This window comes from Cibotium barometz, chromosome 55, assembly GCF_041138505.1.
Source record: "Cibotium barometz isolate CiBa-2024 chromosome 55, ASM4113850v1, whole genome shotgun sequence".
Taxonomy (NCBI): Eukaryota; Viridiplantae; Streptophyta; class Polypodiopsida; order Cyatheales; family Cibotiaceae; genus Cibotium; species Cibotium barometz.
Genome location: NC_141100.1, coordinates 6,445,831 through 6,517,919, shown reverse-complemented (window position 1 = coordinate 6,517,919; position 72,089 = coordinate 6,445,831). Strand labels below are relative to the sequence as shown.

The 72,089-nt window shown below is 45.2% G+C and overlaps 1 protein-coding gene across 1 annotated transcript; it reads left to right on the top strand.

The window, feature by feature from the left end:
* Nucleotides 1-21,977: 21,977 nt before the first annotated feature.
* LOC147607302 (GTP binding protein) lies at nt 21,978-50,177 on the top strand. Its single transcript, XM_086790310.1, has 6 exons — nt 21,978-22,202; nt 31,346-31,409; nt 31,567-31,711; nt 48,705-49,035; nt 49,182-49,313; nt 49,393-50,177. The coding sequence occupies exons 1-6, from the start codon at nt 22,091-22,093 to the stop codon at nt 49,983-49,985; spliced, it is 1,377 nt and encodes a 458-aa protein (XP_086646436.1). The 5' UTR covers nt 21,978-22,090; the 3' UTR covers nt 49,986-50,177.
* Nucleotides 50,178-72,089: the final 21,912 nt, after the last annotated feature.

Below are 72,089 nucleotides of genomic sequence, written 5' to 3'. Positions count from 1 at the left end.
ATATAAACAAGTTCCTTAATTAGAGACCTTACACAGTGTTCATTAAAACAGCCACTTAACAATGATACAACAATACTAGAAAACAAGAGATTTAATTAAAAATAGATACAACGTTCAAATATATCCATAGCTACATCAACTCTTATTTTATTCCCTAGAATTCGGCCTTTGTGTCTCCATAGACTAGGCAATCCCTACAAGACCATATACCTCATCATTGTTGACAGCCACCAGCAAGGACTCAAGTCGGCCTGTCGCTCTCTCAGGATCTGTCGCTTAATCCTCTCTATCCTTGGAGGTATGTCTACACGCTAGGGTAGACTTATTTACCACACTAGCTTGGGCCCACAGAACTAGGCAGCATTCATAACACTCACCCAAACAACCGGTGAGGTCCAACTTCCCAATGGTAGGAGGGTTACCTCGTGCCTCACTAACATTGCCACCCGGCTACACAAGCACAAGAACAAGGTTAGCATCAAGGCAGGGAGAAGATGTACATGTACTTTAACTTAATCAAGATAGCAACACAATTGTTTAACTAAATCATAGGATACAATAAACCACATTATCTTTTCGAGAAAATGATAACTTTATAAGAAATTTGGTAAATTTGAAACAAGGAAAAGTAGCACCCTCTTTCTTTCTTAATTAATGCTAATCGTTAAAGATCAATCAAAATACCTCTTATTAAACGATTATCAAGAAAACTTAGCCATTTTCTCCATGTGGGACTCCCACGAGAAGAGCTATGGCCACATGTCGAGGTATTCCCTCTAAGGTCGTTGTCATCATGCATGCTTCTCGAGGTAGTATTTTGGCATCTTTGAGGAGGAGCCATACTATCCATGTTCTCATAGCTCACGTCACCACCGTGAACTAAATGATTCAGTCAAATTGTAATTCGGAGTTTGTTTGCTCACTTTATGAGCATAAAACTCACTGGTGGAAGCCACCTCTAAGAGCCAAAGTGTGCTTACTTAAGTCTCCGCAAAATGGGGGGGAGTAGAGTGTCCTTAAGCTGGGGGAAAGGCTAGAAATTGAACCAGAGGGGGGAGAAGGAGAGTTCCACTGTATGTCTATTCACACACAGGCGAGGGAGGGTGGTGGGGGGACACCCCCTCCACAAGACAAGGGTTGGATAATGGAAGAAATTCTGAAAAGGGCTAGTTGGGAGATGGGTTGTAGAGGGCTGTCGGGTACGGACCATCGAGTACAGCCTTCCCTCTCAGAGTGTCAGGTGTGGTGTCGGCCATGGAGGGGTACTAGTGGTTTATATAGGGGCTGGTATGGGTACACATGCAGGAAAAGAGAGAGCAAAACGGGGTACAAAGGATGGTGTACGATGAAAGTACACTGGTCTGTAGCTGCATGAGTCTAGGGAATGGGTTGGTGACTGTACGCAGGCCAAAGGTGGGGTACGCATGTACCTTCCGGGACAGTGGTCGCATGGGTATCCACGTTACAGGGGCCAATGGACTATACGCTAGGGCGACCAGCCTTTCGCCCCTAGGCGGCCGTTGTATGGGTGCTCGAGTATGTGTATGGCATCTATTTGGGGTAGGACCCCTTTTTTAGGGCGTTAGCCTCAAAATGCATGCCGACGTGCCTAGGGACTGCAAAATTGTTTTTGGTGAAATTGTTCAGGGTGTTTCCTTGGTCATAGGGATGCAGTCCGTTCATCAATCGAACACCCGAGCATGCATTTATTAAGGTCGAAAGTTTATCGTACTTTAACTAAAAAAATTACATAGAGGCTTATTCCGATGTCCATTTTTTTGAATGCTGAAAATTCTTATATTACAGTAAAATCACGCGTAGATTCCAAATTTGGACTCCAAATTTTAAGATCCCAAGTGGAAATAGCTCAGTTATTAAAATTGATGATTTTTACACTATAAAAAAGACCATAAAATCATCTATTAAATGGACATATATCATTATATGTTACATACAACCAATAGTGGTGTTGAGGAGTTTGCAACAGAGACTGAAAGTGACACCAACTCCTCAGTCTCACCATAAGAAAAACAGAGCTGCCAACATCAAAAGAAAATACAGGGAGTAGCTCCGAATCTAATACAAATTCCCAATCTAAAGAAAGGGATGAAGTTCTTTAAAACACCAAGGAGCATCTCTGAAGATGGCCGAGGCATAAACGTTGTGCAACGAATCATCATAGAAGGCTACAAGAGAGAATAAATACTACCCACCAATGGCTCCAGTACATGGGTGCAGTAGACTTAACATCGAAAGTTTATAGATAATTAGGGAAAGGAGTTACAAAAGGTCAAGTATTATAGGCCACCCCCAATTGATATAGCTAAGGTGAAAGTCTCTGATGAACCAAAATCAAGTTGTTCAACTAGGAGGAAAAAAAATCATGAACTCGCACAGAAGGAACAAGAGGCTAAGGCTATAGTTGAAGCAGTTGAGGAAGGAAAGGAAAATGAGCTTGATTTGGGTCCATCACCTAAGCATTACAAGTCATACATCATAGGGGAACGCAAGTTAGTATTTGATAATGCAAAACATAACCCCACAAGTGAGAGTGGAGAAGTCTATTTCAGGCCTGCAGAGGTTAAGGAAGTAGACTTGGCTGAACTAGGAGAAAATCCTAATCCTGTCTACATAGCCAAGGGCTTAAATAAGGCCGTGGAGGCTGAACTTGTAGCTCTCCTCAAGGAGAATAGGGACTGCTTTACATGGACTTATCATGACATGAAGGGAGTTCCTACTAGTGTTGTACAACACACCATCCCAATGGTACCTAAATGTGAGACCAGTCCACAGCAAAACGACCCTATCCAATGAATCCTAAATATGCCAAAATTGTGAAGGAAGAAATTTACAAGCTTATTGAATGTAGAATCATTTATAAGATCGAACACTCAGAGAGTAGGTTTCACCTATTATGGTTGTGCCTAAGAAAAATGGAAAGCTTAGAGTGTGTGTAGATCTCAAGAAGGTTAATGCTACCACCCGTAGGGATCACTACCAGTGGCCTTATTCTAAACATGTGCTAGAGCGAGTTGCAGGCAAGGAAGCTTATAGCTTTTTAGATGGATACTTAAGCTATAATTACATTTCCATTGCACTTGAGGACCAAGCTAAAAGAACATTTACAGAAGGTGGGGTGGTGTATGCTTATCGTGTTATGCTGTTTGGCCTAACTAGCCCACCAGCCCCACATTCCAAAAGGCTGATGATGAACACTTCCTTTAAGGACTTTTAAGAGAGTTTATTGAAGCTTTCTTAGATGACTTATGCTTTCATTCATCCTAGAAAGATCATCTAGGAGGCTTAAGAAAGATCTTTGAAAGGTGTAGGGTTTATCACATATCATTAAACCCTTTCAAATGCCAATTTTGGGTCAAGCATGGAGTGATCTTGGGACATATAGTGTCCAAAAATGGTATTTCTACAACTGAGGGCAAAATTCAAAGTCATTTTGGACTTACCACCACCCACAAACAAACTACAAAGGGGTTCAAAGATTTATGGGTCATGTTGGCTACTATCGACAATTCATATTATTCTATGCCGAGATAGCTAGACCTTTGTGCAAGCTTCTCATTATATTTGAGTGGAAAGAAGAATGCCAACAAGACTATGACAAGTTGAACCAAGCTTGGCTAGCGCTCCCATACTATGAGTGCCAAATTGGGATGTTATCTTCCATGTGCATGTTGATGCTTCTAACTTTGCAATCGAATGTGTCCTAGAGCCCACAGACAAGGGATTATAAATTGGACTACCCTATTAGTTATCCAATCCATCAATTGAATGAGGCTAAAACTAATTATATCACCATAGAGCATGAGGGTTTAGAAATGGTATATGTTGTTAAGAAATTTAGGCATTACCTTCTTGCTAATAAATTTATTTTTTATGTTGATCTCATCAAGCCCTTTCGTACCTTATTAACAAACCATGCTCCATGGAGAGAATCACAAGGTGGTTATTGATTATTCTTATTAAAAAAATCACTTCAGTTGTGAGGCCTAGCAAAAATATGTCATAGAGGATCATCTATCATGCGTACCTAATGGTGAAGCACCAATCGGAGTTGATAACAAGTTACCAGATGATACACTATTCAAGGTTTAGGCTATTCCAGAGTGGAGTGAGAAAATCATTAACTTTTTAGATAATGGTTTTCTTGAAGGAAAGGAATCGAGAAAAGATTTAGCAAGAAAGTTACTAAAAGAGAGTGTGCCTTACCAGCTTATTGCCATAACTCTTTATAGAAGAGGTAAGATGATAATATCTCATTATCATGGAACAAGCACACCTGGGGGTAGCAAGTGGACATTTTGCGATAAATTATAGCCAGGAAAATACTCCACTCGGGGTACTGGTGGCCAACTCTTTTTAAGGACTATGCACTATTTGTAAAAGGTTGTGAGGAGTGACAACACTGTGCCAAGCCACAAAAGAAGGACATGATGTCATTGCATCCTATCAGAGTCCACTAGCCTTTTAAAAAATGGGGCTTAGATTTTATTGGCCCTATTAGTCCTACTAACGCTTCATCATTGTTGCCATAGATTATGTAAAATGGGCTGAAGCAAAAGTTTCACGAAAAGCAGATGCCATGGCAACTACTAAGTTTCTCTATGAGAACATTATTACCTGCTTTAGATGTCCATTTAAGTTATTGAGTGATCAAGGTAAGCATTTTATCAACGATGTTATCAAAAATCTCACTAACACATTCATGATCACACACCATAAGTCACCGCCATATTACCCTCACAGGAAAATACCCAAGCAGAGAGCACCAACAAGGTTCTTATTTTGATATTAACAAAGACTATTGAGGCTCAACGCACTAGCTGGGAGTCTAAGCTCACATAAGTGTTATTGCACATCATACAAAGTTGCAATTGGTTATATACCATTTAAGATGGTGTATGGACTTAAGGCAGTAATGCCTTGTTCATGATCCCTAGCTTAAGGGTAGCTGTAAATGAAAAGCTTGATGGTAATGAATTGTCTAACCAATTGTTTATTTTAAAACAACTTATAAAGGAAAAACAAATTGTAGTGGAAAACATGCTGATAAAAAAGGACTGAAGAAAGAAGTGGTTTGACCAAAATCTCAAGGAGAAGGAAATCAAGGTAAGAGATCTTGTACTTACGTATGGGGTCTGTAGTGAAAAGAAAAAGCTTGAATATACCGGAAAGGGCCCATTTAGGGTTTGTAAAGTTACTCCACATTGTACTATATGTGTTGAGACTCTTGACAGAGTGGAAACTGTTGGTTTCCTTAATGGTAGTAAGTTTAAAAAATACTACGGAGCCCTTACCGAAGGATCCTTACGTACTTCTCATCATGACAAGAAAGCTGCCATGGAAAGGGCCACTCAAAAGAAGATCCAAGCCCAATAGGAGGCAAGGGAAAGATGGGCAAAACTTCAACAACATTAGGAAGCAAACCTTTGATCTACTGCACAAGCTTATGTTGGAGAGGTAATTAACAACATGGAGGATCATATCCCAGCTCTCTAAACACCCATTGAATTGCCTAGCCCCTATGGTAAAGTGTTATATAATGCTATGCTTGACATGAGTTCTAGTCACAATGTACTCTCCTTTTCTACATGGAATCACTTGGGTAAACCTCAACTTGAAAAGTCAAACATAAGAATAGAGGGTATAAGTGCCAAAAAATATGCTTAGTGACACTGAGTCTAACCCAACGCATGAGTTACGGCTATCTACTGACGATCTGTTGCACTAATTTTTGAAGATTTTTTAAGGTTCACAGGAAGCACAAGGGAAGTTCTCAACATGCCAAGTATAATTTGCAAGATTGACTTCCAACCATTCAACTAACCAGGTGTATTCTAAACCCATGCTCAACTAATGCTATTATTTTAAACTTCAATCTTCTTTATAATTCTCAATTTAATGTTTGTCCTAGTGCTTTCTTGCATTGTTCTATGATTAGTCTATCTCTTTTCTTCAAGCCCACCCTCGATTTCTTCCAGAAGGTAGTGTAGCTCGCTTCCTTCATCCTCCCACGCTGTTTTCTTTTTCATTTGTGGACCTGCTTTTATCCACTTAGTCACCATGCGTCTTTTGCCACGAGATCTTCCACACACTATCATATGTAAATTTTATTCACCTATATGTTGTGTTTGGTTTGGGCTTAGGATTTCCCTCACATATAGCCCACCCCCCTAGGTGAAACACTTTCAAGTGGTGTTTCACTGCATCCTTTGTGTTTCAAGTTCTTTTCTTCTTCTAACCATTCTATATAACTCAACTGACAGCAACAACAATATCATTCAGTACTTCAATATCCTCCTATGTCAAAAGGGTACAACACCCTTTTCCATAGCCATCCAACTAAATTGAACCAACCCCCTGGATCAAACACCTGCACAGACACCCCCTTAGCCTTGCCTCTATCAAATGGTTGCACCATATATGTAAACTTACTATCCAGCCTTCTCCCTTCCTCTTCACTCTTGTTAATTCTGAGCTCACACATCTCAAAAGACTTTGCGACTCTTTGTTCCTCCATCAAACCTTCATTCCATCTCCCCAATACATCTTCATCATCACAAAAAAACGTCCCGGCCACATCTTGAACACTGTCATCCAAGCAACCCAAATCAGCAATCTATTGCATCTCCTGGTCAGCATTCTCAGCTTCCTCATCCCACAACCTACTAACAGCATTCAAAAGCCCATCATCATCAACACACATTCTAGTATCCACATCAGCATCAACCTGCTCACTAGCATCTAGATCCACGGATTCTTGTCTTTCTTCAAAAAGTCAGGAGGTACCCGATTCTCTCCCAAGCTCTTGAGCATCCTCCTCCAAGTAGCTTCAAATCTATCCACAAAACATGACATCTCTTCATCCTCTCCTTGGTTCAACTTACCCAAATCTTTCCACAAGTCCTTCCGACTATCAGCTTTCCATATTTCCTCTTGAGGCCTTCTCTCAACCCATCCCAGCTTCCTTTGTCAACATCCATGGCTTCATATTCAAACCACTCCCTGGCTGCATCCTCTAGCAACAAATATGTCATCTTCAACTTATAAGCATCATTATCCCTATTTATTCCTCAAAGCCACCATCTTAATCCCTCTCAGAACTGAGTGACATCCTCACCTTTCTGACCTCTGAATACATCATATCCAAAGCCAGCCATTGGTCCCAACAATTCCGCTCCACCCGCCGCCACTGACCCAATCCCTTGGGGGGTGCACTACTAGAAAACTCTAGGTATCACGTGCGTTCAAGAGGTATTTAAAAAATCCCTTAGCTAAAATTTCCCCCCAATAAAACAACCCCTCTTTACTTATGAACTAACGGATTTTTTTCTAAAGTTGAATTAAAAAACCCCTCCTGTTAATGTAATCCTATTAATTTTTCTCAATGTATCTAGTTAAAAAACCCCTCCTGTTGAACTCACGTGGTACACTAACATTTTTTGAGGTGAACCCCCCGAGACAAAGCCTTTAACAAGAACCTTCTGATCACCAAAGCATGTGTGGTGGCTAGGTGATGGCCTTTATAAAAACACTGACAGGCACATAAGAAGAAAACATAAAGGGATTAGAACTGGGGAACACCAAAATCCTAGCTCCAAGGGCACCAACCAACTCTGCTGCTGTCCTTAGGCCTCTAGCTGACACCTTCAACTGTCCTCCCAGGTCAGCACTAACCTCCAAAAGCTTGATCTTTGCTTCTTATCCCTCAGCTGACCTCAACTGACATCTAGCTGACCTCAACTGACATCTAGCTGACCTCAATTGACATCTAGCTGACCTCAGCTGACATCTAGCTGACCTCAACTGACATCTAGCTGACCAAAAACCTCCAAAAGCTTGATCTTTGCTTCTTATCCCTCAACTGACATAGCTGACCAAAAACCTCTCCAGCTAACACATAGCTGACCAAAAACCTCTCCAGCTAACACACAACTGATTGAACTTAGCATAAAACTACTTCCAAATGTTGATGCCAACTCCAATTCTAAAAGAGTCATCCAAGTTCCTCTATCATCCTCCAGCATCAATTGACCCCATGCTTACAACTCTAGGGCCTCACTGAACACTTTTCTGACCTCCAACTGACACCCTCCTGACCGGATTGTTGGCTGAAAACCCGACTCAGCAGTCTGTCTCACAGAACCGATTGATTCAATTGACTCAACTAAATGAGATTCTTCCTCCCACGAGTCCTCTGACTCTCTCAGACCCTTAGGCTACTTTGATCTCCATGAGATATTTGTTGTGATTGCACACAACTGACTTCAATCTGACTATGCTCTCAGAGCTTGCACAACTAACTCGACTGACTCACATTTCCTCTCCTCTGTTTACTTGCACAAAAAACAAGTCAAAAACATATACATATTTCTTGCTTCTGCTTAAAGAAACCAAGTAAGGTTCCACCCATGTGACTGCAAGTCTTTGAATCGCCCACAAGTGCATGCATTAAATCCAAAATGGATCGATTTATACGAGCTTCCAAGAGCGTGTATTTGATATATTGCCATAGCCACTCCACCAAATTTGTTGTGTCAACATTTCCATTGTTGAAAAGGCATCCAAACTTTGGCCATTGTTTTCTCCACATACAATTTTGTCCACACCAACCATTTGTAACATAACGGATGACAATGTTTTGGATTGAATACTTCTGTAGAAGTAGTTGATACCTTCCCTCAAAATCATCCTCCGTATTGAAGTATATATATCATCTCTCATCTCCTTTGAAACCTAAATTTACAAACAATGTTTATATATATCACAAAGCTATCAATATATGTAAAATAAGTTTGACTATAAAATAGATTAGTTTTACCTATGGAAGAAGATTCCCAACCCAAAGCCTTCTTAGTATGTAACCAACATAGCAAGGCGTGACATGCAATCTAAATCAGAGTTCCATTCTCTTGAAATTCCCAACAATATGGATCTTCATTCACCACCTTGAGTATAGCCTTTAATTCTTGTCAATAACAAGTACGATAGGACGAACATGACCCATTCTAGAGAGAACAATCTGCAAAGTGCTACCTATTTCCCATGAGTTGTTTTTAGAGAAACATAAAGCCATTTCTAACATCCAATCATCTTTCAAAACCAAGATGAATGGCCTATCTTTGGCATACTTTGCACTTGGATTAAAGGGTTGGCAATACAACACCTACATAACAATAATGTGTGATATACCAAGATGCAACACATATGGTAGAGATCTCCAAAGTACTGTGAAGTTTTTTTATTGTTGTTTCAATGCTAAAGCCTCCATGTACATTGACTCCCAATCATCTTTAGAAACCTTACCTGCATCATGTTGGTACACACAAATAATTACTATTTATGATCTAATAATATTTACTCATAAACAAACGATCATTCTTAATTATCTAATCATATTTAGTCATGAACAAAGAGCAAGAAAGTACCTTCAGTGCGAATTCGATATGATAATGAAGAAACCTCTTTAGGAATCATGAAGAACCTGTAGATAGCGCAGTCAAGAGTAGATGCTCTCTCCATATGATATCGTTCTTTAGATAAGAACATTTTTGCAACATGGTGAGAGCTTCCCACATCAAACAAATCTTCTGTGCAACATTCTATAACAAATGGGTGAACTAGCAAGTGATATAAGTCACTTCTTGTGCTTGGTTCATGTCTTGTATGGATTAGATTAATGAAAATACACACTTCATCCTTGCCGTCAATGTATTCCACTTGCACTTTGAAAGTGCATCCACATTTCTTTGATGTACGTAACCTCTTTATTTTTCCACTTCGTTTAGCTCCACCTCCTCTATGACACATATAGTCAACCATAGCCTTGGATGGGTGGTGCCTCTTTGATGAACGCACCATGACTAGTCTCACCATATGCTCTATCATTATATTCTTCAATTGCATGTCCACATCAACCCTATTTGTATATGTATAGCATATGATGGCTCCTTGTTTAGATCCCATTTGTGATGCCTAATTAAAGGGAGTTGTTGACCTTACTACGATTGCATGTACATGTATTAATAAACTCCTTGATGTGTAAGATGAGGGTATTCCATGCCTTGTGATGTCAGTGCACCATGTTGACTTGATCGCTTCAAGCGTGGCATTTGCACTTTTGTATTTTCTTATGCCTTTGACACAGTGCATAGCTTTCACAATGCTTTCCCACTCCTCAATACATGCAATCTTTAACTTAAATGGCCCCTTCAAACAAATACAAAGAGAACCATCCTCTCTCTCTCCCAAGCAAAGCTCATCTTTCATTTTTCCCCACTTCTTCAAATTAAGCATTCCTCTATCATCATAACTTTTTAGCATTTCCAAGCTTATGGGGACACATCATCTTGTAGTACTCTTATCATTAAGTTATATAGCTCCTCACTAAAAGAGAAATATATACGGGATAAATGCTCATTTGGATTGCATAAACCCTTGCAATTTTTTGAGACTTCCGTTGTAGTGTCATGGTTGTTACCACTTTGACATTGGTCTTCAATGTTTAGATCATCACTACTTGCATCATCAATATCCTTATCTCCAACTAGCCAATCCATCGATGTGGTAATTTAAGACTACATTATCAACACATACACAATCAAATTGATTAATATGCTAAACTATAAAATGTTTAAATATAATGCACATCACATTGGAGATAAAATCACGTCAAAACAAAGAATTTCATTATCAAATTGATCAATATGCTAAACTGTAATTGTTTAAAGATAATGTATAAGAATATGGCATAGCAGAAAGAGATAGCAAGACAAAGCACAATAGACAATGCAATAGATACACAATGGAGAGAATCTAAAATTCTGATTATACCAAAGAGGTACAAGTGATGGTGCTGTCCACCCGTGCGCTCTCAAGTAGACCTTAGATGGAAATCTAGACAGACTCTAGATGGAGTATGTACGAGGTGTATAAGGGGGTGGATACTCACAAGCATTGGATACCTTAGCTCATGGCAACCATGTCCATATATCATGTCCATATATAGTACTGTAAGCGGTGTGGTAGACGCGTATACAACAAGGGTAGTTACACTGCATAGACACGGTCACCGCCCACGTATCAAGAACACGGCCCACCGACCATCGCCCACTAATGATGGACCTAGTATTTGAGGGAATATTCCTCATACCATTGCCTCAGGGGATCCCACCCTCGAACCCCCGCCAAGGGGGCTGCTAGCCCCCTGGGATCTAGTATTCGAGGGAATATTCCTCATACCGTTGCCTCAAGGGATCCCGCCCTCGAACCCCCGCCAGCAGGGGGGCTGCTAGTCCCCTGGGATCTCCCAGCCGAGGCGATGCCCCGAACCTCAGCTACGCTCGTACCCCTGACCATCTCCTAACCATCATCAATGGTCATAATAATGACCCCATCGGCGTCTAAGCCGAGCACTAAAGACATATACACCATGGCTACTCCTCATAAACAGGGGCCTAACAAATGTGCATTATACATCAAAGTGAGATACATGCTGAGAGGTGGGCATTGAGAGTGTATACTAACACCCCCCCTCAATGTCCACCCGAAGAACTAAGGTTTTGGCCCAACGCCAAGTCGATGAAGATGCCGAGTGAGTTGGTCCTTCCTAAGAGCCTTGGTGAAGATGTCGGCGCAGTTTTGCTCTGTAGAGCAATACTCCAGCTCCACTATCTCATCCTCTATCTATCAGGTCCCACACATAATGATACTGAATCTCAATGTGCTTCGTGCAAGCGTGAAACACAGGGTTCTTGGAGATAGCCATGAAACTCCGATTGTCGCACCTCAAGACTGTAGCCTCCCTAATCTGAACTCCCATGTCAACCAAGATTCTCCTCAGCCATACTACCTCACATGCATCGACGCAAGTTGCCTTATACTCAGCCTCTATGGAAGAAAGTGCCACTGTAGGTTACTTTTTGCTGATCCAAGAGGACCAAGCAAAAAACAATATCCATACTACCTCACATGCATCAACGTAAGTTGCCTTATACTCAGCCTCTATGGAAGAAAGTGCCACTGTAGGTTACTTTTTGCTGATCCAAGAGCACCGGGACCAAGTGAAAAACAATATCCAGAAACTGATTTCCTAGAATCACAATCTCCTGCCCAATCTGAGTCATAATAACCTGTCAGAGTGTCACCCATGCTGTAAGTGATGCCATACTGAAGAGTACCTCTAATGTACCTAAGTACCCTCATCCCTTCCTTCCAATGACTCTCTCGTGGCTTGTTGGAAAACCTGCTCACAACACACCAACTGTGAAGCTGATATCAGGTCTAATGTTAGCATGACCTTGGGGCCTGTTTCAGCCCATACAATGCCTTCTTCAGCCTACAAACTTTGTTTTCTGATCTGGGCATCTCAAAACCTGGTGGGTGGCTGAGCTACATATACCTCCTCCTTGAGATGGCCATTCAAAAATGCTGATTTGACATCCATGTGAAAGACTAGCCACTTTTTGTGAGCAGCCAAGGCAAGTACGGCCTTGATAGTTGTCATACGAGCTGTGGGAGCAAAGGTTTCATCAAAGTTGAAACCATCTACCTGTGCAAATCCCTATCAACCAACCTAGCTTTGTATTTTTCAAGTGAGCCATCAGCCTTATACTACTTAGCTTTCCAAACCCATTTGGTACCAATTACCTTTGTGTTTGGTGGTCGATCAATTAGCTCCCACGTGTTGTTCTTTATTATGCTATCATAGTCAGATTGTATCACGGCTTTCCACTTTGGATTTGCTAAGGATTCATCCAAGGTGGCTGGCTCCTTCGCTGTTCCCATTATCTTAGCCATCAAGGCCATATTGACAATGGGATCAGATGCTCTTCTCTGCTCCTCTATTCTCCTTGATCTGCGTGGTCCATCTGCTGCTGCAGAAGATTTTGGCTTCTCGGGTACTGGATTACGCTCATCAAAGAGCTGTTGTGCCCACTTTGGAAGTGGCTTTCCTTGTGGTGCAACAGCAGGCTGTTGTGATTTGTGAGAGTCTTCATCCTCTAAAAACTCCTCCTTGAGAGGAAATCTAACTGGTGGGTTGGGCTCATGGTGGACTATTTCTCTGGCTGATGATAGAGTGGATGGACCTCCTTCCTCCACTGAGTGTGGCTGTTCTACAAATACCACATCTCGACTGGCCACAATCTTCTTTACCTCTGTATCATAGATCCGATATGCCTTTGACTCTTGACTATATCCAAGAAAGATACACTTCTTGCTTTTGGCATCTAGCTTGGTCTTGGATGCATCTGGAATATGCACATAACATTCACAGCCAAATGTTATGAAATGAGAAACTGAAGGTTTCTTACCAGAGTAGGCCTCTTGAGGTGTAACATCCTTGAGTGCCTTTGTGTAGCTCTGATTGAGGACATTAACTGTTGTGTTGACTGCTTCAGCTCAAAATGTATTGGGCAAACCCTTTGCCTTCAACATGCATCGAGACATCTCCATGATAGTTCGATTGCAACATTCTACAACACCATTTTGCTGAGGTGTGTAAGTAGTGGTGAGTTGGCACTTGATGCCATTCCCCTTGCAGTAGCTATCGAATTCTCTTGAAAGGAATTCTCCTCCTTGATCTGTACGAAACTTCTTCACCTTCTTTCCTGTCTCATTTTCCACAAGCTTATGCCACTGTTTGAACTTGCCAAAAGCTTAGCCTTATCTTGAAGGAAATAAACCCACATCTTCCTACTGTAATCGTCGACTAACAGCATAAAGTAAGAAGATCCCCCTAATGCAGTAGTAGACATTTTACTACATATGTACCAACTCTAGAGGAGTCTTTGCCCGATTGCTGCTTTCCTGTGGAAACGTCTTGCGTTGTTGCTTGCCCATGGTACAAGCTTCACATGGTTCCTGCAATTCTGAAAATGCAGGCAAATTAGCTACCATACCCTTTTTCTGCATCTCCTTTAGCATGGCAAATCCAATGTACAAATCGCTCGTGCCAAAGCTTTCTTGTGCTCTTCTCTGTAGACATTGTAAGGGCACTCAATTCGTAGAGATTGTTGCGCCTTACTCCTTTGCCGATTACCTTGCCAACAACATCTAGAATTTCTACTTCAGTTTTCTTGAAGCGTACTTCAAGCCCATGATTTGTCATCGGAGCAATTGATAATAGATTTCTCTTTATCTGGGGTACATAGAGCACATTTGACAGCTTCTTCTCTTCACCTGTAGTTGCCACAAAAGATATGGTTCCATACCCTTCGGTTGGACATTTAGCATTATTCCCAACAACAACACTGCTGGGTTCCTATAAAGGCTTCCAGGAACTATACCAGCCCTTCTTACTTGTCATGTGTCGGGATGTGTCGGGATGCTCCACTATCCAAAATCCATGAATCATCAACTGGAGCTTGAGCAGATGAACAAACCTCTTCAATGTGGCGGCCCAAAGTTCAAGCTCGGTCTTGACATTGTCGATTGCCTGCTTTCCCTTCCATGAAGACCTCAAGGTGCCGTTCTTCTCATCAGCCTACTTCTTTCTACAGTCTTTGATAGCATGACCCTTCTTGTCATAGTAATAACAGCTCCCTTGAAATTCTTCTTCTTTGGCTTCTTCTTCTTCTAATTAGAAGATGTCGTGCCTTTGCCTTTAGCATTGGCTGAAAATGAAGCATCACTACCAGCATGGGTCTTCAGCCACATCTCCTCCTCAAGAAGCATACCACTAAATTCTTTAAAGGATAAAGATGGTACTCTAACCTGAGTGTTTAGTGATGTAGCTAAGCTATCGTACTTCTGTGGAAGAATTCGGATGCACCCACCTCCGGGCCAACTCCTCTCACTAGTGTGTGTAATCCCTACAACAGCCATTTGATCTCACAGATTTTTGATTCACGAGATAAATGCTTCAGTAGCTTCTCCTTCAACAAACTTTTCAACAGTAAGCTGATTCTCCACGTTCAAAATCTTGGTCTGATTACGAGTCTTATACTGATTTCTCAGTATGATCCAAGCCTCTGTAGCCTTGGTAGTATGTTGAATCAGAGTGAGAACAGAATCACTTATGCTGATGATGATGGCACAAAGTGCGTTAGCATTGCACCTTCTCCATGCTTGAAGAAGTGTAGCATCTGGCGAAAGCATGTTTGTAGGGTTGTTGGGGTTAGGACTTCCCACTGGTTCTGCATCCATTCCTAAAACAGTGCTTAGGAGCTCATAAGAGTCTAGAATAGCATTGATCATGAATTTCCAAAGAGTATAGTTCGTCCCATCAAGCTTGCCTTCCGTGAAGGCAAGTGGACGAATACGCAAGACTGGTGCAATAGCAGCAGCAGAGATAGAAGCCATCACTCCTAAAGAGAATGTGGGGGAGAGGGAGAGCTTCAAACCCTAGCAAGCACACACACACACACACACACACAAGAGAGAGCAAGACATAAGAGAGAGATGGATAGCTGAATTTTCTTCTATCTTCTTCTTCTCTACTCAACCAACATAACATAAAGATAAGAGTACACACTATATGGGTTAGTACTCAACTACTACAACATACAAGGTTTGGTCCATAATGTGAACCCGACTAAATGAGTTGGCGCTATAACTATGCCAGTCTCTAGTAATCCAAAATGGCCTATCACACAGCCTGTCATCCCACTGGCCACATATCATTCATAATCTCACCAACCATGCCAGTGGTGTAGATGTGGAAGCTATCACCTAGGCGGGTCATCAATGTCCGCCATAGCACTAGTTGAGCTCGATATCTCAATACTCCCCCTCGAGCTCAACTCCACACACTGCACTCCAAGTAAGCTCCTAAACCTGTGGAGCTTCTCTGTGCCTAATTCCTTCGTGAAGATGTCAGCCACCACCTGATCCTCTATGCTGACATATACCAGATCTACATCTCCTCCTGCTAGAACCTTCTCCCTCATACTCACAAAGTGATAATGCACCTCAATGTGCTTCGTTCTTCTAGCATGATATACTAGGTTATTGGCCAACGGTATGCTGCTTATGTTGTCACAATATATGACAACTACCCTATCCACGGGCTCTCCCATGTCACCAAGTAGCTTCTAAAACCAAGCTACCTCACAAGCTGCCATAGCAGCATCCCTGTATTCTCTTTACTCGACAAGGTAACTGTTGGCTGCTTTTTACTGCTCCAACTCACAGCAGCACTCCCAAATGAGAACATAAAACCACTGGTAGATCTCTTGTCTGTAATACTACCAGCCCAAAAAGCATCTGTGTACCCATGCTACTGTACCAGCCTCATAGAAAAGACCATAATCAACTGTGGACTTTATGTACCTGAGGATCCATCTAGCCGCATCCAAGTGTGGCTTCCTAGGGGCCTGCATAAACTGACTCACAAGTCCAATAACATAGCTCAAGTCTGCTGGCCTTGTAATGGTCATGTAGATCAAACTACCCACTATGCGCCTGTATGTAGTGGGGTCCTCCAAAAGCTCACATGTATCTGCGGAAAGCTTTGTGTTCTGCTCCAATGTCACTGAAATAGGCTTACATTCTGTCATACCATACTTGGACAACATGTCCAAGACATACTGCCTTTGCAATAACAAAATGCCATGAGGTGATCTCACCACCTCTATGCTCAATAAATACCACAGCTCACCCAAATCCATCTCAAACTTCTGCTTCAAAAGCATCCTGACATCACGTATGTCTGCATCACTATAACGAGTGATAATCAAGTCATCCACATAGATGACTAATAGCATGATCCCTCTATCTGTCTTTTTCACATATAGTGAAAAATCTGCATTGGATATCTGAAATCCAATGGTAACAAGATACTCCCTGATCTTGTTTGACCATGCTCTGGGTGCTTGCTTCAAGCCATACAAGGCTTTATGTAACCTGCACACAAAATCTGGATGTGCATCACTCTCATAACCTGGTGGTTGCATCATGTACGCTTCTTCTTGCAAATCACCATTTCATGTAAGAAAGAATTCTTTACATCCATTTGATGTAAAGACCAACCCTTCACTGTAGCCATAGCAATGACAACTCTCACGGTTGCCATTCTTACAACCGGGCTGAATGTCTCCTCATAGTCTATGCCATAAATCTGCGCAAAGCCCTTGGCAACCAATCTTGCCTTGTACCTACTTACTAAACCATCAGCATTGTGCTTTACTTTATACACCCACTTACATCCAATTGCCTTCTTTTCCTTAGGCAAAGGAACTAACTCCCATGTTGCATTTGCATCCAATGTTGCCATCTCCTCATCCATGGCATCTTCCCATTTCTTATTTCCTATTTCCTACTCAAAGCAAGTGGGCTCAACCTCCTATATTGCTTTTACCATGTAAGCATAATGATGGGCTATATATCCATCATATCGCAACTTGTCAACAGGGTATCTAACCCTCGTAGACTTGCGTACACCTGGATCACTGCCAGGTGTCCTCAAAACAGCCCTGGCTCTCCTTACACCAGGAGTAACCATAGACGGAATGCCAAGCTCCTCATCAAGGCTCTAATCAGAGCCACTAAAGTCACCATCCACATATGAGTGACCTGCTAACAGATCAGGCACAAAAGGTTGATCTACCTTTTCCTTCCCTTTCCGTGATACATGTGTACCTACATCATTCCTCAACCTGCCTGACCATGGGCTAACATTGGATCCACTGCTCGAGGACTCCCCAGGTCCACTCAGCACACACTTGTGATTGCTGCTCTACATGTGGTGCAACATTAGCACTTCTTACATCTGCATCTTCTATTGCCTTCGCTACTACTGGTGCATACCAGCTACTCATCTCATCCAAGACAACATCTCTGCTTACTCGCATCTCATGAGTGGTAGGGTTATAGCATCTATAACCTTTTTGCTCCATAGCATAACCAATGAAGATGCATTTCTCTGCCTTTGGATCCCACTTTGTTCTCACTTCATTAGGAACATGTACATATGCAATACACCCAAACACTTTCAAGTGAGACACATCCGGTCTTATGCCTGTAAACTTCTGTTCAGGAGTCATACCATGAACAACTGTAGTGGGTGTCCTGTTCATAATGTACACAATAGTTGCTACTGCTTTTGCCCAAAAGTAATGTAGCATATTCTTATCAACCACCATCAAGACACGTGTCACTTCTACAATATGCTCGTTTTTCCTTTCTTTGCAACACCATTCTGTTGTTGCGAGTGTACCTGCAACGTAAACTGCCTCTTGATTCCCTGCTTTCTTAGGAAATCGCTGAACTCATTGGAGAAATATTATTCCCCACCATCTGATCTTAGGCATTTTATTTGCATGCCTTTTTCCTTTTTGACCAAGGCTTTAAATCTCTGAAAGTGATCAAACACCTCACTTTTCTCCTTCATGAAATAAACCCACACTTTCCTAGTGTGGTCATTAATGAATGTAACATAGTACCTACAACCTATAATTGTTGCAGTCTTGGTCGGTCCCCATACATCTGAATGTATGACATCCAATGGCCTTGCACTGACATGCTTTTCATGTGGGAAAGCATGTTTGGCCTACTTACCAAGTTGGCATGCTTCACATACTTATGCATACCGTCAACCTTAAACTTTGTGGCAAACCTGCAACAATATTTTGGGCCTGCATAGACTTCAGTCTCGCTGTACATTACCAATGACACATGTTCCATATGTCAATGTCTGCAACGACACCTGTTCCATACTACGCAAACATGGCTGCCTTTATCTCATGCATGTTCACATCCAAAGTAAACATCCTGCCATTTTTGTTACCCTTTGCAACCAAGCGACACTTATTTTTGAAGTCTTCCATAAAACATCCTTGAGGATTAAACCTCACTTGTAGACCCTGCTCAACCATCTATCCAACACAAACCAGGTTCTTTGTAATATTCGGAACATGAAGTATATCAGCCAAGTACTTCATTTTGCCATCCTACATAGACAATGGCCTTTACCAACATGCGCAATGGGATGCACAATATCATCACCTGTTTCTACATAACCTGGTTTTTCCATTTTCTACATATCACTAAACCACTCAGCATGACTAGTCATGTGGTTAGAGGTGCCAGAATCCACATACCATATATATTGAGATCCTGACACATCCCCTGTTATGGAACTAAGCATGTGCTGCATCACAAACAACTGCTCACTTCTATCTCATCACCTCCATGTTTGCTAGATGATGCATAGTTGCCTTATTACAACTTCCCACTTTTAATGTCATTCTGGTTTTTGTAGCAGTCCTTTGCCATGTGTCCTGGTTTGTCACAGTAATAGCACTCTATGCTATTACTTTGCATCTTGATTTCTTTGCAAACCACCTTGGCCTCTTTGGCTCCCCCTACCTCTAGATTGGCCTCTTCCACCTGTGTATGATTGTTGATGTGAATCATTGGACTGTTGTTGTCCAAAATTCTGATTTCCTTATCGGCCACCACCACCTTGGCCTCCTCTACCTTTGCCTAGAGTAGAAGGCCTGTTCCGATGTGTTCTTTCTTTGTGAAGAAGAATCCTCACCTAAATCTTTTTCTTCTATGATCAGCATAGATATCAAGTCTCGAAAGTTGGGAATATTCTCCCTAACTGCAATGGAGGTATTGAATGGCCTGTACTCTTTGCCAAGTCTATTTAGACATACACTCACCAAATCATCATCCTCCACTAATACGTTGAGAGACCCAAGGGATTCAACAATGCCCTTGATCTTTAAGGCATATTCATTGATGGACATGCTTTTCCTTTCCACAGTATGCAACTCTTGCTTCAACTGTAACTTCATTGCCTTTGTGTTAGTCTGGAACATCTGAACTAGATTCTGCCATGCAACTGCTGGAGTGTTTGCATCTTGTATGTGTCCTATCATAGTGTCTGTGACACTAATTGAAAGCCAGTACATGACTTTTCTTGCACCCTGATTCCAATCCTTGAATGCCTTTATATCTATAGGAGTGACATTCTCCTCAGATAACTTTAAAGGCTCCTCATTGTCTCCTTCTACATAATCCCAAATTCCTTTACCTAGCCATTAGGAAATTGGTCATTTTGAACTTCCAGGCATGGAAGTTATTCTTGTCCAGCTTCTCACTTACAATCTGATAAATTCTGTCAGACATGTTTTCCAGCAGTCAAATAACCTGCAAACAGACAACTTATGCAACCTGTAATACAGCAAGATCTCTTGTAACTGCAGCAGCGGTACTTTAGCACAGCCTGTGTGTCTTCAAATGTGACCAGAGTACATGTACATCACCCAGTATCAACAATACATGTGCAAACCTTGTCTACACTTCCAAAATGCACTGCTGCACTACAATAACCAGATTTCGAGTAGAAACAGTTCTCTACCAGAACTTCTAGAAAACTGTTGAAAATACCTGATGAAACGGGGCCCGTAACGTGCCCGAAACGCGAATCTAGCTGAAAAATGTTGTCCAATAGGACTCTATGCCTGCCCTGTAGCTCCGCTCCCACGAAGACAGATCCTCAATCAGAGATGTGTAGCTCCCAGAGCTACCGAGGGGGTGTTGTACCTAAACCAAGAAGGGAAAGAGATGATGGTGCTCTTACCCGTGTAGTACCACTTCTTTCCTTGCTTATTGTTGCCTCTTGCTTGCCTCCTTATCTCTCACATGAACCAGGCTCTGATACCATAAAGATAATGTGGGGGAGAGGGAGAGCTTCAAACCCTAGCAAGCAAATACACACACAAGAGAAAGCAAGACACAAGAGAGAGATGGATAGTTGAATTTTCTTCTATCTTCTTCTTCTCTACTCAACCAACATAACATAAAGATAAGATTACACACTATACGGGTTAGTACTCAACTACTACAATATACATGGGTCGGTCCATAATGTGAACCTGACTAAATGAGATGGCGCTATAATAATGCCAGCCTCTAGTAATCCAAAATGGCTGTCATACAGCCTGTCATCCCACTGGCCGCATATCATTCATAATCTCACCAACCATGCCAGTGGTGTAGATGTGGAAGCTATCACCCAGGCGGGTCATCAATGTCCGTCGTAGTACTAGTTGAGCTCGATATCTCAATAACTCCTAGGGTTCTATGTAAAGAAAGACTAAACTTTATGCACTATTCCTGCTAAGAGCACCTAAGCTCTGATACCATATAAGAATATGGCACAACGGAAAGAGATAGCAAGACAAAGCACAATAAACAATGCAATAGATACACAATGGAGAGAATTTAAAATTTTGATTATACCAAAGAGGTACAAGTGATGGTACTGTCCACCCGTGTGCTCTCAAGTAGAGCTTAGATGGCGATCTAGACATACTCTAGATGGAGTATGTACGAGGTGTAGAAGGGGGTGGATACTCACAAACATTGGATACCTTAGCTCATGGCAATCATGTCCATATATAGTACTGTAGGCAAGTGGTAGATGCGTATACAATGAGGACGATTACACTGCATAGACACGGTCACCGCCTGCGTATCAAGAACGCGGCCCACTGCCCACTAATGATGGACCTAGTATCTGGGGACTATTTTAGAGAATATTAGAGAGGCTATAATGTCAATGAAGTCATTTTTTTGTTTTGGTTTTTTTACCATCCCAAAATTACCATGGGTCGAGATTACTATTGTTCCGAGATTAGTTATTGACGGCTAGCATTATCGTCCATGTAATGATGTTTAATAAACATCATTTAAAGAAATATGGACACTCTTTTCAAATTTTTCAAAATTATACCAGTGCATTCAATTCTCTTTACTTTCTGAAAAGATTCGCCACCCCCCGCCTGCCCCAACCCCTGAGATTACTTTCGATCCGAGATTACCTTGGGCCCGAGATTACTCAACTGGCGCCCGCCACCAAGATCAACACCCCTCGCGTCAAGATGCGACCCCAAACCTTCTCGACCATTGATCCCCCTTAGTCTTGCCCGTGTCAAATAGAGATGAGGATGTTTTTCCATCACATTATATCATTGATTTGTCGTTGGGTTTTTAATGTTTTTCGGTGTGTGTGTGGTGTGGGGGGGCAAGAGCCAAGCCCATTTAATGTTTTCATGAAGTTTTGGTGGGCGTTAAAAGAACTTTCTTTTCTGTCTCCCCGCCCCCCACACAGCTGAATACGAGTATGGGTATCGAAATTCCTGTCCAGACGGAGGACCTAGCGACCATGGGCGAAAATTGGCCCCGCATCCTCGTGGTCGGCCCTCCTGACGTCGGCAAACGATCTATCCTTCAGAGTACGCATTCCTTTCCTAAACTTAAATCAAAATGCTGCGCTGATCTTTTTTTTTTTTTTTGGATGTGTGTCAGAGAGTGGTTTTCTTGAACATGTGGCTTAATTTTTAGATCATTGTGCTGGCTTTAAGAAAAGAAAATGAAGTAAAAACCCAGAATGGAAGACAAGCTCCACAGAGGAGTAAGCAGTATGCTCTTCAGGGAAGTTTTTCTGTAGGAAAATTCTATGAAGCATGGAAGATGGTACAAAGAATGATAGATCCATGCCTTTTAATACAGGAAAAGAATCCTACTTATGGATTAGAAGATGGTCCTGCGGACACCCATTTGGTGTGATGGGTGATTGGCATTAGAGCCACGACTGCGTCTTACATATTTGGATGTATGTTGACCATTCCATTTTGTCATAGTCGTGGGCATCAGCAAGGTCCAAAATGAATTTTTGGAGACAATGGTCCGCTGGAGGACATGCAAGCCCTTACAGAAGATCTGATGGGCTTCTGCAACCTGTTAGCTAGAATGACAATGACGCCCGCGACCATGAGGTATTAATCATGGCTAACCCACTCTGATATGTGGTCTTATCTTTTTATTTTTCAAAGAGGGACTTGACTACAACAGACCCTTTTTCTGGAGTTTTGATTGGCGAATAGATGGCTGCAGGCATTCCCTCAATCTTGAGAGAGAATGGTTTACCAACGATGGCTCATTTTGAAATACTGCCATTTAGGAAGACAGACTCAACCTCAATTAAAGAGGGGAACACTTGTATCATCATAAAAAATCTGGTCTCACAGGGCACAGTGAAAAGGGAGAGATTAAAGGTGAGAGGAGTGTGGTTTAGCAGGTGCTTTCCAGCTGGCACCCTGGATAGTGCAGCATGAGGAGCAACCAGAGTTGGTGAATCAATTTTACACAGGTTTAAGCATCTAAGCAGATGGCACACACATAGAAAACAATAGAAATGTTGTAGATGATGTAAGCCCCACACTGGGCCTGACCCCCCCACCCCACCCCTTTGAGTTATTATATTATCCAAGGAGTATTTCAAGTACAAGCTATGAGGGCTTTCTTTTACTAGAGCAAGCGGGATTATCCAAATAAAATATCCGATACTTCAAAAAGTACATTGATCCTCGTGAGTATTCCAAGATATCAAATAATTTTGAAGCTTCTACTTGTATGATTGCTGATCTTCTCACAACAGGCCTTCATGCCGAAGAAGGGATTATCCAAATACAATATTCAATACTTCAAAAAGTACATTAATCTTCTTGAATATGCTGAAATACCACATATCTTTGAAGCTTCTACTTGTATGAGTACTGATCTTTCTCACAGCAGGCCTTCATGCCAGAACACTTGCAGGATAGATCATAGCATGTACCTCCGATACACATACAAATGATAGTAGCAGCTTCAGTGCTCGGACGAGGAAAGTATGGCCATGGGATTCAAACAGTGCTGCACTCTTTTTCCTACACTTTTTGATCTCTACATTGATGAGGTTTCAGATTTTATTGACAGAGTAGGGGCATGGGATCATGGTTTCTATCCTCTTATATGCAGATGACATAGTTTTCATATCTGACTCAGTAGAGGGGCTAGGGAGATTCCTTCATGCACTTCAGACCTTTTGTGATGAGTGGGATCTCATTGTTGTGAATCTTGGTAAAACCAAGTTCATGCTCTTTAACACCTCACAGTAGATTTCATCCAGACATTTGTTTTCATACAAAGGTGAGGGAGTTGAGATAGTTACTTCATCTGTGTATTTGGGGGTTACATTCACTGGCCCCCTATGTTTACTATGCATCTGGTTTGGCGAGGAGATACCTTCATGCACAGCAGACCTTCTGTGATGAGAGGGATGTCATTGTGAATCTTGGTAAAACCAAGATCATGCTCTTTAATAGAGGTGAGGCAGATAGTTTCTTCATCTGTGTATTTGGGGGCTACATTCACTGGCCCTATCTTTACTATGCGTCTGGCTTCCTAGGCCCGTTTGGTGAGGGGATACATTGCCATTGCCTGTTTCACGTGCAGAAGCTTTGGGAGTCTTCTTTCAGCCCTAAACACTATCTTTGAACATGCTGATGCAAAACGCAAACAGAAGATAGAGAAGAGAGGGAGAGAGAGAGATAGCTGAGTATTCAGTATATTCTATGATACAAAAAGGTACATCTTGGCTAGCCCATGGCTGCCCCTCAAAAGGTGGTAAAACACCTAACCTATTGCTAATCTGGTCGACTACTGGTCGGCCAGGTCCTAGACAAATCCTCATGAAATTGCTGCAGCTGATAGGTGTCTTTTCTCTTTCAAGCACTCGTTGATAGCCTCACTTGTCCACCACCAGTTCCTTCCCTGCCAATATCAACAGCAACTGCTCCAAAATCAAGTTCAAGTCTTGTTCTTTATCTGTTGCCCCTTCAGGGATCAGCCTGCAAATGTCTTGCACATGACATCCCCCTCTGCTAAACTTAATGACGGGATTCCAACCTTTGTTCTTGGGTGACTGTCATCATCCCATTATCTATTCATGGAGTCCCAACCTGTCATCCTTCCATTCCTGGAAACCTTTTCACTGAAAACCCAGCCCGGTCTCCTAATCCACTCCAACTTTGATGAAGATGTGTGCATCTGTTCCATCCTGTTCCCATTCCTGCCGTGTCCTTGAACACTGTGTCTCTGGTCTTCTCTCCTGAGTATTGAGTCTAGCACTCTCACTCCACTCCTTGGAGGATCATCCTCCCCTGGAATCGTTGCCTGAAAGCCTTTCTTGGCATGCCTCAAGTGGCACCCGACTCGCAGGACTGCCATTCCCTTGTGTTTTGTGGAACACCACCAACCAACCTCTTGGGAATTCTTCCATGTCTTGTGTTCCTTTCCTTCGGCCTCGTACTTGTGCACTTTCCTGAACCTTGGACTTGCGCACCTTCATCTGGGATTGAATCAGTGTTTAGCCTTGCTGAGTGTGATGCCGAGACAATGTTGCCTGGTTCCCATACCACCAAAAGATCGAGACACGGGCAATGGTTTCATCTCAGAATCAGCTTGAAGCTCTGATACCAATGTCACATGCGGAAGCTCTGGGAGTTTTCTTTCAGCCCTAAACATTATCTTGGAACATGTTGATGCAAAACGCAAGCAGAAGATAGAGAGATAGAGAGAGAGAGCTAAGTATTCAGTGATGACTATTGGGCACTGATGACGTTAGTGGGGATGTCGTAGTATCTAGTCCATACTATGCATAATGGAGTTCATAGTTATATAGTCTTGTGGGTTGACTACCATGAGTGTATAACATGCACGTTCCTAAAAGGTGAATTTGGGCATGTTCTTGGATTCATGTAGGTATATAATTCAGCTGTATTAGCGGACATGCAAATTTCACATTGTGAAGTTTTCGTCTGAGTTGCGGCCAATTGATATTGTGCTAATTCTTTCTATCTTTAGCGGTGCATTTGCCCTATCAACTACTTGCTTGCTATACTAATTCTTTCTATTTGCTACTTCCTTTAGTGCTAGGCTTCATTATGGCTGAGTCTGCGTTGCATCTTTGGAGGTTTGACAGAAACTCAGTATGAAGGCCTTTGTGTGAATATATGCTCTTATGTATGTGTGTGTGTGTGTGTGTGTGTGTGTGCGTGGAGTGTGTGTATGCGAGCATATCTTGATACAGAGTTTTACACCCACTATTGGGCACTGATGATGTTAGTGGGGATGTCATAGTCTCTAGTCCATACTATGCATAATGGAGTTGATAGTTATATAGTCTTGTGGGTTGACTACCATGAGTGTATAACATGCACATTCCTAAAAGGTGAATTTGGGCATGTTCCTGGATTCATCTAGGTATATAATTCAGCTGTATTAGCGGACATGCAAATTTCACATTGTGAAGTTTTCGTCCGAGTTGCGGCCAGTTGATATTGTGCTAATTCTTTCTATCTTTAGTGGTGCATTTGCCCTATCAACTACTTACTTGCTGTACTAATTCTTTCTATTTGCTACTTCTCTTAGTGCTAGGCTTCATTATGGCTGAGTCTGCCTTGCATCTCCGGAGGTTTGACAGAAACTTAGTACGAAGGCCTTTGTGTGAATATATGCTCTTATGTGTGTGTGTGTGTGTGTGGAGTGCGTGTGTGAGAGCATGTCTTGATATAGAGTTCTACACCCACTATTGGGCACTGATGACGTTAGTGGGGATATCGTAGTATCTAGTCCATACTATGCATAATGGAGTTGATAGTTATATAGTCTTGTGGGTTGACTACCATGAGTGTATAACATGCACGTTCCTATTTGGGCATGTTCCTAGATTCGTCTAGGTATATAATTCAGCCGTATTAGCGGACATGCAAATTTCACATTGTGAAGTTTTCGACCGAGTTGCGGCCAGTTGATATTGTGCTAATTCTTTCTATCTTTAGCGGTGCATTTGCCCTATCAACTACTTACTTGTTGTACTAATTCTTTCTATTTGCTACTTCCCTTAGTGCTAGGCTTCATTATGGCTGAGTCTGCCCTGCATCTCTGGAGGTTTGACAGAAAACTCAGTATGAAGGCCTTTGTGTGAATATATGCTCTTATGTGTGTGTGTGTGTGTGTGAGAGAGAGAGAGAGAGAGAGAGAGAGAGAGAGCATGTCTTGATATAGGGTTCTACACCCACTATTGGGCACTGATAACGTTAGTGGGGATGTCGTAGTATCTAGTCCATACTATGCATAATGGAGTTGATAGTTATATAGTCTTGTGGGTTGACTACCATGAGTGTATAACATGCACGTTCCTAAAAGGTGAATTTAGGCATGTTCCTGGATTCATCTAGGTATATATATAGCTAAGTATTCAGTATATTCTATGGTACAAAAAGGTACATCTTGGCTATCCCATGGCTGCCCCTCAAAAGGTGGTGAAATACCTAACCTATTGCTAATCTATGACCCAGTCATGGCTGGACTGAATACTTCAAAGTGATGAGCATCATCGCCTTTTATAGGCCTTGGGATTTATTGGTGAACTGGTCAACTACTAGTCGGGAGGTCCTGGACAAATCCTCATGAAATTGCTGTAGTCGACAGGTGTCTTTTCTCTTTCAAGCGCTGGCTGGCAGCCTCACTTGTCCACCACTAGTTCCTTTCCTGCCAATATCAATAACTGCTCCAAAATCAGGTTCAAGTCGGGTTCTTTATCTGTTGCCTCTTCAAGGATTAAAACTAGGATCAGCCTGCACATGTTGCACATGACAACCCATTTGAAGAGACAATGTTTTGAAACCAAACCGCCTAGAGGACTAGGGGCTTTGGCACATTTTATTATACAACCAATGCATATTAAATATTGGCCACAACCACACTTAACCATTTTCACAAAGTTGAAACATGAGAAAATATCCACAATGTTGAAAATGAGCGTAGGGACACGGTACACCACATTGGGTCTAAAATGGTCCGACTCTTGTAATATGTAGCGGAAGTCTTCGTATTGGAGGATCCTGTCACACAAATGCTCACACCGTCTTCTGTATCCTGAGTTTTGTGAGTTTAGCAATCCACTTTAATACTTCAAACTCTAAAGAGATATGAGAGAGAGATATATGAGAACTGTACACCAGATTGGGTTACAACAAATATCATCCTACTGGGTTCTAATAATGTACAAATGTTGCACTGCTGATGATGAGCCAGTTTGTCACCATGCATTAAGTGCAGAGTGCATGTGACATTCCCTCCTGCTTAGCTTGGCGGTAGGTTCATGGCTTCCAAGTAGTCTGCCAACAACTGGAAGAACTCCTCGTCGAGTCATACGGCTTCGTGGGTGCCTCGATCTCGAAATTTCGTATAGAACTGATGTATCCGTCGACCGGAACCATGCTTCCATCGATGAAGAAGGATCTGCTTGGGCTCAATAACTTCTGCTTAGTCTACCACGTCTGGCTGCTGTTCATCTCAAACATCAAACACTTCTAGACCAACATATGGTTTTAGCCAAGAAACATGGAAAACATCATGCATTGTCCAACTGGTAGGCAATTTTAACTTCATGGAGACATCACGTACTTTTTGACTATTGGAAAAGAGCCAAAACTATGGAATGAAAGCTTGGGACAATGTTTGTCTACTTGTTTCAATCTTTGTTTAATGATGCACTGATAGACCCTATCCCCTTTCTTGAAGTGGATATCTCGTCTAAACTTACTCGCCTGTCTGTGAACTGAATAATGGCTGAGCTCAAAATTGAGGGCCAAACTGGGTTGAGTACCAAACTCTGCGGAATTGACATACTGATCTTCTATGCTTTTTAAGTCTTTTCCAGAGATGTTGAGAATGGTAGACTCCTGACTGGTCTGGATGCTGGTCTGGCTACTAAGAACATCTACTACTGGGTTATGTTGACCAGGGATGTACTTGATCATTCCTCCAACCTGGTGGAAGAGCTGACCCTGTCTAATGTGCTGATCACTCCACTGGGCACTTGGCATCGTCGGGATCCACTTAAGTGCTTGGTGGTCTGTGATGACTGTGAAAATGCGTCCATAAGGAACAGGTTTCAAATGTTTGCGAACTGACTGCTGTTCTAGCCTGCCCTTGAAAGTCTTGGAAAGACAAGAGGGAAACTTGCTAGGAGGTTTTGCTAACTGTGGGATACTGGGTAGGAGATCATCCTTAAAAATGTCTGAATGAGAAAGGAGATCTGCCAACTGAGGGACTGAAGATGATGAGACAGCGGTTATCGATGAGATAGAAGCTGTCTGAGCATAAATCAATGCTCCTTTTGCTCCCTTGCACATAGCTCATCAGGCTTGGAGATGAGAAATCATAGGCACGCCAAGAATGCTCCTATCCCCCCGAATCATGACAGGGTCAGGAAAACCTTTAGAGATAATAAAGGTGTCCTATCCCCAATTGGGAATAGGTTCATACTGACGAAACCACTGGATTCCTAAGATCATGTCACATCCCAAAAGAGGAGAGACAATGAAATCTCGCTGGAATGAGGCTTTTTGAACTTGAAAAGAAAATTGCTGTGCCTGTTGAGATATGTGGGTGCGGAGACCTGGTGTAAACCCGTCTACCTCCAAATGATAGGGCACTAATGTACAGCTCATGTTGGTAGCCAACTGGGGAGAGATGGCGTCCTCAGAATTGCCCATGTCAAAAAGGATTATGAACTGTCGACCGTTGGCAGAGCCATAAGCTCGGATCAGGCTTTTCTGTGTGGTTGTTGCCTCACCCTCCTGCTGAGCATCAAGTACCACGGATGGCATGGAATGCATAGAAGGTAAGATCTGAACTTCGTTTGTGGTAGCAGGCGGGTTTGGAGGAGCGGGAGATACTGCGGCAACTGTGGCAGAAGGCTCTTTGGAGGCTTGCTCCGCTTGCCTTTGTGGACAATCCTTCTTACCATGCCCAATGGTATGATAGAAAAAACATCAGTTTTTTGATTGATACTGTCTGTCCTCCTCTGGAGGAAGATAAGCTCCAGTAATGCCTGCTTGAGCCTTTTCCTCAAGGGTTTTCTTAGGCTTGGATTCCTTACCCCCTGAACTAGAGCTAGGACTGTTGTGTGTGGATCTCCAATCTGTCACTACCCTCCTTGGGAATCAAGTGAATCAAGCGCTCTAAGAGCCTCTCTGGCATGGCACCTGTAATCATAATCTCATTGAAGGCAGCTCGAAGGCCACCTTCCATGAGGTCCCAATGGCGAAGAAAGGAGACTGGAAGCGCGTTCGCCCCCGGGCATTTGCCCCTAGGAAGTGCGGTCAATGCCTCCGCCAACTCCTGAGCAATAAATGGTGTCAATAAGAATGACCGAAGAGAAGGGGGAACCACCTCCCTCATATGCCGCTAGACCCTCGCGTGCGTCCACCACCTGTGAGGATGTTGGGGCACCAGTGAGTCCATGGCGATGGTTCTCACCTGGGGGGGGATCTGAAACAATAGCTTCATTCTGGCCACTCCCTTGGATATCTTTATTACCAATGAGTTTCAATTGTAAAGCTTTGGGGGCTTCTTGAGCAAGCCAGATTATCCACATACAATACCATATACACGATAACCATATACAATGATGCCTTCATTATAACCATACACATGGTTCCATAAAACTTGGTCAACATCTTGTGCGAGGGATTCTTCCCCTCATACACAATAGGTCAACCTAGGCAAAGTAGAGTATTTGCTTTACTGATATAAGCTACCTCACTTGTGCCTTTTGTGTGCTACCAAATCTGGGGATCTGAGCAACTTTGGGATATTATTGTGTGTCCTCTTACTGTTGTGGGCTGCTGATGGGTGATACTTGCTTCTACTTTTCTGGTCTGTTACTGATTTGGGTTCTTGTGGTCTGTGTTTTACTCCTCTGAGGGACGAAGTGGATCGAGATCAAGAGAGAGGAATTGGAGGGCCCATTCGTAGTTTCAACCTCCCCATCTCTCCTTGCCCCCTTCTAGCTGGTTGGCTAGCAATTGGAGTCTTAATAACTGGCCCCTATTGCCCTAATAAGTGTGTGTTTCATGGCTGCCCCCTGGCCAAGCACATGGGTGTCTGACCTGCTGCTTTTACCTGCCCAAAGTTGTCCTATCAGCCCCAAACCTGTCCTGCATTTTCTGATTTCATGCTGATTTCGCCCAAAATGCGGATGCCCTCAGTGCCCACCATGTCCTAACAAGGTCACAGTGTCCAACAATGCTCATCTGCCTGGTTTTCTTCTTGCTCTTTGGTTCCCAGCTTGTTTGTTCTTGTAGGCCTTTGCCTCCGATTATTGATTAACCGCATCTAACTACCGTGCACAGCCCCTGATTCTCAGTCACTCCCCTGTCCCTGCTAAAAGAGAGCTATTAATGTTCTATGTACCTATGTATGTGCATGGCCTTAGATAGTCTTGGCACATGCATCTGAGATTTGATGAATGTGGAGATTTCCTCTTTTCTTGGGTGATTTTTACATCTTATGCTTAAAGTGATGGTATAATCTAATCGACCATTGGAATATGAACTTACATTGATGTTTATTGTATTGTGAATAGGCTTTTTTGTTTGTGCATTAAAATATTTAAGAGATGATTCAACATGCACCTAGTTTTGACAATAAGGACATTTGGAGTTTTCTAGCTCCCACTAACGTGTGTGTAAAATGGCAGGATTGCTTGCAATGGGAAAATCAAAAGGATTGCCGTTTTCTGCTTTTGGAGTATTATGTCATGGGTATTCAACTTTTTATTGAGCTTCATGTCAAGATGCTTTGAAGCACTCATTCTCGAATGGTTGTGCCGTCTCATAGACCCTTGTGGTCTTTTGTAAGGTGTTAATATAATTTTCCTGCTCAGATCCTGACATGAGTTATATATGTTTTTGTAAGCAGTTGGACCATTGATACAAAGTACTATACGGCTGATGTGTGCATCTCAACAGCTTGTCTAAGCGATAGCGAAGCAATTGAGTGTGCCAAAGCGTATGCACTATCCGATCAATGTCAGGCTCTTGTCTTGGTTTTTGACCTAAGCAATGTGAGCTCTCTTATTCATTGGCTCTTTGTTTGCTTATCTGATTGAGTTAATTCGTATTTTTTTCCATTAGTAAGGATGCTTAGAATGCAAGCCTTAATCACCCTTCGAATTAGGAGTTGGAGCTCCCTCTGTAGTGGCAGTGTGCCTCCCCCCACCTTTTGCATCCCCTGTGCTTCCTCTCTCTCTCTCTCTCTCTCTCTCTCTCTCTTTGCGGTTGCTTCTCTCGGTTCGCTTCTCTCATGGCGGCACTTCAGAGAGCCCCAGACACCGACACCTATTGCAGACCCATAGACATGGCACACATATGCAGAGGGCCTATACCACGCCCCACAGTAGCCACCTATACCTCAGCCACAGGAGCCTCGACCTACCACAGCTAGCTTCTTTACCCACTTGATGGTAAAGGAAGCTATCCGCCGCCTACAGCATGGACGGGCCGCCGACCATATGGGCCTGCAGGGTGAGCATCTCATATATGCAGTAGATTCTTTGGCTCCTTTTCTTGACACCTGTTTAACAGGGCACTAGCAGAGGGTTTGCCTGCGGAGTGGACGATGCACATTGTGCCGATTCACAAAACAGGGGATATGCTCGATCCGAGCAACTAAAGGATGGTTATGGTTGGCCACGTGTTGGCCAAACTCTATGGTGGAGTGTTGGAGCAAGAGCTTAGCTTATATGCTGAGCGAGCAGGTTTACGCTCATCAGGGCAGGCAGGCTTCAAGAGAGCTTTCTCTACCACTGACCATGTATTCACTTTGAGATGTATGATTGATCAAGCCAGAGTGAGGAAGAGAAAGCTCTATTGCTGCTTTGTGGATTTCCGCAAGGCATTTGACACAGTACCACGAGAGAGGCTCTTTCAACGCCTGCAGTCTCTTGGCATACCAGCAGATATGACATGGGGCATCTATGCATTATATGAGCAGGTTTTTGGGCGAGTCAGATGTCCAGGAGGTATGTCCGAGACTATTGCTAGCACCATTGGTGTGAAGCAAGGATGCCCACTTTCCCCCACGCTATTTGGGTTATACATTGATGAGGTGGTTGACTTCATTACACGGGGAGGCGGAGATGGAGTTGATTTAGCAGGTACCTCAGTACATATTATGCTTTATGCTGATGATATTGTATTAGTGTCTGAGTCTCCAGGAGGTCTACAGCAACATCTACATGCACTCGATGATTTCTGCACACAGAGGGGTCTTACTGTGAACCTTGGGAAAACCAAGGTTATGGTCTTTCATACATCGAGACAGGGCAGGAGTCAGCTGACATTCACTCTCGCAGGACGCCAGGTGGAGGTGGTGACATCATACGTGTACCTAGGGGTTACCTTCTCTGGAGCAGCCACACGCTTCGCCATGGGTTCAGCAGCCAGAGAGCTAGATTGACACGGGGATATGTAGCATTGGCTATGCTAGAGAGACAGTGCCACTAGGCGCATTTTCAGGAGCCCCGGACGAAGGGGTGGCTATTTGACACATTAGTCACACCGGCACTGATGTATGGAGCAGCGGTATGGGCCCGAGGCCTTGCTACCCATTGGTGGACACAGAAAGACCGCAGGCCCTCATGCAACCGTCAGTACCTCATGACATTATCCGAGCAGAGTTTGATGCGCCTCCTATGATGGTAGAGGCCATATTCCAGACTATATGCTTGCTAGATAGATTCAGAGAGATGCCACAGGACAGATTGTCATACAGAGCTTTTGAGGCATCTAGACAGTTGGCTGAGGCAGGAGATAGAGGATCATGGTATGCACAGGTCACACATTGGTTCTCACAGCATGGCCTAGACATGGATCATCTACCACCATTCCAGTATGACAGGGATGCACCGCATATCCGTCTCTCTCATAGTGAGAGGAACATAGTATTGAGACAGGACCTATGGCAGCTCTATACACGAGAGACATGGATATCGCCTACACAGCCTCTTCCACCGAAGATTCTGTACTACAGAGATCACTTCATGAGTATCACTGATGATGGATTTATAGAGAGGCCTAGATACATGGAGGGCTTTTTACCACATGGCCCCAGAGCTAGACTGATGCGCAGGCTGCAAGACTTGGGGGTTCCATGTGAGCTCATTTGGGGTATTATGGCACTTTATGAGACAGTAGTTGGGCAGGTATGGACTTCAGAGAGCAGAGAGCTCTCCAGCTGCTGTAGACTGATTTGACTCGCCTGCGAGCTCCGCTCTCCCCCCCCCCCCCCCCCCCCGCTGCTTCTCGCCATCGCGCCTCACTTGCCCCCCCCCGCCAGTCCTCCGCGGTCTCCTCCGCCCTCTTCCCCGCCTTCTTCATCGCGCCCCTCTACGCCACCTCCCCACCGCCTTCTGCCTCGCGTTTCTCCCCCGCCTTCACCCCCCCGCCTCCACTCCCCCGCCTCCCTCCTCTTCTCCGCTTTCTTCCCCCCCGCCTTCTCTTCCTTCGCCTCCCTCCTTGCTGCATTCCCCGCCTCTCCCCCCGCCGTTTACTTCCTTCCCCCATCCTTTTTCCTCCGCCTCTCTAACATCCTTCGCCTCCCCCTCTCTTCTCTCCCCCGCCACCTCTCCCCCCTCCGCCCTCTTTCTCCTCCCTTCTGTCCCGCCCCTCCGCCCACCGTTAACTCCTCCCCGCCTCAGCTCCCCCCCCCCGCGCCCCGCCCCCGCTATCCTGTAGCCCTCCGCTTCTCTTTTTTCCTCGCAGGGCTGTGTCCCTCCCGTTGGTGACCCCGGTTTCTGGCTTTTTCCTCTGGAGGACTCCATGGAAGCCGCTCCGACTAACCTGCCGATTCCGGTCTCCGTCTGGAGTTCACAGCTGAAGATCTTCAGTTGTTTGTTTCCACAGTTTCCGCTCTTGAGGCCTCCTCCTTGGTCTGCAAGATAGTGGGTAGCCGTCCGATGCGGAGAGAGCTTCGCGACCTTCTGCAAGGCAGCCTTGTTGGCGTGCCCGCCAAGATCATCAGCGTGGATTTTTTGGGACGTGGCTACTATCAGGTGGATTTCAAGTCCCCACAGGCAGCTCAGATGGTGCTGGCTCGGAGCCCCATTGCCCTCCGCTCTTCCCGGGCGTTCCTGGCGCGATGGACTCATGGTTTCGACCCCGCTTCTGACCCGCTAGCAGGCGCGACAGGTTTCCCCGTCACTATCTGTTTTCCTGGACTCCGTAGGGAGTACTTGCCTCTCTTGTCATCCATTGGCAAGGCGTTCGGGCAGGTGGTGGAGACGCCTCAGACAGCGGCTTCAGTGATTGCTCGGGCAGCAGGACTCCCGGCCATTCGGGTTGTGGTTCCGTCACCGGAGTCCCTCCCGAAGACGATCCTTCTCCCTTGTCTTTCTGGAGGACATATGATACAGCGCGTGGAGTATTCGGGCCTCCCCGGCCAGTGTTACATATGTCGGGAGAGGGGCCATCTCGCACGCGCCTGTCCCCGCAAGGGGGCTCATCCTTCACGTTATGCCGCCTCCGGACCCCCTGCAGGAGACCCGAGGGGTGGCCATCCACTTCAGAGACCGGACATCCCTGGCTCGTCACAGCAGGCGCCATCATCTGACGAGCAGGCCCCGGCGGAGGATGCCGCGCAGTCCCAGGAGGCTGGCGGATGGCAGGAGGTTCGCCGGCGGAAACGCCCGGCCGTCGTCGCAGACGCCAGCAGGCAGCACAGGCTGGCGGACAGGCGACTCCGGCTGGCGTACAGGCACCTATCCGCACTTATGCTCCTGTCAGGGATAGGCGGCCAGCAGGTCCCACCCCGATGGACGAGGATTCAGACTCAGTGCCCGTTGAGGCCGCTGGTGGAGCCTCCCACGTGGAGACCCCGCTCCCGCCTCCCCCCGCGGGGGGCCCCCCACCCTCCTTGGAGCAGATTCCTGAGGATCCTGGGCCGCACTCTTCGACCCCCGGCTCCCCTTCCCCTCACCCGGAGCGCACTCCTTCCACCCTTCCTTCTCCCCCCCCCCAGCCCCCCCTCTCCCGCCTCCCCCGGCGCCCCCCCCTGACACCTATCCTCTGGCAGATGCCTCTCCATCCTCTCCTCGCTCTCCCCCCTCCTCGCCACGAGCCCCCATCCCTCCCTCGGCCTCTCCAGGATACTTCGCCAGACCACCCACTGCCCCGGGGCAGCGCAGCTGGGTAGGCCAGAGCTCAGTCCAGCGGCTGTTCCACCGCCACTCCGGGCTGGTGGAGATGGCGATCCTCGCCTCGCCCGCCACAGAGTTCTCTCCAGCCTCCCCTGGGGGGCCCCCGCGAGTGATGGGGCTACCAGTGGATTACGGTTTTTTCAGGTGCCTCCAGCTGGATGCTGGCCCGTTCGAGACACTGGTCGCGCCCTTGCGAGTCTGCGTGGTGTGCCATCCCTCTCGTTCTCCCTCTGTGGTGAGCAGCATGGTGGCTTTCTCCTTTCCTCTCAGTGTTGCCCCAGACACAGCATGGGATTGCAACTCTGTAGAGGAAGTTTTGCGTGATCAGATACTGGAGTTTTCTCACCACTTCAGTGACTTGGGGCTCACGGACCTATTGCAAACCCGATTACACTCAGCCCGCATGAGCCTGTTTGGTATAGGAGACTGGCGGGCGGATCCGGTCCACACCTCAGTTGAGGCGGTGCTTCTGATTCTCCTCCATGCCGCCCCGAGGGTGCAGCCTACCTTTAGATACATATATGCAGAGGATTGGTCTCACGCCTATGCCCTGGACAGGGCGAAGGCGGAGTGGGGCTGGACACAGAGACAGGTCACCCTCTTTTTGGAGAGACTCCGCACCCGGACAGACAGTGATTATTCTCCCTCCAAGCCGGCGCCCAAGACTCACAGAGTGGAGGGCAGATCATCCGGGCCGGCTGAGAGGGGTGAGCCAGTGGAGGCTGCTTCACTTGCCATAGCTCATCCATGAGGATCCTCTCATGGAACATCCAGGGTCTCGGTGGACATCGCTACTACATTGGCCGGGGCAGACTTCGCCAGGAGATCCAGAGGGCTCTCGTTGGAGGACCCATCGATATCCTTTTCATCCAGGAGCACCACCTTTCTGCCGGGCGTACCCGCACCTGCGGGAAGATCTTGCCAGGCAGGAGTCACACTTTTTGGTCACCGGCATATGGCTCCCAGGGGAACCAGGGTGGAGTATGCATCTCAGTCAGCGAGCAGCTTCTATCTGAAGTTGTGGACTCTGGCATTCTGGTCCAGGGTCGTGCGCAGTGGATCATCCTTCGGGTTGGGGAAGACCGCATTGGCTTCCTCAACTTCTACGCCCCTAATGGGGCGACCGGGAGAGCCGAGTTCTGGAGCACCATTAGGCAGTCCCTCCCCTTGGCAGACCACTGGTGCCTCGGAGGGGATTGCAACATGCTGGAGGATGCAGAGGACAGGATGGGGGGCAGCCAGGAGACCATTCATGGGCCGGAGCTAGCTGCCTGGGAGGAACTAGTGCTTCAGGTGAGAGGCCAGGATCCGTGGACTCTCCCGGAGTTTGGCAGGTTGCAGGGGAGCCTATCTTTCTCGCGCTCGGATAGACGGGCCACAGGGGTTAACCTATCCCGCATCGACAGGTTTTACATTGATGAGTGGGCCTGTGATAGAGGTGGCACAGTGGGCATACTTGCAGGCTCCTCGTTTTCAGATCACTATCCAGTGCTTCTCCAGATCGAGGACCCCACGAGAGGAGAGCAGGGCCAGAGCGTCCGGATTCCAGATTGTCTCATAGAGGAGCCCGAGATTGCGATCAGAGTTGAGCAGGTCTGGCAGGAGCTGCAGTTCAGGAGAGGATCGGCAGCCAGCGATCTTGCCAGTGGCTTGCAGGAGATTAGCCAGATGCTCAGACAGGCTGCCTTGGACCGGCTGGAGGCTTTCAGAGAGCAGGAGAGGAGCCTACGGAGGAGTCTAGCGTCCCTCCAGAGACTCCAGGAGAGGGATCCTACGAGCCCTTGGATCTCAGAGCAGATGGAGTCAGCTCGCACGGAGATCAGATCCATCGAGGAGAGGAGGGTGGAGTTCCGATTCCATGCTCGGGCTTCCTTTTGGACACAGGCTGGGGACAGAGTGACTCGAGATTTCTTTGAGGCGACAGGGCCTCGCTTCAGACGAGAGGGTCTCAGGCGTCTCCGGCAGGCTGATGGCCAGGTTGTGGTGGATCCCCCCAGGGTTCGGGCTATAGCCACAGATTTTTACAGGGACCTTCTCTCTGCTGAGCCAGCAGATGACAGGGTGAGAGAGGCTCGGGAGGCAGTCTGGAGCTTCACGAGACCGGTTGTGCCGGCCCATTTACAGCACTCCCTTCTCTCCCCCTTCTCGGATACGGAACTGGAGGAGGCTCTTCAGGCATTACCTCGGGGCAAATGCCCAGGAGAGGACGGTCTTTCGGTGGCTTTCTTCCAGAGGTACTGGGGCCTCTTACACAGGGGCTTCAGATTGGCATTCCAGGAGATTATGGAGTCAGGAGTCATGCCGGACAGCATGGCTGAGGGTTTGATCCACTTGATCCCCAAAGAGGGAGGAGACAGACTGGAGATTAGACAGTGGAGACCGATCACCTTGCTAGGCACGGCCTACAAGGTCCTAGCTAAGGCGATCAGCAGGCGGCTTCAGCCTCACCTTCCGGACATCATCCACTCCACGCAGACTGGCTTCATCCAGGATAGGAGCATTCTGGATAACATTTTCTCCTTCTGGGAGGCTACGGCTCTGGCTAGATTTCGACAGGAGGATCTGGCAGTGCTCCTTCTCGACTTCGAGAAGGCATATGATCGGGTGGACTGGGCCTTCTTGGAAGGCACTATGGAGAGGATGGGCTTCCCCCCTCAGTGGCTCCGTGGGGTCTCTGCACTCTACTCATCGGCTCATAGCCAGGTGCTGATACAGGGCGTGCGCGGAGAGAGGTTCCAGCTCTCGCGCTCGGTGCGGCAGGGGTGTCCCTTAGCGCCCTTTCTTTTTCTTTTTGTGGCGGAGGCCATGAGCACTTTTTTGACGGCACAGGATACAGGTTTGCGGGGCCTCCAGCTTCCCATCCGTACCTCGGAGGAGCTCCTAGACTCGGAGTTTGCGGATGACACTGCTGTCTATCTTCAGGGAGGTGAGGAGAACCTCCGCCGCTTCGCCTTAGCCATGGACAGGTTTTGCAGAGCTTCGGGCGCTTTGATCAACTGGCACAAGTCGTGTGGGCTGTGGGTCAGCTCTATGCCCCCCCCGACTTGGAGGCCAGTTGACGGTTTTCAGTGGCTGCCCCCTGGCACTACAGTGCGTTATTTTGGATGTTATGTGGGCATTGACATATCTCCGGAGCAGCAGATAGCCCCCCTTCTTCTGAGCATTCGGAAGAAGCTTCTGTATTGGAGTACCGCTCGTTTATCTCTGGCTGGCCGAGTAGTTGTGGCCAACCAGGTTCTGCTTGCTACTATGTGGTACATCACTTCCTGCTGGGCCTTCTCTCGGGCATGCATTGGCCAGGTGCAGCGGCTCATCAGGAACTTTCTTTGGTCCGGTGGCGACGGGCGGCCCGCCAGGGCCAAGGTGGCATGGGCGGTGATCACTCAGCCGAGGGAGAGAGGCGGCCTGGGCATTGTTGATCCTATTTGCCAAAGCCGAGCATTGCTTGGCAAGTTGGTAGTTCGTGGCCTCCTGCCAGGCGCTGAGCCGTGGAAGGAGTTTCTTGTTTCCAGGATGCTCAGCCGCACCCCTTCTCTTAGCGGCCCCTGGACCCCCAGCATTAGGTGGATCTTTACAGAGCAGCGATCCAGAGGAGTGGGCCTTGGCTTCGAGGAGCGTTTTGCAGCTAGCCTTCTGAGGGCCTGGTCGCATATGAGGCCGTCACTCTTCCAGACTCCTCCGGGCACCGATGAGGAGCGCCTGAGGCAGCCATTGATCTGGAACCCCTTGATTCGACTTCCCAGTGGCCATATGGTTGGATCGCGGTCTCACGTGTCGTGGGGCCCTTTGAGCTCCGGCCCAGCCCAGTCCCTAGACGACTGGATATGTTTTCAGCAGCTGCCTCTAGAGGCTCAGGAGAGGAGACTCAGTGGGATGAGGGGCAGAGAGTTGATGAGACAGGACATTGAGGCGGCCATCCCCCGGGAGTGGCGGACCCCAGTACAGGACCCTCCACCTCCACAGTGGATGGGTGTCTTTACTCGGCATGAGATCCTTCTAGCGGTCTGCGGCACAGCGGAGAGAGTCGCCCCACTCACTTTCGAGGTGGGAGAGGGTGGCCAGCTTCAGAGGACACGACTAGATTTGGATGGGCTCCAGGGTTGTATTCTTCAGAGGGTGCGGGTGGTCGGCTTTCATCAGAGACAGTGGCATGTAGACCCCTCACCGGCCTCGATAGGGGAGGACTGTTCTTGGAGATTATGGGCTTGGGACAGCAGGCCTCTTATTCGCCTTCAGTGGGATCCAGGTGAGTGGTTTTGGCGAGATCCCTACTTGGCCCCTACCAGCCCAGGCATCCCCTTTTTTCAGTACACAGCGAGGCTGGGGCGGCGGATTCAGAGGCACAGGATAGCGAGCACCCCGGCGGCGGCCGAGCATTGGCGGCGACAGGGGCACTCCCCTGCCTTGCTTAGGGACTTCTGGCAGTGCCTTTGGGCCAGCTTCCGGCCCCGGAAGGTGACGCTTTTTCTCTGGCTCACAGCGCATAGAGGACTGGCTGTGGGGGCATGGCTAGCTTTTGGCAGACACCCAGCGTCCTGCCCTCGGTGCGGCCATGCACAGGAGTCGCAGCGGCACTGCTTATGGGATTGCCCACAGGCTCAGCAGGTCTGGCAGCGCGCTCTCAGGATGGTTTTTGCAGGCTCACCAGGTGAGATGCTGGTGACGTGGGGTGCGGTGGCTTGGGCCACGGATAGCGGCCCGGCCCTTGGATATGAGGACGTCCCTGGCAGCGCGACCATCCAGGGCTCTGACAGGGCGATGGCGGTGGTTCCGACGCCAGACTTCTCATCGGCAGCCCCTCAGGAGGGGGTCGGGCACAGATGGGAGATGATCAGTAGCATGACGGCTTGGCACATATGGAGAGCCCGATGCAGGGAGGCCATTGACCGCCAGGCAACTCCACCGGCGGAGGTCATACAGGCCCTCTGGGTGGACATCATTCACACCTTGAGAGGACACTGGGGGAAACTCCAGGGCGACTCGGATCGCATGAGAGGGCGCCGCAAGGCTTTCCTCTGCACTTGGCACCCTGGCCCTTTCCTCACCACGAGGGGCGAGGATGTCACTTGGCACTACAGGCCTCCAGTCTGGCTTTTCTCACCTTCCATATGTACTACTAGGTAGCCCCCCCCAGAGAGCGGCCAGCCACGGGGGTGGAGCTCAGGAGTTCACTGTGTTTTATCCCTCCTTGCGAGGTGAGCTTTGTAGCCTTATGGCGTTTTCTCATTAACTAATAGAAGGATCTTTTTCTCGGGGGGGGGGGGGGGGGGGGGGGGGGGAAGGTATGGACTTCAGAGGGTCTCTCCCAGCCAGTACACTCCACTATAGGGGTGAAACAGGGTTGCCCGCTCTCTCCAACTCTATTTGGACTATACATTGATGAGATCTCTGATTATATTGGGACACGAGGGGGCAAAGGAGCCCAGTTGGCTGGCACTTGGATACCTCTGCTCTTATATGCTGATGATATTGTGCTTATAGCAGACTCACCAGAGGGTATGCAGAGGCACTTGGATACTTTACATGCTTATGCACAGGACAGTGGGCTCTCAGTTAACCTTGGTAAGACCAAGGTTATGGTGTTTAATACTACAGCTCAGGGGGTCTGGAGATCAGCGCCTATTTTCACATATGGGCAGGAGACAGTGGAGTATGTTGACTCATACACATATCTTGGAGTGGTGTTCATTGGGCCCACATTTTCCATGAGGGGGGCAGCAGAGGCCAGACTGACAAGAGGATATGCAGCACTAGGAGGTCTAGAGAGGATGTGCTCACAGGTACAGTTTCAGGAGCCATGCACTAAGCTGTGGCTTTTTGACACGCTGGTCACATCGGCGATGCTATATGGAGTACAGATCTGGGGGCCTAGCCTAGATCGTCACAGTCGATCAGGACGCACATACGATGGATGGAGATCGATGGAGAGACCACTTGTGTCCATGATCTCCAGGATGATTCGGGCTAAGGCCTCGGTATCCCATGAGATTATCAGAGCCGAGATGGGAGCACCACCGATCGTAGTTGAGGCTCTTGCCAGATCAGTGTCCTTCATTCGTAGCACCTGGGAGCTTCCCGGACACCGGTATGCACGACTTGCTTTAGAGTCCTCTCATAAGTTAGCCATGGAGGGAGACACTTCATGTTGGTATGTGCAGATAGCATCCTGGCTTGAGCTCCATGGGTTCAGTTTAGACAGACTTCCACCCTTCCAGTACTCTCTGGAGGCACCCTCTCTCACCTTGACACATTCTGAGATTAGTAGAGTCATCAGACAGGACCTCATTCAGTTGGACACTAGGAGGACATGGCTAGAGCCCTCACAGGAGTTGGGGACGAAGATGGCTTTCTATAGAGACCATCTTCTTTGCACCACTGAGGATGGCTTTATACTTAGACCGAGCTACATGGATACCCATCTGTCTCATGGATTGAGGTGCGCCATCGGGCAGATCCGCACCTCTTCACATCAGTTAGAGATAGAGATAGGCAGATTTAGAGGCATACCTCCAGGGGGGACAGGATTTGTCAGATTTGTTGGATAGAGCCAGAGACGGAGGAGCACTACATCTGTTTCACTGCACAACATATTATGAGATTCAAGGGCGCTACCATTGCCTTTTCAGAGAGGGATTTGGACCATTGGCTAGAGTCATGGACTATTGTGATCAGAGATGCTTGGGTTTTTATCTCCTGGAGATCCGCAGGCTCAGAGAGTCCATTATCAGGAGCAGACGCTCGACTGGCAGGGAGTCCACACAGAGACAGATTACTGACTTCTTTAGAGGGACTACCCGGGAGGACACACAGCTGACAGCCCAGCAGCAAGCACCCCGTGGGACTCTAGCTGAGAGAGCTATCCAGTTGGGCAGATCCAGACGCCCGGGGGTTCGCGGATTCTCACATCGGAGACGGTGCCTACACCGGAGGATTCAGAGCATCATTGCGAGGCATTGGGCTCGTTCGACCAGGCATCTCACTATGGTAGATATCCAGGCCATCCGGCAGAGACCCATGCTAGAGCTCCTAGGATGATTACCACTCCAGCCATGTATTGTTGTACTCACTGTTACTTTTGTACTCCCCCATATTCATGTATTCATGTATCCATGTACTCATGTACCCCATTTTGACTAGTAACATTAGCTTCCCACTCTCCCTAGTTGCTGCTTGTAGATGCTCCCTACTGATGTACTATAGGGCTAGATACTTACCTTCAGTTCTTTCTTTTCTTTTCCAGACAGTGTATCATATGTCACATGGTTGTAACTTTGGTCTTATAGGTCACTTTGGCCTTTTGAAGACGTTAATATAACATTTCATTTCATTTCTCTCTCTGTCACTTTGTTTTCTTTTGTACCATGATGAAATTACATGGACACCATTGTATCACATTTGGTCTCATAGGCCCATTTGTTAGAAATTGTGCATCTTAATGTAATTGGGGTATTGCCTATTTACGAGGTTTTAACTGTTTTTCTTCCTTTTAGTAGGTCGTGGCAGTCGGCCAGCTCCTAGGCCAGCTCCCTAGCATCATTATAAAAGGGGCTTTGCCATATTCACTTGTTCATCGTCTAACCTATGTGACAGGCACATGTTCTACACCATTTGCTGGCTGATATTGCCATTGTAAAAGCCTCTTGCTACATAACATGATGTTCATTGTTTGATGTCTCTCTCTCCCCTTTGCTCTCCCTTTGTCCTTTGTTTTGCTTCCGCATTGTGGAACTTTATGATGGTATTAGTCGCTTTGTTGCTGGCATCCACATCTCGTTCCCTCATTTGCTGAACTTGGCGTTTTTGCTAGAAGAGGAGGCCTGCGTTTTCTTGCATCTACAACAGCAGGAGGCTGCGTTTTTTGCTTCTTCACAGGCGGCTGCGTATTTTTCATCTACTGGTGGTTGCGTTTCTTCTGTGTTTCCATCCAGGTGGCTGCGTTTTCAGATCTGTGGGGCTGCGTTTTCCCCTGGGTGCTGCGTTTTCAGCATTGCAGCTTTGTTTTGGTGGGTGGCAGTGTTTTTCTGTCCTCTCCATCTTCTGCATCAGCGTTTTCAGTTGCTGGTGGTGTGGCCTGGTCAGCAGTTTGTGGTCTTCTTCGAGTGTGGAGCGCCCCCGACTAGTGGCATCTTCAGCCTGCCTCTTCTTCGATGGATCTACCTACTTCATGGGTGCTTTCTGGCAAGATTTGTAGGCTTGTTTGCTGCAGTCCAGTCCCACTCTACCTTAGTTCTCAGGGGGGGCTAATCCGTCCTTTCCTTCCGTGGCGTTGGAGTTTGTTGGAGATTGGTTGTGGAGTGTTCAGATCATCAATGGCACAAAGGCTTGCTTGCAGAGGTGTGCTATTGCCGTGGATATGGGTTCCCTCTTGGAGGAGGCATCTATCCTTGTTTCTCAAGAGCAGGTAAGGTTCCCTCCTAGTGGACAGGATCAGGCACTTTCTACAGTACAACAGACAGGATGGTGTCACTGCTACTCTTCTGGAAAGCAGGTTCATTTGGCCAAGGATTGCAAGACCAAAGGTACAGTCCAAGCCAGGACCAAGTTTTCAAAGGCGAGCAATGATCATATACAGGATGATGACTGATACTTATAGTTTCCCCAAGGCTGCAAAAGCTAGGGAGGACGTGGATGGTCAACTTCTATAGTTATATAGATAGTTCTCCCCCATGTGCTTCCAGCCAGAGGAGGCTTGTGGGCGGGAGAGGGGTTGATAGTAGCTCCATTTCTAGCGTATGGGAACTGTGAGTCGGAGTTCCAAGCATTAAAAATATCTGGCGAGACAAGTTCATTTTGGATCTATGAACTAGATGTGTTCCACGTTTGGGGCAGGCCCTTTGGTCATAATGCCCCTTCCAGACTGTCACCTACATCTACCATGTGGGATCTCTCTTGTCAAGAGATCAACTATATCGTCGGCGGCCCGCTTCAGCCTAGCTTGCCTACACACGGGTGGGAAGATGGCCTCAGCTCACCAATAGCAATCCTCAGGTCAAGAAGTGGTCCATGTAGAAGCTTTGTGGAAGCTCCAACAGGGACAGCCATGTCCGACTTCTGGATAGAGATTGGGAGAGCAAAGAGTAGCATGAGACGCACGGCTTTGCAAACTATGCATGACAAGGGAGGTGTAGACAAGAGAGCAATATCTGCTTGTAAGTCCAGTGTTCAGATATTATCTCCATGGACTGACTGAGGTGATAAAGGAACTTCCTCAAAGATCCCGGACTTGGCACAAGATAAATATAATGGTTCTCGGACTGGGATTATGGGAGTCAGGGTGGAAGTAAATAATTCATGGAACTGATGAAGCATGGCTTTGTATTTTAGGAGAGCATTAGCTTGTGTGTTCGTGATGTTCGGAACGCAGATAATGGCATATTGTGGGCACGAATTCCAGTTTTTCTCTTGCCTACATATATTATCAAAAATATATACAAAATGCCAGCTTCACCCTTCTTCATAATTGAAATTGGTACTAGAATACCCTGAACCAGCTGGAGGCAGGAAGGTGAAGCACAGAGCAAGATTTCGGTAAGATTCTTATCGCTTTTTTTAGGGTTTTGTGCAAAAGAAGGTATTCATCTGAATTGTTTTTGCTAGGGTTTTAAATCATGCTACAAGAATGCAAGTTTGGTACTTGCAGAGAAAAGATTAGGGTTTCTGATTGTCGTATGATAGGGTGGTCGTGCTGTTGAATTTGAGAAGGGGGAGAAAGAGAGATTGGTTGCTTGTCGAGGTGCTTTGATTATGCCTTTTGTTTTGCTGTGTGTGGGCTGTAAGGGACTGTGCTAAGCTGGTTGTGTGGGCTGTGTACACAGCTTGGACTGTTGCGCTTGAGCACATAGGGACGCATCTATGTGTGTGCACTTGTGTATTGCCAGTGGTATACAGCAGTATGGCAGCATGTAGGCATGCGTAGGTGCATAGAGAAGCAGACAGCAGCATAAGCACACGCATGTGCAACAGAACAGAAGACAGCAGGTGGCAGTGCCTGTGGACTGCAGCATGCGCATATAATCAGCCCGTGGGCGGCACCAGTGGGGTCTAAAGGGAAAAGGGGCTGTCGGGGAGTGTGTGTTGAAGTGACCCCTAAACCTTATTTGGAGGGGCGCTTGAATAAAGTAAGGTCTAAGGTGTTATTTTTAACACTTCTGAAGCAAGCATACCTTAGACATTTAAAATAGCTCTTATATAAAGAATTTCTTTGTTATTGTTTTAGAGAAGAAAACAAAAAGCACGCTTTTAAAGCTTGTTTTTAATGTCCTCCTTGTCTATAAATGTCCCCTTTCCCATCACATTTGTGTGAACAAAAGATTAAGAGTGTGGTAGCTTGAGAGTACAAATTAACACCTCTGAAGGGAATGAGTAGGATTCATCATGGAGAATGATAGTGGATTAGAGCCATGGATTAATATAAATATGATGACTAATGAGATATGATTAAGAACTTAATCGCATTAGCATAATGAGAAGATGATGACAATGGAACCTGCTCATTTTGCATTAGGTTCATGCCTCTTAAATAGGCTTGTGGATTCAAGGATTAGATCAATGCTAAGCATGATTAGGTGAGTGATTTGGTGCTAAAAGTTCTCCCCTTGATTTGTGGATCTAGATACCCTTCCCATGTGCTCCAAGTGAACATTGGTGGCTAGTATTCAAGGCTCTTGTCCACTTGCATTAGGCGTGGATTCCTTCACCTCTCAGTGGATTTTATATTGCTTGGATTTACTCTAAGGTGCACTTATTTTACGCTCATTATTACAAGGGTTTCATTTCTAAGGTTTTGGGCTTTACACCATGGACATTTAAATGGCTCTCCCTAAGATGGTGTCACTTGATTTTTCCCTACAATCTCCCCCTCAAGTGATATCCATCCCTCTAGCATATATAGATTCAACCTATTTTTGTTTTACATAGATTTTCACCATCTTAGCTTGGGTGATGTTTAACACAATGTAGGAAGTGGGGGTGGCTATATGGCCTTTGGTGATTAAAATGCCCAATTATGATGGGCTAGATTAGCCTCTTCTATTGAGCCGGAGGCCTTCTCACCTTTCTCTTCTTCATGTGCAAAGTTGGCTTGAGTTTGTGCTTTCTTTTTGAAGTAACAATCCTTCTTCAAGGGATTGGTCTTGCCACAATAGTTGCACTTCATAGGCCTTCTCACCTTTCTCTTCTTCATGTGCAAAGTTGGCTTGAGCTTGTGCTTTCTTTTTGAAGTAACAATCCTTCTCCAAGGGATTGGTCTTGCCACAATAGTTGCACTTCATTTTATCCGTTTCTTTTGATGATGGATCATGGCCCCTACTTGTTCTGGTACATGTGTTGTCTTTTCCTTGATCTGCCTTCCTCTTCGAAGAGGGCAAAAACAATTCCTTCAAAGGTTGGGTTAGGCAGATTTTTGTAAGTGGAAACCACAGTTCCATATGGCTCATTAAGTACTCTTGAGTAGAACAGCAACCTGTTTCTTTCCCTTATTTTGAATTAGAGCCCATTTGTGTATTTGTTTGACATTGTTACATTTCAAATATTTTTTTTCGGTGTATTGTCTAAGGTCTCATGGCTTATGATTCAAGAATCACAACTTTTAATAGACATTTTTGACCCCTGAAACGTTTTAGAAACATATGAAACATATCTGAAACGCGGTGTACGAGGCATTTGAGAAATGCCTGGCAACTATGCCAGCGATTGCGTCACTCATGTGACATTGCACTAATAATATAGATATGACCGCGGTCCACCCAAGTGAAGCGGGTGCATGCAGCACTCATGGAGTTAAGATTGCACTTTGGCTTTTGTTAAGTTTGGGAAATAACTGGAACTTTCCATTTGTATAATGTTTGGAGAGCCACATCTTTATGAAGGCATGTGCTGTTGTACTTGATAGTGGCCTAGTGGAGATCAGTTGCTTGGTTGCTGGGGGCTGTTGGCTGCCTTTAAAGATGGCTTAGCCTCTCTTTGATATCATAGGACGAGCTATTGTGAGCAGCCATTTGGTGGAAGCCTGCCCTAGATGTGGACAGCTAGGGCACCACTAAGCCCTCCAGCTTCTTTTTGGACCAAGAGCAAGAGAAGATCACTCCCTTTTTCCTTTGAGTAGATCAACCTGTAGTTGTGATATTGCTTCCTAGAGGCGGTTAGAACTTCAGGCTGTGGCCACAATACCAACAGGTGGCCAGCGGGGATTGAACTCAGGACCTCCCCCACCTGAGTTCTAAACACGCACTGCTAGGCTACACGCCCGTTGGCCACTCTCAATTTATTTGCCACCATAAGTCTCGACTCTCTAATAATGTCATGATGGACTGTGCTGACTGTGAGATTGGGAGGTGTCCTTCAGTTGGAATACGACATGGTTCTTGAGGTAGTCAGAGTCTTCGATAGCGAGCCCTTCACAGCAGACCTAGACACGGCCAGCAGAGTGAGGGTCTATTGTCAGGTTGGCAAGCGTGGGATCACCCAGCTGACGAGGAGGGCTGCCCTCAAGGAGGCTTTGTCCTGTGATGAACTTGCAGATGTCTTTTGGGATGCCCGAGGGAATGTGAACTTCTGGCACTCAAGCCAAATTCCAGCCTTGTAATCTCTGCCTTCTGGAGAAAAGCTACCTTTCTCAGCAATTTCAGCTCTGATCAATAAAGTCTCTGCTTCTAGTCAGTTCCAATACTAAGGCCTCTAGCATTCTGCTGGTCCCCCCTAAGCTAGAAGTCTCTCTCAGCAGCTTGTTTACATTTTTTTGAGGACATTCACAGATTTTGTGACTCCCACCTACCTCTACCCATCTTGTATTTTGTGCTTGAAGCAATTTTTATGTGTGTTAAGGCTTGTGCTAAATGAACCTTCTGTCCATCTTATTTTGCAGTTTTCAACCTTTGAAGGAATACAAGAATGGATCTCAAGCTTGGAGCTACAGAACCTCGAGATTCTGCTATGCGTTGGGAACAAGGCAGATCGGTTACCAGACCACTTTGGGCACAGGGAGTACCGTCGGAGACTGCAGAAGAGAGGGGAGTCCTCAAGTAATCCCCATCCTGAATTTTGGGACTTCGGTATCCAACAAAGCGATGGGAGTAGCTTGCTAAACGATGAAGGAGACTCTGTAGACAAGAGGAGAAGCCATTGTCTTGAGTGGTGCACTGAACATGGAATCGAATACCTTGAGGCGTGTGCAGTTGACCAGTTGTTTGATCAATGTAGGAAATCCTTGTTATCTGACCTTTAGTTAACTTCAATGTGTGCAGGCACAAGAACATGCATCTTTAGCATGACCATGCGAAGGAACATCTTTTTGGTAAAATTTCCTCTAATTCTTTTTGTTGGAACCAATGGGTTGTGGCAGGTATGTCGGTTGATGGGGACTCCCAAGGCTTGAACCGAATTTGGGGTGCGCTTTCTGCACATATGTGGCCCGGGATAATCCTGAAGGATGAGAAAGGGCTTTCTGACACATTGGCTGTGTATGATGCCGAAGGTGCCTTTCTTTTGGTAGCTGTTTTGTGGTTAAGTTTCATGGTCACAGCCATCACCTTGTCTTCTTTTTATTGTGGCAGATAATAGCACTGATGAGGACTCAGAAGTTGAAATTGAATACGAGCGCCTTTCAAATGGTTCAGCAGAGCCTTGGGATGGTGATGAAGGGCCATGGAGCTTCTACGAAAGTGCGCCAGGTGGAGAACAAGAAGCAAGCACAGGGAATGCATCTGGGGAGCAGCTGCAAGACAGGCTACAGTCATCTTTGCAGCTAAGCGCTCCTCGATCAAGTGACCCAGCAACACCACTGAATAACACACCTGATTCTTCTCCAGAAATGACTGCTGAATCAGCTCTCAATCATGTGGGGGTTGATGGCATATATTCACAGGGGGTGAACGATTTAACACCATCATCGGTGGATGCTGGTGCTCCAAATGGTCAAGCTGGCAATGATGCCCTTGCTCAAGCACACTCCGGGGAGGAAGATTCTGAAAGAGAATATGAGAATGGTAGAAGACACCAGGAACCAGAGTCCAATGACTTTGAGAAACTAATGCTGGAAATGGCTCGAATGCGTGAGAATGCACGCTTGATGCCTGATTCTCAGAGGAGAGAAATGGCAGCAAATTTAGCTTTACGGATGGCTTCATTGTTTGATGAGGATGATTGATAGGATTTTTTTCTTCACATGTATTGATTAGGCACATACCCTTACCATGTAAAATGGCAATCATCAATGAACACTAAACTTTATCACATGTAGTGACCAGGCATGTGCCCTTACTGTGTTTGATGAGGATGACTCCATGGCAGTTTTTCTACATATATATATATATATATATTCTCAAGGCCTTCAAACAAATGAATGTGCTGCATTTAAGGCATCCCTTATTGATGGAAAGGAACTTCACTAGAGTAGGCACTGTGGTGGAATGTGACCAGGCAAAGTGCACTTGGGTGGTGGTAGTGGTGGTGGCAACAAGGCTTAAGTGAGTCTTAGGAGAGACAAGGAGTAATTGGGAAAAGCTCAGATGGCTTATATTTCATTATATTCATGATTTTCCTGCAAAATAAGCCCAGAGGTGATGCGAAGGCGAATTTGGATTTTGCTTTTAAAAAAAGTATTTCTCTATCCTTTGAAATAAGCTGTCTTTTCTAAGCCGTACCTTAATGTAATTTAATAGTATTGTATTTTGCCTTTTAACGGTAGGCTGTAAGTCCCCTATTGCAATGTACTACAACATATCTCAACTGGTGGAAATGCTTTGTGATTTTGGTTAAACTTGTCCAGTTTTCATTCAGTGATGATTTTGTTGTTTTTGCCCTTTGTCTTCTTTGTTGAGCTTGGAATTGGACTAAAGTACTGGATTATTTATGTTGGGACCAATGATTTTGTGAGTTTAGCTTATGCCTCCTTTCAAGCTCTAGGGTGATGCACCTTCATAGCAACTGCATGTAAGGGTAACTCCTCTTATGGATCCCTTGGTCGTCCACTATATCATGCTAGCCTACAAGGCTACTGCCAAGCTCTATAAAGCTGACTACTAAGGTATGTTGTATCGTATCATCTTATGCATCTCAATCACAATTTTAAATATAGCTTAGGCAATGTTTTTCTAGGTTGCTCACAACTGTGTTCCTAGTTCCCTATCCATCAGGTGGATCAAGGAGGGTTCAAGTGGTATGAGCCTCTAAAAGCCACCAACAACATCAATGTAGCCACCACCAACATCATATTGCCCTTGAGGCTGAATGCAAGCATAATTATACTAAATAAAATAAGCTCCCACCAGTCTACCATGATTAGGTCCCTAAAATATTGCATAAGGTCCTTCCTTTCAAATTTGTTTTTATAATAATCAACCCAAAAATTTACCAATTGAAGCATAAAATAGACCCGTGCATGACCAAAAAAGCATTGTGGTTGACATATTAGTCCAATAACAGTTTCTTTAATCTGAATCTCTTTCTAAAATTAATGTTTTTGTTATTTGTGGTGAACTTAAAATGCACCTCGATTGGAAAATTTGGCATTCAAGTTAGGATCTTTATATATTAGTTTTGTAAATTATTTTGCATTAAAAGAAATAGAGTCAAATAATGCAACATAGCGTACACCATTCGTGGCCTAGGTCCACGTACCACCATGTGCCTACATTCACTAATCTCCAAACAACCTTTGAGCAAATAAACTACACAAATATACATGTTTGAAAAAAAGGTGGTGTCGGTCGAAAGGTATGTTTTGGGCTGACCGGCGAGCTCCCCGAACCCTGAATCACTTCATTCCTCCATCGCTGCTGCGCCCCTCGTTCCTCCATCGCTGCTGCGCCCCTCCTTCCTCCATCGCTGCTGCGCCCCTCGTTCCTCCATCGCTGCTGCGCCCCTCCTTCCTCCATCGCTACCTGAATCGTTCCCTTCCGCCTCTGATCCTCTCTGCCTTCGCTTCCTTCCTTCTTCGTTGCCCCCTCCTCCTTCCTCGTTTCCTTCCTCCTTCGCTGCGCCCATTCGCTTTTCTTCCTGCTTCGCTCCCTTTCCTCCTCCGCCTCCCCTCCTTGCCTTTGCCCACCCTAGCCCTCGTGTTGATCGTTTCGCCTCCCCTCCCCTAATCGCCTCTCATCCTTCCTCCGCCTCTTCCCTTAGCGCAGCACTGTTGTGCTGCCCCTACCCCGCCCCTTTTCGCCTTTGTGTCCAGCCTCTTCCCCTTGCTTTCCTTTTCTTTTTTGCTGTTCCCTTTTCCACCCTCCTTTCCCTTCCTCCACCTCATTGCCTTCCTCTTCCCCTTGGTTCGGATTGCTCCTCATCCGGGTTCAAGTCGGCCTTTGTCTTCAATTAGCATCATGGCTAATCATTCTCCCTCGGTCGGGCGAACCATTGTTTTCTCCGAAGCCGAGCTCGCGGTCCTCTACGCCGAAATAGAGAAAGACTCCAAAACGACCCTCATTGCCAAAATCTTTGGATCTCACCCGTCCCGTCTCCAAGCTCGGGATTCGGTCTTGGGCCTCCGACCTCGCTCTACACTTTCGAGATGTCAGGTTGCTTGGAAGAGGTTTCTTCCAAGTGGATTTTGATTCTGAGGACGCAGCCTCAGAGGTTTTGAAGGGCAGCCCTTTGCCATTGGGCCCGAGGAAGATATTATTTCTTCCCTACTCCAGCTACTTTGACCCTGTTGAGAGGAAGACCAAAACCGTTTCCCAATTACTCTCAGATTTCCAGGTCTTCCGCGCGCATATTGACCTATGTTAGAGGCCATCGGGTCTGCCTTTGGGCTTGTTCTTCAAGTGCCCCCCCTTCACACCTTGCCGACATCTTTTGCCCAGGTGGTCACTGCCTCGGCGGATGCTGTCCCTAGGGTCATGGTTCTTGCCCGTGACATTGAGCTCTTTGAGGACTATGTTTTGCTTCCGAACCCTTATGGCCCTTTGAAGCAACGTAAGGAGATTGTAGGTAAACTCGATCAGTGGCGGGTTTGTCACCAACAAGTCACTTTGCTCGAGATTGTCCGCGGGCTCGAGGTCGCAGGAGGCCTCGTAAGCGTGCCTCTCAGGCGCCACCTCCCTTGGTTCCTTCCCGTCCTTCAGTCCGCTAGGTGTGGCATGCTGTCTCTCACGCCCGCCCCCCTGTGGTGCTGGTCCTCGGCAGTTGGGACTAGAGAGGGTGTTTGTATTTCAGTGGCAGCATCTATTATACCTCATGTTATTGGGCACGGTGTTATCATCCTTGCTAGAGTGCAGTGGATCTTGATCATGCATGAGGGTCAGAAATTGGGAATCTTGAATATCTATGCACCTAACGTGAGAGGTGAAAGGGTGGCCTTTTGGGACACCATTACAAATGTCATTCCCCAGGTTGATCATTGGATAGTGGGAGGAGATTTTAATATGGTTGAGCAACCTTCTGATGACAAGAAGGGTGGACGCGAAGGGGGTTTAGACCCTTTGGAGCGAGCCTCATGGGAGAGGTTCACGCTTTCCTTTTTTGGCAGGGATTGCTGGACTGAGGATGACTTCCAGAGAAGGCCAAATTCCTTATCTTTCTCTTGGCATAATTGCAGGAGCGGGGATGAGAGCATCTTTGCACGTCTGGACAGGTTTTATGTGGATGATTGGTCCTTGGACAGAGGAGGCACCATTGCTTATGCCTGGAAGCACCACCAAATCCGATCATTGCCCCATCGTTTTGTGTCTCAGGGAGCCTGGGGCTCGCTCGGCCTCTCCCCGTATCCGTATCCCTGACTCTCTTTATCTAGATCATGCTGACATTTCCCTTGAGATCAGAGAGATATGGAGATCTTGTGACGGTCATGATCCTCGTCATAATATTGCGCTAGCTCTTGAGAGGACCAGCCATCATTATCATAGCATTGTCTTGTCTAAGAAGCAGGAGCCTCTGGACAAGGAGAGAGCTATTAGTGTAGGATTGCTGCTCTTCAAAGGGAACATGAAAAGAATCCACATGCGACTTGGATTACAGACCTCTTGACCACAGTTAGAGCAGAGCTGCAGTTGGCCATGGACAGGAGGGCTGAGCTTGCCTTTCATGCGAACGAGGCCTTTTGGACTCAGATGGGTGTGGCAGATGCAACAAAGAGTTTTTTCAGACCCAGGCCTTCCCATAGCAAGGACTCTGTGAGGTACTTGCAAGATTCACAGGGTGAGGTTCAGATTGAGCCTGATAAGGTGAGGGATATTGCTTCAGAATTTTATCGATCTTTGTTGACTACAAAGGTGCCCTCCCCTCAGAGAGATGTGGCATGATAGAAAGTTTGGGAGTGCATGCCCAAGCTCATTACAAATGCTATGTGTTCTTCCTCCCTGGATGCCCCTTTCTCGAAGGATGAATTCCTTCAAGCACTGCATGCTCTTTCCAGTGGTTCATGCCCCGGGGATGATGGTCTTTCTCCCGCCTTCTTTATTCTTTTTTGGGATCATATTGGAGATGCTATCACTGTTGCCCTTCAGGAAATGTGGGTGTCGGGTATGATGCCTCCATACCTCATGGAGGGGCTGATTCACCTTATCAAGAGTGGGGACAAGACTGACATCAAGCAATGGAGGCGCATCACCCTCCTTGGATCTGCATATAAAATCTTAGCTAAAGCCTTGAGTATAAGGTTGCAGCCGATTCTCCAAAGAACTATCCATGATACCCAGAATGGGTTCCTCCAAGGAAGGAGTATTTTTTATAACATCTTTTCTTTCTGGGAAGCTATCGAGTGGACAAAGGCTAGTCAACAGCCTCTTGCCATTCTTTTGCTTGATTTTGAAAAATCTTATGACAGAGTGGATTGGGATTTTTTGGAGGGCACTATGGCACACATGGGGTTTTCCCAAAACTGGATTAGAGGTGTGTCTTGCCTATACAGGGAGGCTCATAGCACTGTTTTAGCCTGTGGGAGGCATGGTGAGCGTTTTCAGATTTCCCGTTCAGTGAGGCAGGGCTGTCCCCTCGCCCCTTTACTGTACCTCATTGTAACTGAGGCTATGAGCAGGTTTCTTCGGGCTGCCCCTGGTGTTGTGGGTCTCAGGCTGCCTTTATGTACGGAGGAAGAGTTATTGGACTTTGAGTTAGCAGATGATACAACATTGTTCCTTGAGGCTTCACATGCTTGTTTATGTGCTTTCCGGACAGCCTTGGAGGCCTTTTGTTTGGCAACAGGAGCTACTATCAATTGGCATAAGTCAGTTGGTTTCTGGATCAGTGATTCTCCTCTTGCAGATTGGGGTACAGCTGTTGGTTTTACTTGGATTGAGAGAGGATGCTCTGCTAGATACCTTGGTTGTCAGGTGGGTGTTGACATCTCCCAGTGCTCTTAAGCATTAAAAGCAAACTTCATCACCCACTGGAGTAGGAGGAAGCTCGACTTGGCCTCTAGAGCTTCGGTGGTTAACCAAGTTTTGCTAGCCACGACTTGGTTTATCACTTCGTGTTGGATTTTTCATAAGGGCTGCATTGGACAGCTTCGTCGCCTTATTCAGAACTTTCTTTGGTCAAGGCTTGATGGAAATGCACACACTAGGGCTAGAGTTGCTTGGGAAACCATTATCAGGCCTAAGCAGGAAGGGGGATTGAATATCATTGACCCTGAGGTGCAATGTAAGGCTTTGTTGTGTAAGCTGGTTGTTAGGGGATTTCTTCTAGGCTCTGAGCCGTGGAAGGACTTTCTCATGCAGCGGATCATGAAGTGTGTCCCTGTTCGCGGAGGTGACTGGACTCTCAGCTCACGCTTTATTTTTTTGGATGTAGTTCACCGCTCCCCTTCATCCCCGCTGGTTAGGTCCCTCCTACAGGCCTGGGACTGCCTGAGGAGTTTTTTGGTACACATCCCCCCGCGTTCAGTGGAGGAAGTTAACCGACAGCCCATTCTGTGGAATGATTTGATCTTAGAGATGTGCATGGTAGGCCTCTTGGGGCAGCTATGCATATTCTTTGGGCTGGCTGGGAGATGCTTTGCCCCACAGTGTTGGCTTGGAAGAGGTTTCAGAGCCTCACCGAGGTACAGAGGTTGGATCTCATGCAGCATTTGAGAGGCTCTAGTCGGAGGATTGCACAGATTGACGCAGCCATTCCCAACCATTGGATTATTGGATCTTTCTTGGAAGACCGTCATCATTCTTGGTTTGGGGTTTTTTCTGGGACAGTTGTTCCTCTTTAGGTTATGGGTCTCCCCTTGCCTAGGGAGGATGATGTACCGGTCTTTTTTTCTGTACAGGATGGATGGCAGTTGGAGAGATGTGACATGCAGAACCTTATTGAGGGCCCCCATATTCATCCAGTGAGAGTTGTTGGGCAGGTTAGGGAAGCACGTCTTTGTTGACCCCCCCCTAGGGATGATCATAGAAAGTGTTAGCCTTTGGTTGTATGGTGGCTGCCCTATCAGACATTTGCATTGGGACCCCGGTGAGTGGGTGTGGAAGGATGCTTGTAACCCCTTGAAAAGCATGCCTTTTTTCATTTATACGGTGCGGAATGCCAGACATCTTATCCTGGGACACATTCAGAGTGTCCCTACTCTTAGACCCCATTGGGAATCTTACGGCAATTTGACTGACATTCAGAGGGTTTTTTGGCGGAGATTGTGGCATTCTTATAGGAAGCCATAGATTTCCTCCTTTATTTGGGTTTCTCTTCATGGTGTTCTCGCCACCAATCAGTGGAGGTCAGTTTTACTGGTGCTTGCCCAGCATGCCCTAGATGTGCAGGAGTTTCGGAGTTAGTTTACCCTTGTTTATGGGAATGTAGGGGAAGCACAAAGGGTTTGGTTCTGCGATTGCACACCTCTTTGGTAGGATTAAGAGGGATGCTATCATTTCTTTTGGTTCTATCATTTGGTTGACACAGTCTGGGCCCCACAACTGAGATTCAAGGGGACTGACAGGAGCTCGGCAGTGTTGTCTTCAGGATTTGCCACTTTCACACTTTGTCCCTCCGGCACAGAGGTTAGACAGTTCTTGGGAGATTATTGCTAGCATCTCAGCCTAGAATATCTGGAAGGCTAGATGCACCGAGGCTATTGAGGGTACTCCCGTTCTTGAGACCTCCACCTTTCTTGGTGTGAAATCTCCATTTTGTAAAATTTTTTTCATACTTAATAGAAGTCTCCTTTTTTTGAAAAAAAAAGGGTGTTGTCTCACATTAACCATCAACTTTAAGGAGAACAACTTGCCTCCCCTTGCTCACAAAATATTAAGGTACATCCAAAATTCAACATACCTTCCTTATGTTTTTGTTTTATTCTATCTTTATTGCAATAACTTTGAAGAATGTTATAGGCATTCTCTCTTTGTAAAATACAAATTATATACTTTTAACTCCACTTTGTTTTCATAGGCTATCATTGTTGCGATATTAAGCTCAAGTAGCGTTGTGGACATTCTTAGGTGATAGCTTTCGCACTTACGCTATTGGCATGGTTGGTGAAATTATGGGTAATATGTTGTCAGTGGTTTACCATATAGCATGTACTCTTATCTCTTTATGTTAGATGGATTTATCAATTGGTGTAAGACAAGACTAGTTTTGCCAATAGTTATGTGCAAATATATGGCATTGATTATAAGGCAAGACTAGTTGTGAAGGGTTATATGCATAGATATATGGCATTGATTATGAGGAGACATTCAGTTCGGTTGTAAGAATGGCTTTGATTATAAGGTAATAAGACTAGTTGCTAAGGGTTATGCGCATAGATATATGGCATTGATTATGAGGAGACATTCAGTTATTCGGTTATTACGAGAATGGCACCGTGATGAGAGCTGTCATTGCTATGGTTGCACCGTGAAGCGAAAGGTTAGTCTTTATATCAAATGGATGTAAAGAATATATTTTTGCATGGTGATTTGCAAGAAGAAGTTTACATGATGCAGCCACCAGATTATTATGAGAGCAATGCACATTCAAATTTTGTGTATAACTTACATAAAGTCTTGTATGGCTTGAAGTAGGCACCTAGAGCATGGTCAAGCAATATTAGGGAGTATATTGTTATCATTGGATTTCAAATATCCAGCGTAAAATTTTTACTTTATGTGAAAAAGGTAGATAGAGATCATGATTTGAGTCTTTATGTGGATGACTTGATTATCAATGGTGATATAGTAATGTTGACATACATGATGTCAAGATGCTTTTGAAGCAGAAGTTTGAGATAAAATATTTGGGTGAATTGCGATATTTTCTTTGGTATACAGAGATGGTGAGATCATGTGGTGGCATTTTGTTGTTACAAAGGCAGTATGGCTTAGAAATGTTTTCTAAGTATAGTATGATAGGTTGTAAGCCTATTTCAATGCCATTGTAGTAGAATACTAAGCTTTCCATAGATACAAGTAAGATTTTAGATAATCCTACTATGGACAAGCATGTAGTGAGAGTAGCTTGATTTACATGACCATTACCAGGCTAGATTTGAGCTATATTATTGGACTTGTGGAGGCTACACATGGATGCGGCTAGACGGATTCTTAGATACATAAAGTCCACTATTGATTATGGACTTTTCTATGAGGCTACTAGAGAGATACAACTACATGGGTAAATAGATGCTAATAGGTTGGTGTATTGTCTTGAACATGAGATCTACCCGTAGCTTTATGTTTTATTTTGGCAGTGCTTCTATGAATTAGATTAGTAAGAAATAACTGACAGGTACCTTGACGAGTACAGAGGTAGAGTCTGCTATGGCATCTCTTATGAGCTAGCTTGTTTTCAAAAGCTACTTGATATGGGCGAGCATGTGGGATAGAGCCATTGTCATTTATATATTGTGACAACATGATCAACATATAGTTGACGAGTAATCTAATGCACCATGCTAGGATGAAGTACATTGAGGTGGTGCATTATCACTTTCTAAGGGAGAAGATTCTAGCAAGTGATATGGATTTGGTATATGTTACGACATAGGATCAGGTGGCTGGCATCTTCACAAAGGAATTAGGTACAGAGAAGCCTTGCAAGTTTAGGGGCTTACTCGGAGTGTAATGTGTGGAGTTGAACTGAAGAGGGAGTGTTGAGAAATCGCTACTATTGACATTGATGACCCATTTGGGTGATAGCTTTCGCACCTATGCCACTGACATGGTTAGTGAGATTATGGGTAATATGCCTCCAATGGTTTACGTACTATGTGACAACCACTACTAAAGTTATGGCGGCATACCTATAGTGCCAGCTCACGTGGACCGACCATTGTGTGTTATAGTAGAAGAGCACTTTCCCATATAGTATGTACTCTTATCTTTTTATATTATGGTTGGAGAAGAGAAGAGAATAGAAGAAAATTCAGCTATCTTTCTCTCTTGTGTGCTTGTCTACTCTTGTGTGTGTGTGTTTGCTTGCAAGGAGCTTAAGATCATCCTCTCTCCTACATTCTTCTCAATCATGCTCTCTCTCTCTCTCTCTCTCTCTCTCTCTCTCTCTCTCTGTGTGTGTGTGTGTGTGTGTGTGGGAGAATGGGCATCATTAGTTGATCGTTTTGCAAGGCTTCCTCTTACCTAATATCATGCATGTTTTTGTCATTCAATTCTTTTCTTTCCATGGCTTTGTATTTCTATGGTGGTATTGTATCACCTTTTGGTCTCATAGACTCTTTGGGTCTTTCATAGCTAATATTATTCTCTGTGTGTGTGTGTGTGTGAGATTAGCCTATGACCTCCATGAACCTGCTAGAAGAGAATAGGGCAACTCTTCAACCACCGGATATAGGAACCCTAGCCAGCTAAAATAGCCTTGGTCGTCCACACATGTCCGGACTCCCTGAACCGCTTGACTCTCCCTAGTCCTACCCGTGTCCTGACATTACTCCCCCCTTTTGAAAGAGTTTTTTTCCTCGAAAACAAAGGTAGGATATCGGGTCTTGAGAGTACTAACGTCCTCCCAAGTTGAACCTTCTTCCACTCTATCCTTCCACTTAACTAGACACTATTGTCTAATTCTCTGACAAGTTTGCTTCTCTTGAAAATCCAAGATGCACTCTAGCTCGTGTGGTAACACCGGAGGCTCAATTAAATCTATAAGAACACATGTATCCACCACATTGGCATCTTCGCCTAGTCGTTTCTGCAGACGACTAACATGAAAAACTCGGTGAATCTTAGAATGCTCTGGCAGAGCTAACTTGTAGGTAACTTCACCTACACGCTTAAGTATTGTGAAAGGTTCACAATACCTAGGTGTGATAACTTTGGCACTTTTCCCATCTTCAAAGTTTCCGAACTCGAAGGAACTTTGAGAAATACTTGGTCACCTTTTTCAAATGTGATCACTATGCAGTCTTCGTCCGCATAATGCTTGTAATGATCTTGGGCCCGTTTAACATTTTCCTTAGCGATTTTTAGTATATCGTGATGATCTTGCAAAAAATCTTTCACTTTTTGAATTCTTTGAGTAGCGAACTCCACAGTTACTGGAGATTGGGGTTGAAACCCATACATAAGCATGAAAGGACTAAAGCCTGTAGCGACATGCTTGGTACTATTGTATGCAAATTCTAAAAAGGTAAGTAATATTTCTAATTTGTTTGCAGTTTACTTACATATGCTCTTAGCATATCCTTGAGTACTTGGTTGACCCTTTCTGTCTGACCATCACTCTGGGGGTGGTTAGCTGTGCTCATACTGAACATTGTGTCCAACCTTTTGAACACTATGTGACTATTAAACTTTTGGTCTCTATCACTGACTATATTGGTTGGTAGCCCATAAAGTCGATAGATATTTTCAATAAAAAGCTGAGCTAACTCTAGCGTTTTCAATGTGGTTTTAGTTGGAATAAACCGAGACATCTTGGTCAACCTGTCCACCACTACAACCCAAATGGCATAATGGTTTCTGTTAGTTGTAGGTAGACCTATAATAAAATCCATAGAGATGCTTTCCCACTTACCATCAGGGATCTCTAATGGTTGTAATATCCCGCCTATCTTAAGACACTTAGCCTTATTGACCTAGAATTTTTGACAATGCAAAACATATTCTTGGACGTCCTTGTGAAGTTCAGGCCAATAGAATTGTCTTCTCACTAAGGTATAGGTCTTCCTAATTCCAGGATGACCTGCACTTGGACTATCATGACACTTATAAAGTATTTGATACCTAGTGTTAGAGTTTGAGGGTGCACAAACTCTTCCTTTGTGTAACAAGTACCCATTATCGATTGAAAAAATGCTTCCAAATGATTAAGCTCGTTCTTAGAAAGAGAAGAGCTAGGTGTGGAACTATCATTTACACTCTCTATTGCGGAGTGGGAAGGATCCCTCTGTGTAGTAACAACTTTCCACACCTGTGCACATGATTGAACGTGTTCACACTTGCCTTTGAGTGAATCTAAAAAATCACTTTTCAACTCCGTGAGACTCAACAAGTTGACTCGAGGCATGCGACTTAAAGCATCAGCCACCACCACCATGACATTGTATCGGCCCTTGCGATACCTTAATTGAAAGTCAAATTCTTGGAGGATTTCTGCCCACTAAGCTTTACGACCTTTCAAATGAGTTTGAGTTGTCAACCATTTGATACTCTCATGATCAAAGACAATCTCAAACTTAGCACCGTAGAGATAATGTCTCTACTTGCCTAGAGCATAAATGATGACATAAAGCTCATGCTCATACGCAGAATAATTCTGCTGAGCTCTATCCAACTTTTTGCTCTACAAAGCTATGGGTCTTCCTCCTTGAAGAAGCACATCACCAACTACATGGTCACTAGTATCCGTTTCAACCACAAATGGTTAATTAGGATCTACTATAGCCAACAGAGGTGCAGTAGTTATAGCAACCTTAAGACGATCAAAATTTTGTTGTTGGTAAGCATCCCAAACAAAGTTGTGACCTTAGCCTTGAATTGGTCCGTCATAGGAACCACTAACGCATAATCTCGGATGAATTTATGTTAACCTATGACGGACATTGAGACGTACTATGTTTTACGTCATGTAATTAATTTAAGTATTCTGAGTCATGGGCCGGGCTTGTCGGCACCCATATGTAAAGGATAAAGGGATTGGGTAATCGCCAATGAGAGGCGCACCTTGAATATCAGCAAGATAAGGGTTAGGATCGGTCGGCCATGTATGGGCGCCCATGTGTGAATGGCTAAGTCACCTATAAGAGTCAAATGTAACCCTAAAACTCTCATTCTCAATGTGTTGAATACAAAGTGTGCTCTTGCCTTATCTTCTCGTTCCCCTTCTCCTGTGTATGTGAGAGAGAGAGAGAGAGAGAGAGAGAGAGAGTGATCGAGCATTGTGTGGCGGCACGGCGGCGGCGAGGCGGTAGAGCGCGACGGTGGCTCCTTCTTCACTGCGACGCGAGAATCCTTCACGGCGGCGGTTTGAGCGGTGAGTGACACACCTTTGCTTTCTGTTTGAGCTTGCTAGGTTCTGGTTGTATGCTTGCAGCCATTCGTGGCTCACATACGGTGTTCGGCAAGTCCCCAGCTCCGACTCGTGCAGTAAAAGCGTAAATTTTTGGCGCCGCTGCTGGGGAAATGCCCTGCACCAAGCTCCAGTCTGCAGCTCGGGCTTCTGCGTGAAGTGAAATTTATACTGTAGGAAAGGCGATTGTGTGTATGTTGTTGATATTTTTTCGTGTTCTGTAATTTGTTTCTGCAATTCAGGTTTCCCTGGTCATTTCCCTGTCTTGTGCTCTATTTTCTAGTTTTCTACGTTGGGATTTCTGAATCCCTAGGCCTGTGCTGTGTGCGAGCAGCGTCGCGGCCAAGTCCAAACCCTAGAAAACAAACCCAAGAATACTTTTTTCAAAAAAAAACGCAAAAACAACAAAAAAGAAAAGGTAAAATTAAATTTTAAATTTAAAAAAAAGTAAAAAAAATAAAATAAATAACTTAAAAAAACGGAAAACAAAACGTGGTAAGGAAAGATATTTTTGATTTGGAGAAAAAAAATTTGAAAAGAAAAAACCCCCAATTGACCCCGACCTCGACCCCGGCCTCGGTCTTTTGATATATATATATATAGGAGAGTGAGCCTCCATAGCTTTCTTTCAAGTGAGAGCTTAAGGAAAGTGGAGCTCTATATGTAGCCCACCCCCAAGGAGTGGAGTGAGCATGGGATAAAGCCTTCACCCTTCCCCCACAAGCAAATAGACTGTTCTCAGGACCACAGGAGCTCCGGATAGGCAAACACTATGCTGTAAAGCACGCTAGGACCCTTTAAATGATACGCTCGTCTCGAGCTATCACATGCCCTAGTCCAGGTTCGACCATAAGTAAGGGGGTAAAAAACGGGTTGAAAACAATATAAAAACAAGTAAAAACGGGGGACGAAACACCCGAGAATACCACTTGGGTGGGCTTCAAGGGTAGTTACCAACGCCTGTAGGGTACCCACGTCACATGCATCTACACTCTGGTCGGGTGCTAGAGTCTGAGCCACTAGAAAGCGTTTCAGTTTACGTAGGCTCACACCATCCCTCCACGTTAGCATCTTGGCCTTCAGCTGGAACCCAAGGAAGTGCAACCCAAGATCCACGAATAGCGGATAGTGACTCGTCCTCTAACTCAGAAGCCATGGAAGGGCACCCTACCAAGAACCTTGAGGAGGCAAGCCAAAACATGCCAGTTTGGGCCCCACAACCCCGATCTAGCATGTTTAGTCGTCTAATAGAGACCTTTAGTAGAGCTACACGCTCTGAACATGCGACAAGCGAAGTAAACGAAGAAGGAGGGGTAGTAGATTCGTCATTCACATCTCATGTAGACCCTACCCTCCCAAAGAGTGTCCATGTGGATATTCTACCCACTTCGTTTAATGAAGGCCCTATTGAGCTACCACCTTCTGACGTGCTTCCTAAAGTAGAGGTCCCTAGAAGTCAATCCATAAGAAGTGACATTGCGTCCACTTCAAGAGAATCGTTTGGCACTCCAAGTCTAGATGGGATATTTCTCAATGAAAATTGGGAATATGATCTACACACGGAGACTCTGACTGACCTATACACGGGTTACACATACCATGTAGGTTGGTTAGAAGTCATACGATCTACATCTAGTGCCACTAATCTAGAGGAGCAACAACAAATGATATGTGAGGTTATTCATAGAATTATCCAATTTGAGAGGCAAAATAGGGGAGTAAACCTAGTTTCGACTGGACCTATGAAATTTTTGGATACGGGCAAGGCCAAACAACCAACCCTGTCACAATTGGAGACTCCCTCGGTGAGTCCCATAGACTTTTCGTATGTTGTTTCGCCTGGAGTCTCAATGGAGGTTGAGCCTATGAGCAATAACTTTAGCTTTCCAACCTTGGCTCAACTTTCCATTAGGGAATCCACAATGCCTACTCCGATGATGAGCATGACAGAAAGCGCACCTATTACCACTGTAGTTAGTACGACACTGCTACCTAGTGGAACAGTACCTACGACAGTGTGTGCTAGTGCTTATCGACCATATGTACATATCGCTACTCATGCTCATGTAGCTCCTATGCCTCTTACTTAGTATGCCAATGGCGTATGCTCCACGACCGCCTTATCACAACCCTTATCCAAGAGGAGCTAGGCCTAGTCACATATCATATCCTACGTCAGCTGCCTACATACTAAGACCAACGCCAACTCCTATCAACCAGGCTATCCCAGAAGTACCTCCACCAGCAATGCCTGCTCACCTAGGTGATCTCGCAGCGTTTGCTCAGACGATCGGATGATCTATTATGGAAAACATGCGGGGCATACCTGAGAGAGAACCCAGAAGTAAGGCGGTACAAGTGGCTAAGCTCACTCAGAACTTCAGTGGTAACGAGGATGTTAGGAAGCACATTGAAGTTTTTGAACACCTGTGTCATTCTTTGGAAGAGCACAATGAGCTACATAAATGTAAAGCCTTAGGCTTAACCTTGAGTGGAAAAGCCGGAGATTGGTATCGAACTTTAAGGGTTGAAGAGCGTACTCACTATCCCACTCTCAAGAGATTGTTCTTGAAGGAATACATACGTGAGGGTGTGCTTTGGGGAGTAGCATCTCAACTCCAAAAAGGTGAACGCGAGGAAGGGGAGCCAGTGAGACACTTTATTAGTCGATTAAAGCATCTAAATTCTCGCTGCACTCCCGATGAGTGCTTCAATAACAACCAACTGCTTGATAGATTCATCCAAGGATTACGCCACGAGGACATATACAATGGCCTAGTCATTAGAGGTCTTACGATGTGGGAAGCAGTCACTGCCAATGCAATCCAGTTAGAAGACAACTTGATGATTGCAGGTAAAAAGGTGTCTTCGGAGACAAAATCCGTTAGTTCGCAAGTATCTGGGCACGAGCCAATGAGACAGTAAAACCTATTGCCAAGGAACCCAAGATATCCGCCGAAATGTCTGTGACCGACCTTACTAAGGCTCTCCAAGAATACTTTAGGGGTAATCGAGCTCCTCAAAATAGCCATATGTACCCAAGAAGAGAGCAACAATGGTGTTCTGTTTGCTAGTACGAGTGAACGTCCCACATTCAGCAGAGTTAAATTCAATGGGAATTGCAATGCATATGGTAAGTATGGCCATCAATCTAAGGATTGTCTAATACTTAAGCGTATGTTGGCAAATCAGGCACCACTAGCCTGGTCAAACACACCTCAAGTACCCGTGCTGATGCCTGCACCACCTGTCGAGCAACCGTCTCACAGCACATAGTTCCAAGGAACCCGAATGTAGTCCAGTCTGTGCCGTTACCACTGCCAGTGCTAGGACCACAACCTCCACATCCAAGGATTACCCTTGTAAACCAGATGGGTTGTAAGTCACATAGTGCGTGTGGGGATTATGAAGAGAAGATAGACCCCACTTTTCATATGGGATTGATATGTTTGAAATGACTCCCTAGTACTACATGGAGGATCATTTTGGGCAAGTCAAGCCCGTATATCAAGCGGCTGCTCTCGCCACAAGAGGGCAAAACCTTAATACCCTGGCGAGAAGACCACCTCTTCAATGCTACGATTGTGGTGGACCGCATCGTGTAGCGGAGTGCCCTAATGGGCTACAGGAGATCGCTACTCAAATACAACCAAATCAAGGGAGCACATCGGGAATGCCGGTACTTACATGTAATCGTTGTGGCATAGATCATTTGATTGCTCAATGTCCACATAATCCTAGTGCACCCAAGATTACGCCATTGAATTTGGTTGAGGTCACCAACCAGGCACGAGGAACCACACCTGTTGTACTCGCGAATGTAGTGACACGGTCAATGCTTCAAAATCAAAACTACATTCTCGAAGAGAGAAATCCTGCATCAATTGCTTGAGCAAAGAAAAAGAAAACGCGGCGGAAGAGATCGCTGAATGCCACGAGCTCCAAGCCTAGTTTAAAGACTAACATAGGAACAGGAGATGACCCTGTGTATATGAATGATCCTGAAGATGATTTTGATTCAATAGAAACCATGGGGACCAAAGACACTACCTTAAGGGAGGACCCCACTCAGGAGCTCAATGAAGGAGAATCAAGCGAATACATAAATCAGGGAAAACAAAAGGAAACTTTCTCGGCCCCACAACCAAGTCAGCTAATGCTCTCTCGGCCATCCAAACTGACTGAGACTCCCCAAGACAAGCCACGTGGGCCAAAAACCCTCAAGAAAAAGATTGGAACTTACCCAAACCTAGTTGAGGAGATTGAACAAGTGCAACACTTAAGGGGTTTGGTGGAAGAAACACAAAGAGAACTGGAGTCAGCAGACCCTAGAAGAATCAAAATTCCAGACACAGTGTTTCCTACACAAGTTCAGCCTCACACGAGCCATAAACCATTAGCTATACCTATTATTATTCGAGAAGAAAGTGAGGATAGGACATCAAGAAGTGGGCAAACACCCTTCTTGCTGGAAAGAATGTTTAGTGAGGGGATGCCTGACCCCATCGAAGAGGAAGTGATTCCATCTTCACCAGTCCCTAGTCAAGGGGCGATATCTCGAAAAGTACCGTTGAATGTGTCCAAGCTAATGGATTTCATGTCCTCTGAAATCAAAACCACGATCATATCCAAGTTATACGGAGATCCTGAGCTATACTTAGCTCTTCGGGCATTTCTCAATGGAGAACTAAAGGCGGGGTTACCACAATTTGCAAATATGGATAGACCCGATATGCTTCAAGATGAAGGGGGACATTGGGATCTACAACCCAACCTAGATGAAGACTCGGTCGTTGAAATACCTGTTAACAAGTTGGGACAGTACTTTGAAGGTGACGAATCTAATGCAACCCTCCCCATTACTACCAAGGGATTAACTCTAAAGGGAATCCTTGATGGTGGTGTTGGAGTGAGCATTGTGACTAAAAACTATTGGGAATCTATGGGAAGACCTCACCTCGAAGTCACAAACATAGTGGTTAAGATGGCAAACGGAACTATTGCTTTTCCATCTTACAATTGTCCCAAGCATCCCAATAGCAATTCTTCTCATTCTCAGGTAAGAATTCTTTCCAAAAGAGTGCCTCAAAAGCAGTCCATGTCGTAGGTCGATCGCTCTTGCCAAGACTCATCCACCACTTGTAGGCCTTGGCCTCAAGCGTGAGACTTGCCTTGAGTGTGTGAACAACATCAAGAGAACGCTTCAAAAGGTGCACTTCAATCCACTTTTCTAAAAAAGTGTTCACTGCATCTTTATTGCGCTCCTTCTCTTCCACGCGGAACACATGAGGCTTCATGCTCTTGAGCATAGATGTCGCTTCCTGATTCTCAGGCGTTTCGGTGTCTCGAGTTGACCCCCCAAAGTAGATGTCCTTGGAGTAACCCTGAACTAGCGACCAACTACTGCTTAAGAGTCTCTTGCATGGTTTGTAAACTTTGAGAAAGAACAAGTAAACTTTGCTCAATATGCTGTGTGCGTGATTCTAACAAGGTATGTGCATGTAAATCCACAAATCCGTGATCACCCGTATCCAGATCAGCCATATTGGTATCCAAAGATGGATGACCGTCATGCCTCAGGCTGCTCGTAATCTTCTGAGGTCATGGTAATAAATCAAATTCGAATGCAAAACACCATATTAGTGAATTTGGGAATCTCCCAATTCCCATTTTTTAACACTAAAAAAAGAGGACATGGATAACATATTTGTAAGTTTCTCAAAACCCAATCATGTGACCTATCATTGGAAAGCGCTTGAAAAATGGGATCTAATAAGCCATAAAGCGCTCATTTTGGATTCATGGTGTTCAAGTTATGGGAAATCCAAAGTTTTGACCATGTGTCCCAAAGTCTTGGTAAATTCCCATATTCCCCAATATGGTGTTGCAAGATGAAGATGAATACCTGACCAAAACCGGCTCGTCTTGCTCGTCAGCAATATGTTGTCTGGCGGCCTTGCTATAGACACCACTCTCATCCCCTCGTTGTGTGTAGGCTGTAGAGAAATATCGACAAAAATCCTCCTCGAAAGCTTGCGAGAAAGGCTCTTCTCTGACGTGTATTGTCGGCTGTTCAAAAAGTCTCCTTCTTCAACTACTGTTTTGCGGGTCTCTTTCTCTAGTTCCGTCAATACGACAGAGAAAGAGAGAGAGATGCTTCTCTCCTTTCGAATATACGAGAGAGAGAGAAGAGAAGAGAACTTTTTAACGTCGTAGGAAACTATCACAAGAAACCAAATTGATCTATGCTACAAGATTTGAACTCCATGACTGGATACAACAGCCTTTGTTATATATATATATATATATATATTTCTGTCGATGGCCGGCTGGCGTGCACTTTAACAGTGATGCTATTGAACTCCTTGGTTGCTGATGCTGTTGCTTTCATGGCCAGCTTTGCTGAGGCGACAACCGCCTTGTTGAGTGTAATCCAAAAGGGCGGGCGTTGGGAACGAGGGAAAAAGGGCTGGTCGGCTGTGTCTTATGCGCCGGTTGTTGGGTGTCTTGCGCGTCGTTGAAGCTTGTGTGCCGTAACGGCGCTATTGTTTTTACGTGGGGCTTATGCGCCGGCTCTACAAACGACTGAAAGCAGCCGTATGAGGCAATCGTAACGTGCTTCGACTGTGGTTGTGGTGGTTGCGAACAACCGTGTGCAACTGCAGTTGCTACAAATAAGAGAGATGAAAAGCTTGCTCTCTTCAAGGCTATGGTGCGTCGAGTCTGGAAAAGTCGTGTGTGTGCTATGGCTGTCGTGCGCAGCCTATTGAATGAATTCGTAGAGACAAGCGACAGATGATAATGAAAGAGCCTTGCTCTGATACCATGATACCAGTGCAAGATCAGCCTATGACCTCCATGAACCTGCTAGAAGAGAGTCTCTACCCAACCGCCTGATATAGGAACCCTAACTAGCTAAAATAGCCCTGGCTGTCCACACATATCCGGAACCGCCTGACTCCCCCTAGTCCTACCTGTGTCCTCTCTCTCTCTCTCTCCCTCTCTCCTTCTCCCACCATGGTGATATTGTATCACCTTTTAGTCTGATAGACCCTTTGGGTCTTTTGTATAGAATCTCTCTCTCTCTCTCTCTCTCTCTCCACCAAACACTCATTATTAGTACCTTTTCTCAAAAAGCAAGGAAATGCCAAGATAAAAATTATAATAACAAGGAAGAGACATAAAGCTACCAACTAGAATATGGAGCTCCACCCTAGGGAGTCCTCCATAAAATACCATCTCATCCCTCAAAAGTTAAGTTCTCAATCTCTTTTGTAACACTATTGCTTTGACCCAAAGTATGCTTACAACCCCAACACACACATGGCCAAAGACACTAGTGCTTCTTTAACTAATCATGCATTTTCTTTATTACATTAACCTAGGGAGGAGTTTATCTACTATCTCTTTGTCAACTTGCCAAATTCATTGTACATATATTATAAAATGAACTTGCCAAGTTCATTGTACAAGCTATTGCACATTAACCTAGGGAGGATCTACTATATCTTTATTAACTTTCCAAGTTCATTGTACATATATTGTACCTTCTTGATCCCTAGGCCTAAATAGTACTTCTTGGACTAGTCATGCATTTGCTTTCTTCCATTAAAAACTGATGGACATTATCTCCCATTTCTTTGTTAACTGACCAAGCTCATTGTATGCATTGTTATACCTTATTGATCTCTTGGACTAGTCATGAATTTGCTTCATTACATAAAACATATGGGGTTCATCTCCTATACCAAGGTCATTGTACACACACATTATACCTTCTTTATCCATATTCCATTTTGGCCTCTCATAAATGTGAATAAAGTGCGCATATACATACACATGAACCATGATTTACATCAAAAAATTCATCACAATAAGAGAAGATTCCTTCTCATAATGCCTAGGGTGACACAATGGAAATTTATACAAAATGGTCTCAAAATTGCTTATTATTACTTAAAGAAGGCAACTAAGATTCTTTAACTTGTTCTAAATTTGCCTTGAGTATAAAATGATATTTGCTATGTATCATAAATAATTTTAATTTTTTAATACACAATGAGATATTAAAAACACTTTTAATTTCTAAAGCTTTATCATCAATGATGTTGCACATGAGTTTTCATGAGTGGTCAAACCGGGCCGCCCCAAGGGGAAGCTTGTTGTAAAGGCTACATGAGGAAGACCTCCTTTCACATTAAAATGTCCTGAGACGAGAATAGTCGCAACATGATCACCTGCCAACTAGTGGTGGCCAACTGCCAACCCAAACAGGGAGTACATTAGAGACAGAGACATCTCTTGTCCGTTTGCCACTTCATAGACCATGCCATCATGTTACTTCATAGATTATGTCACCATGTTTGATGTATCATGATTTTTAGTGAGTCCACCACCAATTCATTACTCTTAAAGTGTGTATGGAAGCCATATCCACCACCAATTCATTACTCTTAAAGTGTGTATGGAAGCCATATCAACCAAGAGAGGTTTGACCTCAAAGTTTTTCTTCCCTAGCCTTAGCTTCCCATTGAGCTCTCCTTTTCTTATCCCTTTTTCTTCTTTTTGTGGATTTGAAACATCATGACTTTTGTTAAAGGGCCATTATATCACTTTAACTTGCTTACATTAAAGCACCCTTTCATCTCTACACCATCCAAAGTCTTGATTCTCACCAATCCCTGGGGTGTAAGCTCAGTAACCCTAAAGGGTCCAAGTCCTTTATACTTCAATTTATGTTTTCCATTCTCTACACATCATTAGCACATTGTACAAAATATCCATATCTTCTTTGTTAATATCTTTATTCTTTAGATTATTGTTTATGCCTTAGTTTCTCAACTATTAATCTATGCATAGCTTGAAGTCTCGTATGTGCTTGTTTACGCCTTAGTTTCTCAACAAATAATATGTGCATGGCTCAAAATCTCATCTCATCTAGATTTTAAAGGGCCACTGATCTCTGTGGTAAAACATTTCTTGTGAGTCATTCTTGTATGGAAAGAGACTAGGAACTACATAATTTATTGGCATGAGCAAACCCAAAGCTAAACTAAAAGAGTATTGTTGGTGGAAACCTTGTAAGCTATCCAATAAGCCCACAATGTGTGGCTGTGAGTATATGCTTATAGTCACTTCTACTACTCACTTCGACAATCTTAGTAAGCATAACACATAAAGTCTTTTTGGTGCTTTATGATTGACCATTGGCTTGAGGGTAATAGTGTGTTGACTTGCGATATGAACTACCAAGTAAAAACCTCACCACATAAAATGAGAACCTCGATCACTAACGAGTTCGAGTGAACATCCAAGCCGAGAAATAATATTCTCATATAAGAGTGAACAAATTGAGAAATGATATTCTCATATAAGAGTGAACGCTTGAGCTGAGAAATGTTATTCTCATATAAGAGTGAACACCAGAACCGAGAAAAGATATCCTCATATGAGAAATGATATTCTCAAATAAGAGTGAAAACCCAAACTGAGAAATGATATCCTCATATAAGAATTTATTTGTGGCTCTTGCACATTAGCCTTCTATGTGGTCTTAGCTTTAGAGCTCATTTGGTAATATAATATGTGGCTATGGTGATGTAGTGCTACTTGTGTTACTTTAGCAGTAGGGCTAATCGGACATAAAAAGTTGATATCCCATTTCTCAAAAGGTTGTTGGGCAGCATTGATTAGAGTAAAGTGCCATTCTACTCTTCTCTTGGGGCTAGGGAATCTTTTGGCATTCATCACACCGCCGCTGGTGAACTCATCAAATAAAGTTAGCCACCATAAGCCACCTTATCATAACTTTTTAAGCTGTTTCGACATCATAATGCCCTCCTCCTACTCTAGTATATGTGCTTTCTCTAGAATGCAGAGAAATTTATCTTCT

Bases quoted from the DNA above. Each gene is read 5' to 3' on its own strand.
- LOC147607302 (XM_086790310.1), top strand. From the start codon at position 22,091: ATGGGTATCGAAATTCCTGTCCAGACGGAGGACCTAGCGACCATGGGC. The intron at 31,712-48,704 runs GTGAGCTCTCTT...CTTATTTTGCAG, and splicing joins TGGTTTTTGACCTAAGCAAT to TTTTCAACCTTTGAAGGAAT. The intron at 49,314-49,392 runs GTGCCTTTCTTT...TTATTGTGGCAG, and splicing joins GGCTGTGTATGATGCCGAAG to ATAATAGCACTGATGAGGAC.